This window comes from Uloborus diversus, chromosome 4 (genome assembly GCF_026930045.1).
Source record: "Uloborus diversus isolate 005 chromosome 4, Udiv.v.3.1, whole genome shotgun sequence".
Classification (NCBI taxonomy): Eukaryota; Metazoa; Arthropoda; class Arachnida; order Araneae; family Uloboridae; genus Uloborus; species Uloborus diversus.
In genome coordinates, this window is record NC_072734.1 from 109,320,678 (window position 1) to 109,392,766 (window position 72,089).

At 31.3% G+C, this 72,089-nt stretch overlaps 2 protein-coding genes across 2 annotated transcripts; one reads left to right on the forward strand and one right to left on the reverse strand.

Moving 5' to 3' along the window:
* Positions 1 to 4,624: 4,624 nt before the first annotated feature.
* Positions 4,625 to 53,589, reverse strand: LOC129220449 (MAU2 chromatid cohesion factor homolog). The gene is made up of 18 exons (XM_054854868.1): positions 53,278 to 53,589; positions 51,188 to 51,205; positions 46,359 to 46,424; positions 43,891 to 43,986; positions 43,679 to 43,801; positions 41,190 to 41,345; positions 37,406 to 37,481; positions 34,264 to 34,337; positions 25,663 to 25,753; positions 23,050 to 23,153; positions 22,208 to 22,285; positions 21,777 to 21,842; positions 20,705 to 20,832; positions 20,537 to 20,614; positions 18,490 to 18,601; positions 7,633 to 7,723; positions 6,045 to 6,172; positions 4,625 to 4,690 (listed from the first exon to the last, which is right to left on the reverse strand). The coding sequence occupies exons 1-18, from the start codon at positions 53,503 to 53,505 to the stop codon at positions 4,625 to 4,627; spliced, it is 1,779 nt and encodes a 592-aa protein (XP_054710843.1). The 5' UTR covers positions 53,506 to 53,589.
* Positions 53,590 to 53,892: 303 nt separating this feature from the next.
* Positions 53,893 to 55,107, forward strand: LOC129220367 (etoposide-induced protein 2.4 homolog). Its single transcript, XM_054854774.1, has one exon. It carries the CDS (start codon positions 53,936 to 53,938, stop codon positions 54,839 to 54,841), a length of 906 nt encoding a protein of 301 aa, XP_054710749.1. The 5' UTR covers positions 53,893 to 53,935; the 3' UTR covers positions 54,842 to 55,107.
* The last annotated feature ends 16,982 nt before the right edge of the window (positions 55,108 to 72,089 follow it).

Consider the following 72,089-nt stretch of genomic DNA (forward strand, 5'->3'; position numbering starts at 1 on the left):
AAATTTCTATACTAAATTTTACAACAGAAAAAATAATAAATTTTTGAGACGATAATAAACACATTCATCAACATGCATCAATAAGTAGTTCCATAATCAACATATGGTGGCTTAAACTGTAAAAATTGTTCAAAACATTTTGAGATTTCTTAGTAATAATGAAATAACAGAGCTCTATCTCTCTATATACATATACATTAGGGTGTTCCCACCCCCCCAAAAAAACTGAAAGTCCAATTTTCTAGTCGCACTCTCTTATATTTTTCCTTTTAGGTCAAAACAATTGCACAAAAAGTTTCATATAATTGCACAATGGCAACCCGTACCGACTTTGCCCTGAAGGTGTAAACCAGCACTGTGTGCTAGGACGAAAAAAAAATTTTTTTTCGAAGTTCGAAAATTTTATGTGCCCCCATTGCCCCACATGTACCACAAAAATATTTATCCAAATAAAAAACATTTAGGCGTCCAGCAAAAGGCCTAAAATTTGTAATTTTCTTCAAAAAATTGATTTTTTTCTATATAATGAAAAAAAAAAAATGTAAGGTAAATTTCAAAAAGTTATCAAGCAGAAAAATATAAACAGTAAAGTTGATAATTAGCGTTATGTAGAAAGTTTTGCTCTCTTGGAACATTTAAGTCTCCCACATGACACTCAAAATATGGATTTTTTCAATTTGAAATTATGTTTTTCATTTTATATATAGTATTTTTTTATCATTCAAATGAAAATGTTGATTTGAAAAGGTGCTCGATAATAATTTTTGAATTTGATATTTTATTTAAATGTATATGTAATTTTTTCTAAGATAAATTGAAAAAGTCAACTTTTTGCGGGACACCTAAATATTTTAAAATTTGGATAAATACTTTTGTGGTACATATGGGGTTGTAGGGGCAACGTTTTATCAATATGAAATTTCTAACTTCCAAAAAAAAAATTTTTTTTTGATTCGGCCTAGCAATAGGGCTGGTTTACACTTTCAGGTACGAGTTGCGGTTATTCAAATTATATGAAACTTTTTTTACAATTTTTTTGACCTAAAAGAAAAAATATAAGAGGGTATGCGACTTGAAAAATCAACTTTCGTTTTTTGGGACACTCTAGCATACATATATGTACCCAGTAGCAGAAAACATGAAGCATGTCAGTGAGGGCTGCAGACTGATTTCAAGCTTAAAGATAAAATTTATCAAAAAAAAAAAAAAAAAAAGAAAAGTGCAACAGAATTTTTTTCCTTTTTTTAAAAAGTTGACAGAGGTGTAATCAAATCAAAAAAATGCCCTTTACTTCCAAAATTTATGTTTTTATTTCTAATACTGTATCAGACAGTATGCATCATTTGGGATCAATAACAAGGAATGTCATGGTAAAAAAAAAAAAAAAAAATCTTATTCGTCTTAGGGTTCAGCTTCTGTTATTATTAAAATATGTGTGCTTAAATTGGAAGGGTTTACTACTCGGGCACAAATACGAAGTTTTAAATCTCCTCCATGTAATTTCTAAAAGTTAAACATCCCAAAACAGTTTTAGAGGTCTATACTGAAAGTTCTGCTACTTGAGAATATACACACATACACACACACACACATATATATATATATGTGTATATATATACATATATTTAGAGAGAGAGAGAGAGAGAGAGAGAGAAAGAGAGAGAGAGCCCGACAAAAATTAAAGTTTTGCACACTAGGAAGAAATTTTAGGCACCGAACAAATTATTTCTCAGAGTTTAAAGAAAATTCAGTGCTACAGGGCCAAGGTAAATTAAATGAAAGATTTCATTTCTTCATTTCTGCCATTGTAAAAAAGAAAAAAGAAATACACACCAAAAAACTTTTGAATTATTTAAAAAAAAAGTTAAAAAATACTAATTTTTTTTTTCTTGTTACCAACAAGGAAAACAGAATATGAAAATATGGGAAACAATAAATTAAAAATGAATCTAACATTATTATTTAAGAAAATGGAAGAAATGCTTATTAATGGAAGAAAGCTACAATTGATAAGCACTAATGCACAATAACAGTTCAATTCTAGGAAAAGACAGGAGACCAACCACATAATATATACCACTATGCATTTCATTTGTTATTAAACAAGACTATGTTATAAATCAAAATTGAAATGTTTTTCTATACATTTTTCTAAATTTTGAGCATTATAAAACAGAAAAAGAGACAGAACATTAAACTATAACACCGGAAAATTATCTGATAATAATCGCTTCTTAAATTCACTCAAAAATATCAATGTAAAATCTTTAAAAACAAAAATAGCATTAAAAATGTCTTTCTTGGGGGGGGGGGGGGGAGAGAAAAAAAAGAGCTTTTCGGAAAAGCACAAAAACAACAATCCTTGTCCTATTTTTGATTGAAAGAGCAGGTTTTAATGATGTATTTCCCTCCCTCAAGTTTGAAGAATGTAATTTTAAAGCAAGTACAATGTTTTCTGAGTGAAATTCCTATAAATTTACCCTATATTCAATATGGAGCATAATTAATGAAGTACATGAAGCGATCTTTCGGTGTAAGAATGAAAAACACCAAGTAGGGGAAAGTGAAATAGTGGGGCAAAGTGAAGTGGTGAAATATTTACTCTGCACTTAGCGCCACCTATCTAGTAATAGTTTAACAATGTAGCTGCACATGTAGTATATTCCAGTCAGGAAAATTATACCGCCGAAGATTAAAGCATTTGATAATACAGGTCATTTTCAAAAATGGATACTCTTATTGTAATATTCGTTGTAAGTCAAAAATTATTTTTGATATTATAAAATTATAAAGTTTTTGTTATTTACATTTCAAATACTAATTAGAACCTTCTAATATTCAGTGCAGTATTTATTTAGTTAATATTTAGCTTATATGTGCTTTTGATATTTTTCACAATTAGTCAAGCGCATGCGAGGCAAAGTGGATGGGGAAAAGTGAAATTAGTTCATTTTGTTTACTCATTCAATAATTTACTAAATCACTTACTTATTCATATAATCACTTACTTACTTATTATTAACTAATTTACATTCATTAAATATTTCTCTTATTAATTCATTCACTCAATTGTTAAATGAGTGGAATGACTCATTTATTTTTCCTTGAGTAAAATTAATTAATTAATTAATTATTTCATTATCTTTTCATTTATTAAATTATCCTTTTGTTTGCTCATTAATATGTTCAAAAATATCTTTCACAATCAAATAAAATATATTTCATTGGGAAAATATTTCATTTTTCACTTTGTTCCATGAAAAAAAAGGGGTGAAATATCCCCCCCCCCCCCTTTCTGAAGGAACTATTTTACTACCAAAAATAAAACGCATTGTTTCAATGCAAGTAGTTGTAAAATACAATGTTCTTTATTTATGTACTGCAATTTTCAAAACAAATTTCCAATTTGTTCATTTTGAAAAAGTTTAGTCATCTGAACTATTTCACTTTGCTCTACATTCCCCTACATGAAGAGATCTTTCAGTGTAAGAATGAAGAAAACTAAGTACTTCAACTATAACAATTTTTGAACAAGAAAACTTTTATCTGTAAAATTTAGGTTGCATCATTTTGATCAGAATAGGTAGTGATGTCAATTATAATTTCTCAAATCATAAACACTTGAAGGTTCATGAATATGGGGGGGGGGGGGGGGGAAAGAGAGAGAAAAGTTAAGCCTTTTTTAATGAAGCCAAATTGTATAAACATTTACAGTTGTCTAAACAATGAAAAACAATTATCAAATACTATTCAAGCTTAAAAATCATTTCTGGTAATCCAAAAGACAGTCACTGTATAAAACTTTTAGCAAAGAGCTTACAGATTCCAAGATACCTCACATGCAAGCACTTGAAACAAAAATTGGATATTCTATACACTATTTTATGCTTCTACATGGGCAATTTAAGAAAACAAAATAGTAAAAACACTTAAAAGGATTATGAAAGGAAGACTATTGAGTATGAGTATTTATAAATAATTTCCTTTTTGTATGAATGTCGCATTAAAATTACATAACATACAGGTGTTGCTTGTATAACATGGTGAACTCATACCGGGTAGAATCAAAACTGTGTTATACCAGACCTTTTTTATGAATATTTTTTTACAGTGTATATTGAATAAAAATTACATTCATTTTTAAAAATTTCTCCCAGTATTACATGAAAATCGAACAGTATTAAATTCAAGTTTTTTACCGTGTAATATCGAATCCATGTTAAAATAGTTGCAAATTTTGTATCATGTAATATTGAAACAGCGTTGTACAAGTACCGTGTTATACGAGGGACTTCTGTATTAATAAAAGTTGTGCAAAACAATAAAATGTTGAAACTTCATTTTTGCAAAAATCAGTTATTTCAAACTATAAAACAAAAATATTATGTTTTAGCAATCCATGAGCTTCTCAAATAAAATGTGTTCTCTAAATGTGAATGAATGAATTTGATGTTGCACATTTGTCATTAAAATTAAACAACACTTTTGTTCCAGTTCAGTTGTCTTACTTCATCAAGTGCAACATTCTCAGATGATAAATCACCATGATATGACACAATGATTGCAAATAGTTTATACTTGATTTGGAAGGCACATTTGATGAAATAAAACAGCTTTCTCTATTTTATAGAAGAGATGTTGCAGGTGTTTGAGACTGCACAGGCATGAGTGGAGGATCACCTTCAACCCACTGAAATAAAATAACATAATTAGCTATTGCAAATGATACAAAATGTGAATAACTGAAACAGAATAGTCCACTTAGACAGATAATGAACAGGGGCAAGGGGAACCAGAAATTTTGGGGGAAGTATGCTTTTTTTTTTTGAGGAGACTTACTTCCACTCAGGAAACATTTTAAATTAAAATATTGTTGGCACAAAATAGTTCATTTGAAAACTCAAAACATTTACATTTTAATGCTTTTTTGTTTAAAAAGTTATTTATGCTCACTATCCCACACAAAAACAACAATTTTGGTAATGCAAGCTGCGAGAATTTATTTCCGTGTTCCGTGCACATCAAAGTATGATATATGCTGTTTTTCTCTTTAAAATTTTCATGTATACAGAGGACATAATTACTATATCATCATTATTTATTATACTTGTTAGCTAATGCCAAATTAACTTCATTAAAACTGACAAAAATGTAAAATGAAATATTAGACATAAATATTGAGAAAAACTTTAATTTTAAGTCAATATATTGTAACAATAATGTAAGAAAATAAAGAGTGATTTGAAGATGCATTTACTATTTTGAAGACTTTAGTTTGCGTTGATTGAAAATATCGGATATATATTAAAATATCGGATATTTTTGAACCCTGGAGAGTAATAAGCAATTCTTTGATTGCTTAAAAAAGCAAATTTTTATCAAAAAAATTCATTGAACTAGTCATAACAATTGCATTTTATTCTATAATTAACCATTAAATGATGATTAGAATATTTTGGAAAACTCTTGGTATTTCGAAAAAAGAAAACTATTGGCTAATTTTTTTAAACAGGTTTGAAAATTTGGTACATCTTTCTGTTAAAAAGAAAAAACAATGGATTGCACGGACATTTTTAAATATTAAAAAAAAGATGTTTTCTAAGAAAATATAACAAACAAATTTCATTTTAATTCATAAATAATCAATTTTTGCACTTTTGTAGAAAAAATAAGCAGGAAAAATCTTTTTCCACCGCTTCATAATTTACGGAACTTTTGCATCTTTAGTAGATGAGAGGCACAAGATGGCAGCGAAATCGTTGGAGACACTCAGTGACAAATTTAGCATGTCACAATTGCGAGAGCCATGACCATAAGGGTCTGATAGGAGATTCAAAAATGCACATGATTAATATTTTACAAAAAATATGTAATCGACATATAGGGGCTTTTACAAGTGCATCAGGACGGGCCCTCAAAGCTTTAAATCTGCCACTGGGGACACAACTAAGTAGGTTATGGTTCTATGCTGATTGATTTTGGCAAATAGATAGGAATTTTTAAAATCCTGAAATAATAATAAAAACTCATAAAAACACACAAACCTGTATTAGACTATGCTCTGGAAGTTGAGAAGCTTGAAAATGATCTTTTAACAGAAGTTGTGAGAAATTACTGTGAGTTTGAATAGCTTCCTGCTCTCTTAATGGATCATTGCAGAGACGATAAAGATCTGTAGATTAATATTGATTAGAAAATATTGTGAAAATATTATAATAAATGAGAAACATAGAAGAGAAAGAGGATATTAATTGTAATTTAATATAAATAGCTAAATACATTTCAGTGTCAATATAAATAATAGCTAAATACACTTCATTGTAATTATTCTGCAGTTGTTAAAGTACTGTTTGACCATTGATTATATTGAAAGGCTAATATCCAGTTTACAGGCGGAAATGGACGCGTCTATTACCTTTCAGGGATAGTAGTGTTTCTGATACAGATGTGCTCGTTTACCTTTAATTATTTCGACTCAGTTTCTTAAAAATGACAATTTATTCACTGCAACAATTTTTCAATCAAAACTATATTCAATCTATAATCTTACTCAAAAACTGATTTATTTTGTTTACAACATAATTTTGAGATCACGATTTTGCTTTTAAATTTTCGAATGAAATCAACGTTTTTTTTGCTGTTTCCATAGAAACTCATTTTGTTTCCACTCATTTTCACCTCAATAAACACAATAAATAAATAAGGCCCTAGTGAAATTATAAAATGCATACATCAAAATCCGGTCACTATTTTCCCTTCTTCTCTGCAAGATTCATTCAGATGGAATCATCGTAACTTGGCCTATTGCCAAATTAGTATATATAACCCGTGGTCAAACAGTAATTAATTTAACAAAACACATTCCAAAGTCAATGACAAATAAGATTGCACAGCTTTCAAAACAAAATTTAGGGAAAAAAAATAAGAACTGAAAGAAAAAAATACTTAAAATTTTTAACATACAGGCAAGATCATCTTTCCTATGACAGGAAGTTTCAACAATCCAAAAATTCTAACAAAGCAAATTCTAAGAGGCAAGTTTACCTCTGTATGGTGCCTCCATTCATCATAATGACTTGTAACAGATAAGTATAACTACGCACCAATTTTAGTTCATTAATATTAACAGAAGCCTTCTGTGAAGAAATAAAGGCACTTAACATAACTTTTGATCTGTTGAGGTTCATTTTAAATCCAATAAGCTTGCTTTATTTATTTCTTAGAGAATTTCGCAGTTCCTTAAATAAATTCTCCATCAATTTTTAAGCCTCTCTCATCCAAATTAGTATCTTGAGCATTTCTTGCAATACTGTATTAAACTGTTGAGCAGAAACTTTGACACCTTGAGAATATAAAATAATTCAACTTCAATAGCGTTGTAGGCAAAGTTTACACAAAGCAACTACTACTTGCAATGAGATGAATACTTTAAAAAGGCTCTTGAAACTCATTAGGCTTGATTAATTGACCTGGGCCAGCTCAGCATGGCCTAGAGCCTGTTGCATTAGTATTTTGTAAAATTACAATATGCAGCAAACCCCCATCGGAAATATTAAAACATTTTTATTATATATTTATATGTTATAAAAATGTTCTCAACATTCGTTTTGACATTAATTATTCAAAATATACCTTTCAATAGAGCTGAAGCCCATAATTGCACATGTACATCTGGGATCTTGCTAGCAAGCTGCATGGCAGGGGTAACCATATTCATACTTTCCTATTACAAAAAATACATAAAGTTACACCTTTAAAGTTATTTATTAATAATACAGCTATGAAGATATAATAGAAAAAATATTAGTTAATTTTTACAAATCGAACTTAAACAAAAATTATTAAATAAGACATATAATGCTTAATAGACAATTTTTGTAACTTGTTTTCAGTACATGTACATTGTATGTCTAGAACACTTTAAGGCTTTCAAGAACTTGGATTGAACTGGATTGAACTACTAGAATGTACCATCAATGCAACCAACAATGTATTGTGTTAACTGAAGAGTAACTAATATTTCTTTTAATAAATACAGGGCTCCCAACACATTTTAGCTTCAGAAAAGGGTAAAAGAGGACCATTTTCAATCAAAAAGGGGACTAAAGAGGACCAGTTAGGATCAAAAAGAGGACCTTGGGAAGACCACTCATAGTTAAACCCATGAAGCACCAAAAGGCAAATTAGTTGCCAGCTGCTAAATTTGTGAAGATAATTCGTTAATTAACTATAATAACGACAGATACAATCCTTTTATCACCAGTGAAACTGATTTTCTTTTATCCATTGATAAAAGTGCATAACATTGGGGGGGGGGGGGGGGGGCACTTAGTTCAGCACTTAAGGCAGTCTCTTTAGAACTAAAGAACTTGTAGCACTCCGAATATAAAATAACAGTGTAAAAATAAAACATTTTATTTAAACTTTCTAAATTGCTAAACACCAGTAAAAGGTTAAAATTGAATCTTGTGAAATCTAAAACGCGAGCCACAGCTTCACAATTTCATCGCAGCTGATAACTATCACATCTTGGCAAGGTCTCTTGGAAATCATTTTCCACCTGCGTTTAAACTTGAGTTTGCCTTATTTTCCCCCGTCGCCAACTGGCAGCCGAATGGTAGCAGCTCGCTGGACTTGGCTTCTCCTCGCTGAGTCCGGCGGTGGGTCGCTGCACACTCCCCCCACAGTTCCATCGAATATACTGTATCTAGACGGTTGCCGAACTGTCCTTCCAAAGCGTGTAGTCACTAAATTAGACGCAGATTGTTCGCCCCTATTCTTAACAACAGGTAAACAGTCTGTAGACAAAAAAGCTGGTTTCAGCCTGTCGATAGATATCGTCTGTTTCCTTCCTTTAATTTCCAGATCAAAAGTTTTCTCTTTTCTCGATATCACTTTATACGGTCCATCATATGGTGCCTGCAGGGGTTTTCTTACTCCGTTGTGGCGAACAAATGCGTGAGAACAGTCTTTTAGGTGTGGATGTACAAACACGGACTTATGTCCGTGGCAACTCGTTGGGATAGGTCGCATGTTGTCAAAATGTGTCTTGAGTTCTTCCACCAGCTCCTTTGGGGTACCTTCAATACCCGTCTTTACGAAGAACTCTCCTGGCAGTCGGAGCGTCCTCCCATATACAAGCTCTACTGTTGTTGCACCCAAATCTTCCTTAAACGCAGCCAGGAATCCAAGAACTGTGGGCAGTGCATTTGCCCACTCTTGAGTGTTATATGCCTTTAAAGAGGCCTTTAACGGTCTGTGAAATTCTTCCACTAAGCCATTTGCTTGTGGGTGGTATGGAGAGGATCGAATTCTTTTAACACCCAGAAAGCACGAGAGAGCGTGAAACAGTGCACTTTCAAACTGTCTACCCTGGTCGGTAGTTATACGAGCAGGGCATCCGAAACGAGCAATCCAGTTAACAAAAAAGCACCTTGCTACCGTCTGTGCCGATATATCAGGTATCGGCACAGCCTCTGGCCAACGTGTGCACCTATCTATCATAGTTAAACAATAATAGTATCCCTGCGATGGGGGTAGAGGAGCTACGAGGTTGAGATGCACATGTTCAAATCTCTGTGACTGGTCCGAAAATTTCCCTATTGGTGCTTTTGTGTGTCGAGTTATCTTTGATTTCTGGCAAGGAATGCAACATCTAGCTCATTTAACACAATCTTTTCGAATAGATGGCCATACAAATCTTGATCTTATTAATTTTGACGTACTGCGGATACCCAAATGAGATAAATTGTGCAAGGCGGAAAAAACTATCTCGCGGAACTCCTGGGGTACAAACGGCCTAGGCGTACCAGTTGCAACATCGCAAAAAATAGGTATTTCACATTCTGGTATGGTAATTCTCTTTAATTTTAAAACTCCCGATTTTTCTATCAACAGTTTTAGCTTTGGATCGCTTTGTTGTGCCTGAGCGAGTTCTGTGTAATTAATGGCATGACTATAGCGTCTATCCGAGAAAGTGCGTCTGCAACAATATTATCAGGTCCCCTTATATGGCGTATATCTGTGGTAAACTGGGATATAAAATCTAACTGCCTCACCTGTCTTGGGCTACATTTATCCGAACTTTGCTGGAAAGCAAACGTTAGCGGCTTATGATCAGTAAACAAGGAAACCTTTCTCGCCTCGACCATATGCCGAAAATGTTTTATGTTAGCATAAGCTGCCAACAGTTCCCTATCATAAGCGCTATATTTTCTTTCTGCCGGTGACAACTTCCTAGAGAAAAAAGCAAGCGGTTGTAAGTGCTTATTTACTATTTGCGATAATGATCCCCCAATTGCGAAATCCGATGAGTCGACTTGTAATATCAACTCTGCATCCGGCTTTGGGTGTGCCAAAAGAACTGCATCTGCAATCAATTTCTTGCAATGTTGAAACTCTTCATTTGCTTTATCTGACCAATCGAGCTTAGTCTTATCGTTTTTCTTGGCCCCTCTTAAATACGCCGTTAAATACACCTGATGCCCGGCTATTTGTGGCAAGAATCTACGAAAAAAATTCAAGAATCCCAAAAATCTCTGCAGTTCCTTAACGTTTCTTGGCTGTGGGTACTTTAAAATTGGCTCGACCTTATCCGGCAGGGGCCTTGTGCCACTAGTCGTAATTAAGTGTCCTAAGAAAGAAATCTCTGCGACCTCGAATATACACTATGACACATTTATAGTTAGCCCATAATCGTTTAGTCTTTCCAAAACCGCTCTTACATGAGTCTTATGTTTTTCCTCACTATTACTAAATATCAAAATATCATCCAAATAAACATAACAAAAATCAAGGTCACCAAGAATACTGTTCATAAATCTCTGGAATGTTTGAGCAGCTCCGCACAAACCAAAATTTAAAAAAGGAAACTCGAAAAGTCCGAACGGAGTGCAAATAGCAGTTTTTTGTATGTGCTCTAGGTGCACAGGTATATGAAAATAGGCTCGCACTATATCAAGCCTTGAAAAAATAGTACTACTGTAAAGTGCGTTAGAAAAGTCTTGTATGTGCGGTATAGGGTATCGATCTGGTATAGTTTGAGCATTTAACCTCCTATAGTCTCCAACTAGTCGAATACCCCCTAAAGCCTTAGAAACATCATGAAGGGGTGATGACCAAGGAGATTTTGATGGCCGGCAGATGCCTTGATTAACCATAAGCTGAAACTCCTTTTTCACTGCCTCATGTAGTTCTGGATTAAGTCTCCTAGGTTTGCTATGTATTGGCGGACCAGTAGTTTCAATAAAATGTACCGTATCATGTTTAACCAACTTTGCCCCGGGGGCTAATTTCGTAAGTTCAGGAAATTCTGCTAGGATACGATGATACACTGAATCATTCGAAATAAGTCTTACCGAAAAATAGCTAGCTGATTTGTAAACCGTACCTGCTTGTGTATAGTGACTAGTATTATCAATGAGTTTGCATCGTTTAAGGTCTATTAAAAGATCAAAATGTCTCAAAAAATTGGCCCTTATAACAGGAACGTTAGCAATTAAAAATTTCCAAGTGAAAACTCTCTTCAGCCCCAAATCTACGTTAATTATTTTAGATCCGTAAGTGTAAATTTTTGAATTATTAGCAGCTACTAGTTGGAGGGGATCAGGTTTGCGGATTTTCCAATTACTTGGAGGGGGCAAGCAGGATACATCGCTACCCGAATCAATAAGAAACCTATAATTGTACTTTCTATTATAGACATGCAAACGAGGCGACTGAGCGGCTGTCGTCGAAATACTTCGATCGGCAGCCGCTACTGCAAGTTTCCCTGCCTGCAACCAGCATAAGAACAGGGGGTTGGCATTTTCGTGCCCTATTCCGAAATCGCGCGTGGTAAAAACAATAATTCTCATCGCTGTTATAATTCTGCCGTGACAGAACACGTCGCCTGTAAGGAACTCCTTCAGTGGAAGAGTCTCGTTTCCCCCCACTAGTCAGTCGTTCCATCTGTTTTCTCAAAGCCGTGACCTCATTTTGTAACTTACAAAAATCCTCCTCCACGGGGAAACTCTGTACCACACAAGTGGCTGCAGTCAATTGCCCGACACCAAAAATACCACTGTCCGATGAGGCAGCACGCACCTCTGCAATTCTATCTGCCCTTTCAGCCAACTTGTCCAACGTCTCTGAGCTTATTGCTAAAATAGCATGCATTTCCGACGGTAGTTTTTGAAGCCACAAGTTTTTAATAAAATTATCGGCAACATTTGCACCCCCCAATTCTCGCATCTTTCGCAGCAAATAAGATGGTTAGTTATCTCCTAATTGCAGGCCTGAGACCAATTGACGAATCTGTTCCTCCTCGGACTCAGAATATTCCGCTATTAACCGAGATTTTAATGCACCGTATTTATCTGCTGCTGGCGGTGCGAACAAAATATCTGATACGACCGATAAAGTTTCTGGATCAATAGCCGCAACAATGTAGTTACATTTAGTTGTGTCATTCGTGATTTTCGCGAGTTCAAAATTACTTTCGACCTGAATAAACCACAACTTAATTCCAGTTTTCCATATTGGTGGAATCTTTACTGCTAAATGTGATATTTGCGTCATTACGCCAGCACTATTGTTGTCTACAACACTCATGTTAACCAATTTGTGCGACCAAACTGTATCTTAACTAAATGCAATTGAAAAAGGTTTTTGGGCCTGAGAGATATTCTACAGCAACACAAAACAAACAGCACCAGAATTTAAAACAACATTTGCTAAACTCCTGCATTTCTTCTAATTGTACCAAACAGGTTGACCAATCACAGAAAATCGAACAAAAAGGAATCTCAACCGCATACGTACCTCTTTAAGAATTCCAAATTTATATCATACTTCTCAATTAGCTTCTGTCCGGGTCACCAGTTTGTAGCACTCCGAATATAAAATAACAGTGTAAAAATGAAACATTTTATTTAAACTTTCTAAATTGCTAAACACCAGTAAAAGGTTAAAGTTGAATCTTGTGAAATCTAAAACGCGAGCCACAGCTTCGCAATTTCATCGCAGCTGATAACTATCACATCTCGGCAAGGTCTCTTGGAAATCATTTTCCACCTGCGTTTAAACTTGGGGTTGCCTTATTTTCTCCGTCGCCAACTGGCGGCCGAATGATAGCAGTTTGCTGGACTTGGCTTCTCCTCGCTGAGTCCGGCGGTGGGTCGCTGCAAACTAAATAGGCATAATGATACATTTTGACGTCTCACTGAAGGATAGGTGAAGTTGCACTTCATCTTTATTTAGTTTAAAATTATTTTTATGTTTTTCTGTCTTTTAATGCTTCTTAATATAGCGTTATCATACACCAAACAAACAAAAAAAAAAAAACTTTATTCTCTTGTTGTTTTCCCCAGTCTCTAATTTTGTTCCCATCTTCATCAGTTTCATCTAACTATTTGCTGAGAAATTTGCACTTCCTCATGACTCACACTAAAACCTAAAAAATATTGTTCTGATTTTCAACAAAGCTACAACTGTGTTTATAATAAAAGTATGTTATATTTGAATTTTAAATTTAATCTCTTAACGGTTCATACCCTTTAGGGAGAAAAAAAAAATTAAGCACTTTTCAAGTGTAAAAAAATGTTTTTCAAGGTACTACCCTAAATTAGCACTATAAATATTACATGCAGATTTCATTTAATGCTAACATGTAAATAAATGAAATTAATATAAAGTATACGAAAACAAACTGCTTTTTCTACAAGAGACACTTTAATAAAAGATTTACTGTATTGAAAGTTTTCCTAAAAATGTCTGAAATGCTTAATCACAAAGAGAAGCAGATCAACTTAGATTAAAAAAAAAACTCCATGATTGCAAGACCATGAGTGCTTTGAACTTTTATGCGGGTGGGGGGGGGGGGACTGATTCCCCTCTTTAGCAGGCATCATGACAATGAAAAAAATGTACAAAAATTCACCTTTATAAAATTTTATATTTCAACTTTGTTTTAAATACAAAAACTAAGTTAAAATGTTAAGCACTCAATTGTTTACATTTAATATCCCCCTTCCTGTAAGAAACAGTAATAACCGAAAATAAGCTAATAATAATTAAACTTAAGTTTGCAAGTTAAGGTTGCAAAACTAGAAATTTGAATTAAAAAAAAAATATTAATTTTTTGGTTATTTAAATAAAAATTAAAACAAGTTAATCTAATGCAGCATGTCAAAACAAATTGCCAAAAATATAAAAATATTTATTAGATGCAAAACGATTAAAAGCTCAGATAAGCAAATTTTTACGAACCAAGTTCAATTTTGGCATACTTTCCATAAAATAAATTTATTTATTTTCTACTAAATTAAACACAAAGCATGCTAATCTTAGGTAGCATTTGGGAAAATAACATTCGATTGGCAAAATATTTTAATATTTTCATGATGCAAAAAGATTGAAATTTCAAACACTAAAACCTATTTTCCGCGAAGTCCAAGTAAGTTCAATGTTGCCACGATTTCCAAAATAATTACTTCGTGAAATTAAGTGAAGAATAAGTTAATCTAAAGTAGTATATGTCAAAATAACTTCCTATTGTCGTAAACATCAAAATATTTCCAAGATGCAAAAGGATTGAAATTTCAAACGTGAGAATCAGTTTTCCGCGAAGTGCGAGTAAGTTCAATGTTGTGATAGTTTCAAAACTAATTCCTTCGTTAATTATCAAAATTAAACGAAAAATAAGCTAATCTAAAGTAGTATATGTCAAAATAACTTCCCATTGTCATAAACATCAAAATATTTACAAGATGCAAAAGGATTGAAATTTCAAACGCGAGAAGCAGTTTTCTGCGAACTCCGATTAAGTTTAATGTTGTCATGGTTTCCAAACTAATTTCTTCGTTAATTGTTGAAATTAAACGCAAAATAAACTAATCTAAAGTAGTATATGTCAAAATAACTTCCTACTATTAAAAACATCAAAATATTTACAAGATGCAAAAGAATTGAAATTTCAAACGCGAGAAGCAGTTTTCCACAAAGTTTGAGTGAGTTCAATGTTGTCATGGTTTCCAAACTAATTCCTTCGTTAATTATTAAAATTAAACGAAAAATAAGCTAATCTAAGGTAGCACATGTCAAAATAACTTCCAATTGTAAAAAACATCAAAATATTTACAAGATTCAAAAGGATTGAAATCTCAAACACGAAAGCAATTTTTCGCGATACTGCATATCGAACCTATGTTCAGAAAATGCACTGATGAAATATTTTTAAAAGAATTACAAGCAATTTAAAGTATGCTTTAGATTGCTTGTAATGATTTTTGAAAGAATCAAGCAATAAAGAAACTTTTCATACTTTTTCAAGGCTTTCAAGCACTTGGAAAATAAACTTTATATTTTTCAGAAACTTTTCAAGGTTTTTCAAGGGCGTAAAATTTACGAACATATGCTCCTGTAAAAAAAATGGCGCATGCGCTACGAGATTACTTCCGAATTCATTTGCAAAAGAGGTGGTTCATAGCAGCGTTACTATTGCAGTCAACGCATGACACAACAGTCTCAAGAGCTTGGGATCCAATGAAAACTGAGATGAATATTCGAGTTATCGAGATCCGAGATCGGAAAGTTCATACGTTATTGCAAACGTGAGGCTGCAATTCCGAGAAATATCGGTAGCACCCTGCTCCGCGATTCGATGCCATAACTCTTCCCCCCATACCTCTTTTTTATGGATTTCCATGCTGCAGCGGTTGAAGGAGTAATGACGTCAATCTGAAGCGAAATAATACGGGAAAGTCAGGTTAAGGCGCCGCGGCTGCATGTTTGGGTGTACAGTATCTTTGAACACAATGGAAACTTTTAAAATCTGATTTTTAAGTAAAAACAATATAAAAGCGGACTAATCGGACCAAAATGTTAAAAAGCGGTCTAAAGCGGACTTAACCTTTAAAAACGGACTTTGGCGGTTAAAGAGGACCATTTGGGAGCCCTGTAAATAGGGAAGTAGAAAATTTCCTCTTAATTAGTGTTTGATCAAGCTAAAACAAGTTGTATGCACAGTTTAAACATTTCCTTGAAACTTGTTCCCATAAATGTAGTACGTTTTCTTTTTCTCCATGAACTGCAATTATTTCAGCACCTTCATCATGCTTTTTTCAGAAAATAATTAAGTTGGACCAGAAAAAAGTTAACATTTTATTTTCAATTTAGTTAGATAGAAAACCAAATTGGCAACATTGTTGAATATACTTAGAATTTGGACAATTTCTGGAAAGCTTACTTAGTGGTGGAATTATTGTTTTCTGATTACCTAGCATCTGCTTTCTAGAACAATCTTCTTCAATTCAATGAAAAATTGATTACAAAATTCTATTTGGTGTGTTTTAGCATGTACATTTCTAGAGGATAAAACAAATTCTCATTATTGAAATCATCAGTCTTGTAGGGGTCGGAGTGGTGATTTAAAATGTTTTTAATGATTTCAAAATATTTTAAAAAATTCAGGACACAAATTTGATAAAATTTTAGGACATTTTTAGGACTACAATTATAAAGTTTTTTTTTTAACTTAAAAAGTAATTTACAAGCTTGATTTTTGTAGTGGATGATAAAATATTTTAAACTCAATCCTGAAAACTACAATAGGATGCAATTAATCTTTTATTCTTTAACGTAGTGACACATTATGAAGTAGAAAAGCCCTTCTTGAATTTAAAGTTGTGAGCTTCTGAATGCTTTCACCGGATGTCTTTACACCCAGGAGCTCATAACTTTGAACTGAAAAAGGGGTTCTTGGAAACACCGAAAAACTTGTATTCAGTAATCTGTTTATTTGTGCTTAACAACGTTGGATATTTCTTGTCAACATATTGTATTTATTTTATTTCAATGAGCTATGATATCTTTCACTCCCTCACCCCCACAGAACTGCAATTTGAGAGGAGGAAAGAATGCTCTTTTTATTAGGCTTAAAATGCATTTATATTTTTTCCCGGCAATTTTGCAGTCTTGGTTTTTCTTAAAAATTCTGAGGAAGTAAATCAATTTCAAAGGTATCTTTTGAGGGCTTTCGAACGGGACCTAAAAAAATTGGATAATTACTTGGGATAGAAAGAACCATTTGTTGCCATTTTTGGGTCTTAAAATTAAAATTCAAATGGTTCCGATACTTTTTTGGCATTCATCCCCCCCCCCCCCCCCAAATTTCTTCTCGGTTGCCAAAGTACCTCCCTGCCAAGTTTGGTAGAGATCCAACGTAAACAGTAGATATGTGTAGGGAACATACATATGTACATTCACATATATTCTTTGTTTTATTTATATATTCATAGCATTCACCAAAAAAGCATTTTACTAAGAGAGTACAAACATAACATTTAGATTCCTGTTTCAATAATGTATTGAATACTCTAAGTTAAAAGAAAACAAAACTATAAAGTAAAAATTAGTAAAAACTTAGGAACATCTCTATAAGTAACGCTAACCAATTTTTGCCATTTTGCAAAAAGTTTTTTTTAATATTATGATTTTTACCACCTTCAACAGAAACGTGTCAACTCTAGTAATTGCTCAAAATATGAATTTCAAGTTTTCAAAGATTTTTTCCCATGATATATTATTAATTTTGAAACATACTTGAGTTTATTTTAAAAAATATTATTGGACAATATGGAGAGGGGGAGGGGAGACAGGGCTGATGAGAGGCCATTTCAGCCTCATTTGTAACTAGGACTCGTCCCTTCATAGGGCCCAGTTTGCACTCGGATATTGAAATGAAAAGGTTTATGAGGGAGGGACAATCTGACAAGGGGCCTGCCTGCCTTGGCTCTCGGTGGCTGACTAAGTTGTTTCGTATGTGATTCTGGTATCATGCTGAAGAATTGGAGACAATTGAGGCAGTGAGAAGCAAAGAATGTGGGTGGACATTTTAAAGTTTTGAGTAAAACAAGTTTAAAGATAACATCCTAGGTAGGCTTTAATTGAATTTTTTTTCAAAATCATGCTGTACAGCAACAACTACCAGAGCTATTAGTACCATCTCTTGCCCCAAGACAAAGGAGAGGTTCACCTACAATGTGTACTGGTTATCTCCAAATTTTTAATTTTGTCACTTACATCCCTTCGCTTCTCCCTGTTTCAATTGTTATTTTGTTGCCATGCTGGCATGAACTTTAGTATGAAACTGGTGCTGAAATTGAATAACCTATTGATTTACTAATGTCATGCTGCCGTGCTAAGCGCAAAACTCATATCTGCAACTGAGTTCAAAATGAGAGATTGCCATTTAGTGTGCCCTCATGTATCTGATTCAGATGCAACTTTTTCAGAATTTTTTAAAAATATTTTCCATTGCCAAACGACCATTTAACATTGTATTTAGATGAAATAAGTGACAAAGAAACACTTGGTGACCGTAAATCAATTTTGATAAAAAATTGTGAGAGCTTATGGTGGCTTAGCATGGCAGCATGTAAGTTTATATTACACACATGATTCAATAACATAATGAAAGTTTTAAACTGTATGGAAAAAACATAAACTTACCCTACTATTACCAAGAGAGAAAAATATATGGCCAAGCAGAACCAGTGAACAGGATGTAAGACGATTTAGGTCTTCTGCATTAGCCATTTTTAAGGTTTCTCTCAAATACCGCCTTTGTAAAAGGAAAGAGAAGTTTTAGTCACACATTTAAAAAATGAAGCAGTTGTATTGTAATAAAATATCGATATAGTGAAACAAAATTCGGAAAGGTGCTACAATGCAAAATGAGTGAATAAAATAAGTTTTTACAAGAACTGTTTTTTACTTGTCGGAACATAAAGAGTGTTTAATATGCTCAAACTATTAATACTCGTGATTCTGAAATTCAATGATTTATAGATTAGTTATGTGCTATTAATTAAGGTTAAGAAGAAACTGTTAATTTCTTTTATTTAAAAAAATTAAAAAAAAAAAAAAATGCAGCTAAACCCTTTTCTTGGCTATCAGTTAAAAATGATTGTGACTTCCAAAAGCATGTGTTTTCCCCACAAGTCACTTAAATAAATCTCTATTCTACGGACTTCTGTAATCTCAGTAAAGGAATAGCATCATTTCTGAATTAATACACAAAATGTTTCAACAGGGTTCGTTACCTTCAGGCTAAAACCTTTTTTTTTAAATGCTACATCCATCTGCGGCATTTCTGCCATTAGTTGACAAGCAGTACAATAAGATGGAAAAGTATGAAAAAAAAAAAAAGAAAAAAAAAGTGAATAAAATTTAGTCTCCATCGAGTTGTTTAAAAACTTCAGAATAATGGAGTAGTTTCTGAGATGATCACCATCCACTTTACCGTGGCGAATCCTTCACTCAAATTCTATGCAGATGTTTTTGCAAATAGTCATGTCCAGTGATTACAGCCACTCATACCAAGGCAATGACTCCGGGATTTTTTTACTTATATTGAGCAGGGAATTTCACTTCCTACTCACAGCTGCATCATTAAGAAATCATGGGTTAATTTTTAGTTAGTTACAAAACGATTCGTTTAATGTTACGTAGAGGCAGAGGTGAATCTAGTTGGATCATAAGAGATCCAACCTTAGCAAGTTGCTCTTCCTGTTCATTTCTAAAAATGTGGTTTAAAACTAACACAATGGCACAGAATACAGCACTGAAATTTTTAAAAGGGTGTTTCAGTGGGGCATATATTCTTTTTGGAAGGACGGGGGAGGAGGTTTTCTAAAGCACTTGAGGAGTAGGCACCTCTGCATATAAGCATAAAAAATTTGCAGTATCACAAAAATTTTAGTTTTTTTTTTTTTTAAATGAGTCTATGGTCATTTATTTTGAACCAGATTAAGAATTGACACTCCCCTTTATTGATTCTAATGATCAACACAGCCACAGTTACCTTCTGAAGAGTCCTTTTGATCAAAACAGTCCTTACATGTGTGTAAATTAATGAATTAGTTAATAGGCAATAACGTTAAAATTAGGTTCTCTGGGGAGCATTTTTACTCTCAAAACCCTCCTTCAATGTGACACTGACTTTTATGCTCCTTAATTCCTCGACAATTCTTATTTTATTTATGAAACTGTATTTGCACAGAAAATCTACTGTATTTGCTTTGTAACCCTTAAATTTCTATTCAAAACAAATAGAATAAAAAATATGTCAGAACGAAGGTGTTAGTTTAAAGAAGTAGAATGTACCACATGGTCTCAAATCTGCCTTTGGGGAAAGTGTTTGGATATCCATATTGTGGTAAATAACTTTTGATTTTTTTTCTACTTGCACAGTATAAAATAGACAATTGCATAAGTAACATTGGGATGAAGATACCCTAGGCAATGCAACAAAATCCCAAACATCAAATATTTTAAGCAATATTTATAAAAAAACTTTGACAAATCAAAGCTGCAATTAAATCAAAATGAAAAACCAAAAAAGTGAGGAACTAAAAAAATTATGGTTTCTCACAGTAATAAAATTAAACTTGATTAACTTGACATTTTATAAAAAACAAGTGAATGTTCTTAACTTTAATCGATTATTCAAACATCATCTATTACAAAAGTATAGTACGAGAAACTGTTCACTTACTTTGCATCATTATATCTAGCTTGAAAAAATGCATTCAACCCATGTACATAATAAGCAGCAGCTCTTAAGCTATGGGATCTAGAAAAAGTAATAATTCATAATATTATATGAAGCTAAATGTAAACAATTTTTATCAAATGTAAATTTTTAATTAATGACATAACTTACACCAGATTAAGAGTTTCAGGATTTAAGCGAGCTAACAATTCACCCAGCTCATGGTCCCTTTTGCTTCTTAAATAAACAATAGCCAAGTTCAAACTTGCTAATATACGTAGCTCACTGGTAGCATTGCTCTGTGAAAAACAAATTCTCTAATAAGTAATACACAAATTTAATTAAAAAAAAAAAAACTAACGAATCACGCAAAAATGAAGATAATTTAAGATTTATGATTTTTAAACAACATATTTTGTACATTCCATACATTGCATAGAGGTACTACAGTAAATCAGATTCTAGAGTGCTTATTTGCATTTTTAAAACAAGTATGAAGAAAGCTTTACAAATATTTACTTGAAAGAAAAGAAACAGCAAGTACTACAACATTATGTTGTACATTAAATACTTTTTTGAAATGTAAAGAAAATGAGTACACAAACAGAGCTGACAACTTTTGAAAACTTAAATTAGTAGCAAAGTTTGCGAGGGGGAGGGATGTGTGTGTTAAATGGCACATTCAATAACAAATGTAACAGACATAATGAATCATTTACACTTAAATTTACAACAGGGCAAGTAGCAGTTTATTATGGAAAAATATTTACTTTCTTATTTGTTTATCATTTATTATGATAAAATCATTCGGTTTATTTTTAAACAAAAATTTGGGACATTATTAAGCATGAAAGCAATATTATCTTAAGTCTCTTAACATAAATATTATCTGTAATGATTGAAATGTTTCTTGGGATAATTTAAAAAAAAAAAAAAAGAAAAGGAAATCCTAAGTTGTGGACACGTATTCGTGACCTCATAGTTCAAGGCTGTAGTCTGTAGAAACAGGATCTTTTCATAGCAGTATGAAGCTTGAATAAAGCAAAATCCGAAGGAAATGATACAGAATGAGAAGTAAACTAAAAATATGGCAGGAAATATAACCCAATACATTTTCAATGTTAACACTAACTCACATTATTTTTTCAAATAAATAAAAATAAAAGGTAATATTAAAAAATAATAACAAAGGCTAATGCAAGCATGAATTTTGCAAATAGAGTTATCAAATATAGATTCTCACCCTAACAACAGTTGAAAACTGTGCTTCAGCAGCTTCCATACAGTTCATGGACATGGCATACAAACCCTAGAAAAAGGAATCTTTTTTAAATAAAGGGACATAGTATAAACAGATATAACATACATAGATTGATGCAACATTCAATAGAAAAATACTCTTAAGGACAAAAATTAGAAACAATTAGACTACTTTGGAATTTCTCATTGAATTCATATACTTGATTTTGTACAAAATGTTGCATAAATTATTATAATGAGTTGTCTAAATTTGAGAAGAAAAAAGGTTTAAGCTGCACACATCAAACAGAGAATTGAAGTTAAAAGTTATTTAAGCATTTTATTACATCATAAGTATTTGAAATAGAGTTCTTGCAATATACATACTATCATAACAATAAAACTACTACAAAAGATAAAGAAAAAATATTTTACCAGAAGAGCATTGATTTGGGGCCTATGCCGAACAAAAAGCCTAGGCTCTTGCCGACAAATATTAAGAGCATGAGAAGCCTATGTAGAAAAAATAAAAATAATTCACTACAGTTCAACGTAAAAAAAATACATTGTAATAGTTAAATAATTTACAAAGAAAAATGACACAAATTGAGCAAAAACAAATGACACACAGTTAAAAACAAGTTTTAAACTCGCAAAATTTTAAAATAAAATATTTTCATATTGCTGCTCCTGAATATTCAATTTTACAAATAAAAGAATAATGTTTATTCCACTCAGCAGAGAAACGCTTAAAATTTACACACAAAACTGTTGTTTTGCAATTTAATTAGGGTAATCATTTAAAAAATCAAATGCAAGAAGAATTATTTGTTATTTTCTTTAAGGACAAAACATCAAGGCAATTAGATAAGTGAAAAAGGAAATAAATAAGTAGAATAGATAAATAATAACTGAATGAATAAATACAATTGTCTTTTTTGTAATACAGTGCAAAGTTTTATTTTAGTTGGCTTTACTAAATGAAACACTAATATATACATGTATGTAAAATTTATAGACATATTTCGGGAAAACTTCATGCTCCAAATAATAAAGTTTTCTTAAGTATATCCAACACAGTGATGTATCCAGAAGTAAATATAATTAGACAGAGTAATGGAACAATATCCTTTCTTTTTCTAACCAAAGTTTTTACATTTAAAAATAATTATGGGAAAATTTTTTGCAAGCAGAGGAAAATAAATTTCCTCTTTTGAAGATTTTATATTTAAAAAAACTTAAATAAATTCATTTTGCTTTATGTTAAAATGGTTTACCTCTTGTATTGCTAAAGTTTTATTTCCCATGACAAGACGACACATAGCTATATGTTCAAGAAGTAGCAATTGAAATGAATGTAGAATTGGATGACTGTCAATCACTATAATAAAATAAAAATAAATAAATATAGGTTTTTTCATTACATATCTTAGACGCATATGATAACCTATTTACTGGCATCATTATTACAACAAGTTGTCTTACTTCCAGTGCTGATGCTGGGAAAAAATATTTGGGGGAACTCACCTTCTTCTAGGGTAGATGTTGTGGTAGGCAGATTTTTCTGATTTAATTTAAGAAACATTTTTTTAAAGGCTGAAACCAATATACATTAAATTTGGATTAGTTTCATGATTTATTACTGTCTACGTTCACCACATAATGATAAAGTATACGATATAGTACATATGTCGGTGGAAAAAAAAATCCTATTCTTATGCATTCAGACCAGGGCGAATTGGTGCTGGAATGCAAGATAACAAACAAAATATTTCGGGAAACAGCACTCCAGCAGCAACAGCACTGCTTATTTCTCAAAAAAAAGAAAAAAAAAAAAAAAAAAAAAAAACAGTACAATACAATTCAAATTAATATTCCAATTGCATTTATACATAAATAAGCATTGAAGTTTTACTACATGATATTTTAAAGTGTGAGTATATGCCAGCGTTTGAAACACAAGCAGTCGCTAGGCATACTTTTGCAATCAGAAAGAAGTGGTGGAACTTTTTTTTTTGTGCACCATTGTAAAAAAAAAAAAAAAAAAAAAAAAAAAAAAAAAAAACCCTCTGTCTAAAATGACTGCTCTTGCAAATTTTCTAAAGCCAAATTTCATCAAAAGTGGAAATAAATAAATAAAAATAAAACCAGTTATTATGTTCATAAAATGGTTATGAGTTATTATAAAAGCCACATCATTTACTACCATCACGAATTCATCAGATTGGAAAACATTTAGGAAAACAATGATGAATCCATGAGATTTACATCATTAATTATCAATAGCAAGATCCAACACACTGCAAAGAGTTCTCTATGGTTATTAAAATAGAAGTAAGAAAAAAATGGGAGGAAAGTTAACAATAATTTTTTTCAGCACATTATCAACTAGAATATTAAGCATTACAAATGCTTTCCCACAATGTACATATGTGAACTTATATTATTAAAATGTTATTATATGTGAACTGAGACATACAATAGATAATGCACGGGAAAGATAATTGTTAACCAGAGCACAATTTAAAAATGATATTATCACAATTCAAAATCAAATATTGCATTGGACTCTGCAGTTGCCGCTTGGAAAAGATGGTTACAGAAAATCTAAGCAGTTTCTCAATTTAACATGCAAAAATGGGAAACTTTAGAACATTCTTGCAAAAGAAGAGCTAGCAGGCAATGCATCAAGGAACAAGCAATATTTGTGACTTTTTTATCTTTTGTATATATTTCTTTAAAAAAATTGGTTCACCATGTAGTAACTGGGGTAGTTTCAAAAATTTGACTGGAAAAATAAGTTTCGAGAAATTGGGTCAATTTGTTTTGAAAAGCTTTGACACTAGGTGAAAATCTAGGTTAATATGGGCAGGTAAAATTCTGGCATTTTCTTCCTGAAGCACATGAGAATTTTAATCACAAGAAATTTAGACAAAGCATATAAGCAAGCAAATTACAATTGGTAATGCCTATTTGAATCTGTATGTAAATAACGTTACTTATAATATGTTGAATCTGTATGTAAGTAATGTCCTTTTCTAAGCACCTATAAGATTTGTCGCTTGTTAGATTAATCCAAATGTTACACGCATCTGCAATAAAAATTCTCTTCTTGAACTAAATCAAGGTTACTAGCAATGGATTTTATTTTTTACAATGATGAAATGAAGTTTCATATTTTAGTTTACTTAAATGCATATCCTTTAGTAATTACTTGAATTATTAAAGACGCTTTTTAGTTTTTACCGGTTTTAACCAGGTTCAGCCATTGGAAGGACAAAAACTAGTTTCTGCCGGCAGAAAGACAACCATGGATTGCAAAGTTTTTTCTGCCTACAGGTTTGAACACCTTGGTCGCCACTTTCTCAAACCTTAGGAGATTTATAATGTTCCCATTAAGTGCTTGCTGATTTTTGCTTCAGCAACTGGTCTGTTGTAAGAATTTTGTTTGGGGTTTAGTACAATAGAATTCTGGTCGCAGTACTTGGCTCTGCTGAGTCCCTTCGCCTTCATTTCACTGATTGAGTCCTACTTCGAAACAAGCAGTCTCAAACATCTCAAGGAACAATACAGTCTCAGTAAAAACTTTGAGACCAGTTAAATTTTTTGAGAAAGAAAAATGAAATTAAGGGAATTTTAGTGCTATTGTAATATAAATGACAAATGTTCATTGGTAAGAAATGACACAACAGACAGGATTTGTAAAGCATCCGATTACCAGAAAAACAGTGGTATATGTAAAGGAAGTATTTCAGACTGAGGAAAAACTTCAAGGCCACCAGTATTTCTTAAAAACTTAATGTACATATACTGAAATAAATATCAGCGCGGTTAACAAGAAAGTGGATACACATGCAATACCTCAACTCATGAACATCACTTCAACTTACTTTTCAACTTTTCAATTTGCATCAAAGCCTTATCTGTATACTTTTGGGCTTTATCCATATAACCAGCTTGCATAGAATGTAGAACAGTAACCTAAAAACAACCACAAAGAATGCACAGTTCATTAGACGCACCATTGTTTTTAAAGAAAAAACAATGTTTTCGACGAGTGGATATGCAGTATTGTTATATTTAAACCTTCTAACGGCAGGACCACTCCCACTTAATGTTAAACTCTCATAGACTCTTAGGAGTATACTTGGTCCTGCCGCTAGGAACTCAGAATTGCCTTAAACTTAGAATTGAAAACATGTGGGAGCATGAAAAGAGAAGTGGCTAAAGATGGGATTACAAACAAAACCTAACTTATAGAAAATATCAATCATGTGTGGAATCATCATCCTCAAATGCATGAGACAGTATAGGCTTGCATTGATAGCATGCCACGCAGAATTAAAGCTCTCATAGCGGTTAAGGGTGGCTCAACAAAATATTAACTTTTCATTACATTTTCTTCAAGCCTTAATAAATACATATTTTTCCTATAATTACAATATTTCATTGGTGTTACCTATAGATACTTACCTGGTGAATAATATAAAAATACATTGTCTATCCTAAAAACCATATAGCTGTACAGTATCACCTGATAATTAACGTTTTCCATAAAATCTTATGGTGCGTCTAATAATATTTGGCAAGGGACTGTATATATATATATCTTAATATATAAAAATCTTCTGTGCGGACGTTTGCCACCATAAGGCTTTTAAATGGCTGGACGGATTTTGATCCAATTTTTTGTGTGTAATTAAGTTGTGGCAAGCATGGTTTCGAAGTGCGATGGATCGAATCGAAAACTTTTTGTTCATTAATTAATTAATTTAAACATTGGATGGTTATATCTCCCAAATGATTAATATTTATTTTAACCTATTGTTGAGCGAGAACTGAAATAAATATTTAACCCGTTGCCAAAGGACAGTAAGAAAGCCAGCTATGCTTTTTGTAATGAAATTTCCTACTGTGATACTTTAATTGATAATAGATAAAATGGAGATAGAGAGTGAAGCCTACATTTCTTGAAAGCAACGATTTTAGGTACCGAGATATATTTTAAAGTAAAGTACAGGAAAATTCAAGCAAAACGTGTCTTCTGTTGCCATAGTTGAACCATGTGACCGGATCGGAGCTTCAGGTTTTTCTAACCAAATGATCAGAAAGTACCGTACCTAGCAGCCTTTGTTTCTCGACTCAGATCCATCTGAGTTTTGACACCGATGTCAAGAATACTTTAAGGATTATCAGACTAATCAGTGCATTATTGAAGGAAAAGAAGATGGAATTTAAAGGCGAAACAAATTTTATTTTTGTTCAGATAAATTACAACGGGGTAGTTCTGTACACAAAATATCAGGGCAGTGAAAAATCGGGGATGTTTCGATAATTGAGAATCTGGCGCGGTCATCTCATTTTTGGCGTTAATAACTTTATTTTGGTAACCCTGCTGATTTATAGTAGCCCTATGTAAATCAGGGCTGTGGAGTCGGAGTCGAAGAGGGACTGACTTTGGCGTAAAGGAGTTGGAGTCGGAGTCGGTAGAAAATATGCCGACTCCGACCTACTTTTTTGTCTTTAATTTTCGCTGACTCTCCTGGCATTTTTTGAAAAACTGACTACCAGTTGATTCGATTACATGTATAAAAGCCTACTAATAAGAAAACAACTGTCATTAATAACCAGCTGGCTTGATTGTTCATCGAATTTTCTGTAATAGCCACCTACGCTGTTCCCTAGTTTGCTTGTTTTTCAACATTCTTGAAATAATAGCAACTGTGAGCACGGTTTTCTTACCTAACATTTTATATTTTTTTAATCACTTTAAAACAACAATAATAAAATTTTTTAAAATCACTTTAAAACAACAATAATAACATTTTTTTTACTTCGACCTCAGTTATAAAATTGTAAAAGGAATGTACCCCTTGAGCAAGTTGGAGCCCGTAGTTCGAGAGGTATCTTACGGTGTTCTGTAATTCAACTTTGTGTTGGCGTGCAAACGCGCAAATCTAAAAGACATGATAAAATATATCTGTCTTTTCAATTTAAGGACAACATCTACAAGCTTGATTCTCAACAAAAGTATGAAATAGAACAAATATCTTGGTTACAACACTCAAATAATTGCAGTTAATCTTAAAATCTTCATTTCAAGATTAATTCTAAAGCAGCCAGTAAAATTAAAATTAAAAATTGAGGGAATAATTATAGGAAAAAGAAAAGCTATTTGTACAAAGCTGTATATTGCCGCATTTTCTGTAAAATTTTCTCCAAGCGTACATGTACCCCATATTTTCCCTCAATACAAGTATAGTGCCTTATTTTCGTTGAAATTTTATAGATGAAATATAATTTCAAATTTATTGGGGATTTTTTTTTCTTCAGAATTAAAGTATGTGTATTGTTTTTATAAACTCTGAAATATACTTGAGGTGTCACCCACCAGATGGATCTCGGCAGGAGCGGACCGCCCTCGCTCTAGAAAGGTTTTTTGACTTAGCAAAAAAAGCGTTTTTGAAAATCACACGATTTGATCAACATCTATTCGTTAAACATTAATGGGGAGCAAGTTAAACCTTTTCAATTTTTTTAACAATAGGATGATTATGTGATTTCAATTTTAAAATCGTAATTATTGGAACAATTTGATTTTCAAATTCAATTTCTGACGTTGTATGCTTCTTAATTTTACAAAAAAAAAAATACAGCGCTTAAATTTCATAAGAAACAAATTAATATTTCAATCTTTGTATAGAGGTTTTCCTCCCTTCTCATGAGGGGGATAGCGGTTGAATTGAAAAATAAATAAATAAAAAAGCCGGAGTCGGAGTTGGAGTCGGAGTCGGGTGTTTCGAAACCCCGGAGTCGGAGTCGGGGTCGGAGTCGGCTATTTTCCTTCCGACTCCGCAGCCCTGATGTAAATAGATGTTTCCGTTCTCTTTGTTTAGCTTTGCAACGGAAAATACCTCTCGTGCAGGTGCTGGAGCCAAAAATTGACGGCATTGAAAAAAGATCACCAGATTCCCAATTATCGAAATATCCCCGGAAGATCTTTATCTTTGGTGGAACGAACAAATTAGACAATATATGAAGTTTTAAAAGTTTTCTTTCAAAAGATCGGATTAATAATCGGTCGGAGTTGGCTTCGCTCACTGATCGGCTGGATTACAGTAACATGGTGTCTTGGCGACTTTGGCTATAAACAATAGAGTTGCATGATCATTTGTTAACATTTTAAAGCTACTGTTAATGTAATTTATTGTATTTTTTGTTTATTTGGCAAAATGTTTCAAATTGCAAAGAATTGCTTTTCGTTTTTAAAGGGTTTTAAGTCATTTTAGTTGAAGAATGTGTTTATTTTACAATGGAAGGGGGGGGGGGGGAGTTGAGTGATTTTCATCCCCTTATTCAGAGAACTGTTTTTACCTTTATAATTTTTTTGAACGATATCCTTCGATTGTTTTATCTTTTTTTCATATGGGGGATGTTGCAGATGGGTTTTCCAGTTTATTCTGTATGGGTAGTTAGTTTTTTACACTTAATATTTAGGACGTTTTTTATCGTTTGAGTATGGCTGAAGGATCAAACCATCAAGTACGGGGGGGGGGGGAAATAGTTAATAAAACAACTGCTCAGTGGGCATTAGGTAAATCAAGTTGTAATAAATATACGCATTCTGACACCAAGCAGCTTAAATCATTTTCTTTTTACTTATTAAAAAAAAAAAAAGGTTCAAACACTTGACAGTTCATTGAAATTTTTTAACTTTTCAATTTACAAAATTTGAACAGAACAACGTCTGTCAGGTCCTCTAGTATATATATATATATATATATATATATATATATATATATATATATACATATACATATACCAAGGATTAAGATAAAATATTCTAAATTTAAACACAGCAAAACGCAGCTAAAGTATTAACCACCTTGCAGACGAGATATCTCGTCCATTTAACATGTAATTCTGGGACTGTCCAACTGCAAGGGGGTTAAATGTATTCTACATATGGTTTCAACCATGGACAGCAATTGTGGCTTATGTGAAGGGGGGGGGGAGGAAGACAACTAAAAACCATAGGTTTTTTGGCAGCAGCAAAAGGAAAAAAGTGCAAAATTTTGTTAAGGCTGGTTTTGAGATCAGATCAGAGTTAATTGATATAAATTTAAGAATCTAACTCATGTTGTTCTTAAGATTTTGATGAATTATGCACACCAGGGCTCTCCAACCTACAGCCCGTGGGCCACATCCGGCTCGCAAGCATATTTTTCCCGGCCCGCGGGAAACTTACACATGGAAAACATTTTTAAAAAAGTAACATGTTTCTTTTCAAGCATTTTAAAAGAAATCTGATCCTAGAAAATCTCAAAAATCACTACCAAGCATGATGGTAGCCAGAGAAGGGCAGGAAGGGGCAACTGCCCCTCCCTAGAATATAGTCCTCAATCTTCACTTTCCTCCCTAAAGTGTTAAAAGATAATTTAAAATTGCATTTTTGAGACTTCCATTTCCAAAAAGTATTAGAGGATAATCGCTTTTTCCTTCATTTGATCAAAAATATCCTTAAATGGTGTTTTGGTGATTTTAATTTCAAACAACTTTTGGGGAGAGATTCTAAGCAGTCCTTTCCAGACGTCTCAAAATATCGTCACCTCAGAGCAACAAAAAGACACTTAATCCCAGGAATAACACCAAGATATCCTACTGTTGCTATGAGGTGACAATATATAGCTTAGAATTGCGTCTTTAAACTTCAATATCACAAATTTCTGGAACAGGTTCCAAATTTTGACCGAAGGACTTCATTTTCAAAAGTTCTTGAAGAGAAGATCCGAGCCATCCTCTTTTCCTTAGTATCACAAATCACCAAATATAATCTAAAATTGCGTTTTCAAAACTAATTTGTGAAGAGTTAAAATCTTTGACTTTATCAAAGATCACCAAAAATTGACTTTATTTTATAAAAATAATTTGGGGGAGATGATTGCAACCTCTTTTTCCCTTAATTTGACTACAATTGCCTGAAAAAGCAAATTTTGATGTGAATTTCGAAAATTCCTCATGAGGTAGATGCTGAAACTTGTCCTCCAACTATGCCACATTAACAAAATTGACTAAAACTGTTTTTAAAATTTCAATATGGAAAAATTTTCATGGAATATGACTCAACAATGGCATTTCCATCCTTCATCTTATTCAAAGACAGCATAAAACATTTTAAGACAGGGTGGTGACAGGAACTGTGAAAAAAAGTTCCCTGACTTTTCCCTGATTAAGTTCACCAAATTTCCCTGACTTACCTTACCAATGATAATGGTTTTCTTTCTTTACTCTACTTGAAATCCATTGTATGTTTGTATTAAATGCAGTATTTTAAACGTTTTAAGTTGTGTAAAGTTGTTGAACTAAAGTATTTTAAAAAGATGTTACTTTTTTAATAAAATGGTTAAAAAAAAAAAAACGAAACAAGACAATTTTTTTGGAAGGAAAGAAAAATTAACAAAACAGTATATTAAATTTTTATACATGGAAAGATTATAGAAAATTCAAAAAAAAAAAAAAAAAAAAACTTTACTTCCAGAAACTACTTAACATAAGAATTTTAAGAAACTATTAGAATTACTCTTAAAAACATATGTGTATTTATGATAGAACTAAAAAGTAATTGAAAATATTTTGAACTAAATTTTCAAACAGTATAATAATTGTTGCAAGAATAACAAGTAATAGTGAAAGAATAGAAGTAATGTAGTTATTCTTATCTAACTAATTGACATATTTATGCAAAACAGATGAAACCATTTGACATCCATTCATAGGAATCTTTTCTCTAATCAAGAATATAGGTTTTATTGAATGAATACAGCATTTTAACAATAAAAAAAATAAAAATATTTACTTAAGTTCACAAGTTAACTCTATTTCAAATGATTTCAGTATGTAACGAAAAAAAATCTTAGATTGCTTTTGTAACAAACAACTTTGAATGCAAGAAAAAAAAAAGCAATTAATTAATATCAAAATATATAAAAGAATACAACTTGGTTATAAAATTAAAAAATTACTGAAGTCTGAAGAAAAGAAAACCTTTATAATCTGCGGTGACAACAAATAGTATAATGGCAAAAAACAAAGTTTTTTTAATTGAAAGTTCTATTTTAGCAATTAAATTAAAAAACCAAAGAAGTAAAAACTTTTAAGCTTTTATAGTATTAATTCAAAAACCAAAGATTTCTGAATGAAATCGTGATTACAGTACTTAATTACTTCGAGACAATGGAATAAAGGCAGCGGAGCTAAGGCATTAATGAAGACTTCCTCTTTGCCTGTATGGTTGTTTATTTTACTAACGGCATTGAAAGCGTAAAAGGAAATTTCAAGCAAGGTAAAATAAACAACCAAACAGATACAGAAGCAATGTTAATAAGTTCATTCTGTGGTTAATAAGTAAGATTCAATACTTTGACGTTGAGGAAAAAAGATGCACAAATATGCGGCAGTGTATAATCGCACCTCATTAATTTTACTTTTTTCGAAAAGATAATTGGCCGAAAATGCGTAGGGAATTAGAGTATTTAATTTTGTAAAGCAAAAAAAAAAAAAAAAAAAAAAATTTTTTTTCTTCATAAAATTAATTTTCCCTGATTTTTTGTTATTTGTTCAAAATTCCCTAATATTTCCCTGATTAATAAAGTTCCCTGACTTTTCCCTGATCTGTCGCCACCCTGTAAGACTTATAACCTTTGGTATCTATCTTTTCCTCAGAGCAAATCCATTTTATACATTCACTCATTTATTTTTCTTGAAATAAACTTTAGTATAGGAAATAGAAGCAAGATGGGCAAGAGCGGCAGCGTTAAGTTATTGCCTGGCTTCGAAAATTGGTACTGGGCGCAGGTGCAGCTAAAAACCACCATCTTGTTGTACCTTGGCTTGCCCGTCCCTAACGTGATTCCTGGCTACACTCATGCCACTGTGCGCCTAAAAGAAAGAAAGAAAGAGAGAGAAAAAAAAAAACGTGTGTGATGGTGGATGGAAGCCAGTGTTAATAAAAATCATCTGAATTGAAATTGGGCTGGATTCGAAAAATTTAATGTAGTCCTTGAGCAAAAAAGGTTGGAGACCCATGATGTACACAATAACTTTCCCCAAAGAAACACTTAGACATGGATTGAGGCAGTGAGAAGGTAAGTGGGAAAATTAAAAATTTGGAGATAACCAGTACAAATGGTAGGTGAACCTCCCCTCTGTCTTGGGGCAATGGTACTTGTATCCCTGGTAAGTTCTGTTATACAGCTTGACTTAGAAAAACTTTTCAAATGGAAGCCTACCTAGGATCTTATCTTTAAACATATTTTACTCAAAATTTGAAAATTCACTTACATCCCTTTGCTTCTCACTGCATCAGTTACACTTATCAGGGGTGATTGTGAGTTCATCAAAAAATACCTGAAAGTTTCAAAGCGAGAACGGGAGGGGGGGGGGGAATCACTTAAGTAAATCCCTATTACTTAAGTGCACCTTTGCCATAATATTAAATAGTTCTGAGTCAAAATATTGTTTGTACATTTGATTAAATTTTTAATGGGTTACAAAGTTACTTTTGAGCTGGTGTTATACAAATTATCTTGACATTTGTCCATCTTAAGGGATATGCGTCCATCTTAATGCTCTTGCAGGTATATTTCATGAGTGTTATATAATTAAAAAAAATTGCGGAGGTAGGAAGATAAAAACATAACAAAAAAAAAAAAAACATAATTTCGGTATTTTCGGGCATAAAAATACCGGAAATACGCCCGAAAATACCGGAAATTTGGTGAAATACCGAAACACAATCACCCCTGACTTATTATTTACCCCAAAGTATTTTGAGAAGTCCAGGGTTCGAGTAACTAAAAGCGATGACCAAGGCCCACAATGCTTTGGAGACTCCCCTCTCTATTTTATCACTTTTAGTCAATGCAAAATGATGTTAAAATAATGTATGAGAATTTTTTGAAAGAAGAATTTCAATAATTTTTACAAAAATTCACAATTTTTTAATTCTATGCATTAGTTTTTAAAATTTTCAGAACCCTTTAGGAAGATGGGGCCCCAGATCCAATCACTAACACTTGGTAACACTGTCATGAAACAAGAATGGCTTGTATTAGTAAAACAATTGATTTGCTCAGGGTTCATACTCTATTTGGATGAAAAAAATTCTATGACTTTTTCATGCCTTCATACAAATTTTCATGACCCTTTGACACGAAGAGAAGAGTAATATGTAATATTAAACTTGCCAATTTTTGGAAATCGACATTGGCAAAAATCTTACCTGAATCCCTCACTCCCATTGTGAATGTCACACTCATAGGTTGCACAAAGGTAAGAGTACAAAAACGGCAATTACAAGAATTTTAACAAAACAGTAACAATATGAAAAAGACAACCCTTGAACAGTAAAACACAGTATATATATATATATATATATATATATATATATATAATAAACTTGAAACACCAAGAAGCTTGATGAACAAACATACCAAATAGACTAAAACACACATATGTTCTTTGGGCATCCACTGAAACATGTCACCGGGATTTGTAGGTATTACTTCTGCAGAAAAAGTTTTAAAGAAAGTTAAATTTTGAAGAATAAACACTTACAAGTAAGAAACTACAGGAGAAAAAATACAATAATCATTAATAAATGTAGAAAATTAGATTTTAAAGTACCGTAAAGCATTGTTAATGCGTCATGCAAGGAACTAGATTGAAACGATATACAAACAAAATGTTGCTTTTATTTTTACAAGTTTAATTCCAGTAATGCTACTTTACTGAAATATAAGTTTAAAGGTTCTTATAACAGTTTTATGAAACTAGAAAAAATTATTTTGTAATAGCTATATAATAAAAACAATAACTGAATTTTTAAACAAAATAATTACAAGAGTGATATAAATCATAGCTTTATTGTGTATTCTGAATACTTATTTGTCAAAGTACATTTCATTTCCAACACATATGAAATTATATTATGTGGTTATATGTATATGATTATATACAGACATGTAGCTTAAAAAATATCTTTTATAATCATCTGATATGCTGATTGCCTTAGAGTATTGATTATTGCATAATAAATTGAATGAAGTTCACAAAATGTTTTTTCGCTCAAATTGATTATTTCAGAAAGGGCATAAGTCTCATTACTATTTATTTCATTCATAAATGAACTAAATTTTACAAGAATTTTTATGACTAATCTAGCCACAAGTAGCATCATTACCTCACCTTAAATTACGCTTCATTTCAACACTGAAATTAATAAAAAATTTAAAAAAAAGGACTTATGTCCTTTCTGCAATCAATAACCTGAAAGGCTAGTTTAGAATGATGAAAATATAAATCAAGTGAAACAGATTTGTTTCAAACCAGGGCCATGACCAGACTTTTGTTTCGAAGGGGGTTTTACCAAACATTCTTTGATATATTTGTATGGTCTATAAAATTTGGTTTCATGTGTATTCTATTGATTTTTGTTACAATAGATTATCTAAATGGAAGGAGGGGATGTTCTTATAAAACACCATATGGTTATATAATAAATGAATTTCTCGATAACTACCATAAACTACCATAAACACATGTACAATTTTTCAGTCATACTAATTTCATTTCACAAATAAAATTGAATAATAACAATATTATTCTGGTCACTAAAAAATAAATAATAGAAAGCATTTCTTTGGATGAAAAATTTCAGGGGGGGGGGGGGGCGGGTTGAACCCTATAAACCATCCCCTTGTATATGCCCCTGTTTCAAACTGAATTATGATAATTTAAAATAATATAACAAAGTGAAAAAAAAATTAGTGAAATCCATATGCATAAATTCATTATCTTAAGAAAATGCATCTTGTACTTTCCTCTTTCTCTTGTCTTATTTTTATAAAATAATAAAGTCTGGTGGAAAAAAAAAAAAAAAAAAAAAAAACAATAATAATAATAATAATAACTAACAAAATGAGAGAGTTTCCCATGCGTATAAAACCACTCATATTCATCAAATACATCTTCCACTAAAATCTTTTTCATTGTTTTCAATAGATTTGACCGTAAATCTTGATGAACTTCAGAATTTCACTAATAAGAGATTGGAATTCACATGGTAATAATCTGTCATATCTGTTTAACATTTGTTTTACTGTCCCAAAATCCCGGTCGAAAAGGACAAACAAAAGTACTCTGAGATTAAAGTCATGAGCTATCTTGTTAGCTTTCTTCAGTGTTATTTCTAGGAAAAGTCTCCTGCAGTGTTGTTTTTGCTTTGACCAGGGTATACCTCACTGAAAGCATAGTTTTTTTACAGTTCCTAGAGTGATGTCAATAAAATCCGTAAGAAATTAGCAAATTTCATTCGGATACTTTTCTCATTTATTTCTTTCCAGGTCGTGATTTCAAGTCCTCCCCTCCTTTGACCCCCCTAACTGATGGACCTACCATTACTGTAATACTAGATTAAAGAAGTTATTTTACTTCATTATTCCGAAAAATCTAGTGTTCTTCTATGATCTTGCCATATATTCACATTGTCTTACGATTCCTTCATATGCGTTTTGTGCAGAAAGGGCAAAAGTTCGGGACTAAACGAAAAATGTGGTCCCTAAATAAAGTGCTTTGTTATACAAGAATTGACTTCCCTTCTACACTAGTCAGTTTCTCTACATACAAATATGGTAAAACCACAGCTAACTCAATTTTGCAAAGAAATGGGACCTATGCCCTTTCTGAAATAATAGATTCACTTGTGTTTGGAGATACAAATAAAGTTTTATCAATAAAGTTTATTTCATTGTCAATGGAAGGTGCTGCAACTTTGTCACCTGAGAGATTTTGCTCTTGTACAGAAACCACGAAAGAGAGTAAAGCAGAACATTTTCAAACTTTAGGAAGAGAGAAAAGATCAATAAACAACATATTGATATTTTGCAAAATATAAAACTGTGCAAATTTTGAATTAAAAGGAATAGGAATGAATCGGGATTTCATGAAAAACGACGCAAAAATGCAAAAGATGTATGAGCGAGAGTCGTTTTAACCACTGGTTTTCAACCTTTTTTTATCAGCGGGTCATATCTTATATTAAAATGAATTTCACGGGCCAGAACAAATATAAAATTTATTAATAGTATTTAATTTTTTTTACATAGCATGGGAAAAGAAGGAAAATAAAAGATAATTACAAAACAAAAATTGCTGTCATTACTTCATGCTTATTTTATTGATACGAACTTTGTATCATTTTTTCAAAAACCAATTTATGACTACTTGATTTCAAATTCGCAACAATCATTCATGAGGGAGGAGATAATCAGTAGTTTTGGAGGGGTTCAGGATTTATTTTTAGTTTCCTAACATCGAACACAACCACAGTATCAGCTTTGCGGGACACCTATGGCCCACTGTCTGTAGGTTGAGAACAAATGATGCTTACTTTACATTTATTCTTTTATTAAGACATTCATACACAAAAAAGTATACATGAAATTAGATGAATATAAATACCATTTTAAGAAAATTCTCTCTGATTATAACAATCATTTCATTATCATTTCAGAATAACATAGAAAAAGTTTATTTTACTTATGCATTTCATAATTTTTACTCTTCATACTTTACCTTCATCTGCATGCAAAGATGTAATAGTTTGTATTCCTTGTTGGAGCTGTTTTAAACAGGGCTTTACACTTTTAACCTATTGAGAACAAAGAAACTTAAATAAATAAATAAATAAAATGAAAAAATAATACACACAAACACAATCTTTACTTATAATAAAACTGAAAGTTTGTGTCTCTGGATGTCTGTTACGTGCATAGCGCCTAGATCGTTCGGCCGATTTTCATGAAATTTGGCACAATATTAGTTTGTAGCATAGGGGTGAGCATTTCAAACAGATTTTTTTTAAAATTCGATTTTGTTCTTTTTTCTATTCCAGTTTCAAGCCCATTTTTCACATAAATTTGATAAAATGGGGGAGAAATATTTTTTACATTTTTAAGTTTTAGATCATTTGAAAGCTTGGAATTTTCTGCTTAATCTGAAGCATTTTTGAAGTTTTTACGAGCATTCAGAGAGCTGCAGGAATTGTTTAAGAAAACCAAACTCCAAGGCTTACCTTAAGCATGCCAAACGATTCTAAATGATTTACTTCGATAAGATAAATGGAATGTATTTTCAAAACAGAAATTATTTATGTTATATATTAGGTATATATTAGGTATGTTACCATGGTGACATCTTTTACGCTTTATTTTGTTACATTTTTTAAAATTTAATTTTTTAAAAATGCACTTATTCTTTCAATCCAAACATTTTAATTTTATTGAAAAGGATTTAAAATAAAATATTTTAACTCTAAAAAAAAGTTAGTTTATAGAATTACATTTTTAAAATTATTAAATTCAAATTATTATATATTTAAATGATTAAAATTTTGCTATTACAACTTTCTATTGTGTTTAATTTTGGAAAAATGTCTTATTTTGGGTGTTAAGCAAGGAAGGGAAACTTCCTTAGCCTTTAAAAATATTTCAAAGGCAGGTTTATGTTAAACTACGTGCTAAGTTTTTAAATCTGCCAAAAAATATGAAAAGATGTTGGGGCGGGGGGGGGGGGGGGGAATAAATGCGTAGTAGACGTTAACTGCAAACATACAGGCAAATCAAATGACCTTTTAATTTTCTGCTATGGGCAAAGCCGTGAGGGTACCGCTAGTTATTAAATAAAACATAAAGTTAAAGAACATTAGGCAGGGGACATTAGATGGGACATTAGAACATTAAATAGGATTGCAAAATACTTCTTATGGGGTTGCGACATTATTCCTACATTTTAAAACAGATATTACTAAGTATAGTAGAGTCTTGAAAATCCAAAGTAATTGGAACTCACACTACCTTGGATTTTGGAAAACAATGATCATCTAAAACATTCTTAGCAGTTGAAATTTTCAACGTCTGCACGATATAAAGATGTGCACCTCTCATTTCCATGTACAATGAGGAGGATGAATTATCTTCATGAAAAATTTATCATGAATATTTCAGGATAAACTTCCATTTTAACTATCCCAAAATGCATTTTGATTTTTGATTAGTGTTTGTTCTTCACATCTGAAAGTATTTTGATGTGAAAACTTGTAAACAAAAAAAAAAAAAAAAAAAAAAAACTTTCATTTCCAAATCTATTTGTATCAGTAGCGTGATGAAATTTGTATGTACGTGCTGTGCATTAAAGATGAGTTCGAGCTCATTTTTGAAAGCCCGAACCCAGTTGATATTGTCTGGTGGCAAAATCCGAGTCTGCCCGAGTCTGAACGAAATTATCTAGACCGAAATGATTTATTGAAATATTAATCTCAGCTGTTGTTTTACATCAACTTAATATGGGTACTAATATTGCAACTGCAATGATCCACACAAATGAATATATAGGTTGGGGGAGGGGGAGGGCACATGGGATCGCGGGTTGCTTAGTTGGTAAAAAGGGGGTCGTGAACTGAAAAAGATTGGGAATCGATAATACAGGGCAGTACTGATGCTGATTTTATGATTGGCATCCAATTCATTTGTATTAAATTATTTTTTCTTCCTTTCATTTTTACATTTGACGAACTGACAGATATAATGATACATATGACTCTTGTTTATAGTGATAATATCATGAGCTTGATCTGTTATACTTAAAAGATGTCGCATAAGTCAATAGTTGTGTATAGTACAACCATTGTCTTGAAAACTAGGTAACACTATGGAAACATATTTAAGGGGTCTAAGGACCCCTAACCTTCAAAATATTCAACTTTCTGGAAAAAATATATGTTATGAACAATTTAATTCTGAACAATTTGATACCTTATTTATTACCATAAGCAAATAAGTTTTCAGATTACTGTAAAAATACGTAAATTTTCCCCATAGAGATTTATGTTAACAGCAGCTGTTTAAGTCGCTTTTCCTCAGGTGCCGGTTTCTCATTTTGTATGCATAATATCTTAGAAAGTTTCTTGTGCATTTCCGTGAAACTTTTCACGCATGTTTGTCTGATTTACTTTTATGATCGGAACCTAAATTTTAACCAAAAATAAAAGTTAATATTTAAAGAAAATTATTTTCATCCAAAATTTTAATATTAACTTATAAAATTTCAATAAATAAATAAATAAATAAATAAAATAAAATAAAATAAAAATAAATAAATAAATTTAGGTTCATATCATAAAAGTAAAACAGACAAACATGCATTAAAAGTTTTACGGAAATATATAAGACATTTTCTGAGATATCACGCATGCAAAACAAGAAACCTGAGAAAAAGAGGCTTAAACAGCTGCTGTTAACATAAATCTCTATGAGGAAAATATACGCATTTTTTTTTTGATAACTTGAAAAGTTTTTTTGGGTGTGGTAAAAAAAAAAAAAAGGCATCAAATTGTTCAGAATAATTAAATTAGGCATAACATATATTTTTGCTAAAAAGTCGAACATTTTGAAGGTTAAGGGTCCTTAGACACCATAAGAGCATTTAAGCAAAAAGAGAAATTATTAAGAATGCAACAAGAGTCCATAATTTCCAGAAATTAAAGTGGGATAGTTACCAATAAACAAAAGCTTGCATGTATTTTACAAATTAATTTGTTGTGTTACACGATGTGTACCTTTTCATAGCAATCTGCTTAACATATCAGCATTAATCCGATCCTAAAAGCTTCTACTTATGAAGTTAAGTTGATTTACTCACAGTATAAAATTTATCTACAAATTTCTCATTCATTTTTTGTCTTTCAATTTAAAATGCTATGCATTTCTAGATAGATTAATTAAAAAGCACGATAAAATTTTTATTGCAAGATACTCATAGTATAACTCTTGTAATGAGCTTTGTTTACAACAGGGTTGCAACTGCAGCTCTGCAAAGAAGTAATTTTGCTCCACATTTCTGTCTGGTCTTTACTCTGACCAGGCTTACCGAAGATTTTTATAAAATTAAATTTATTTTTATTATATTTTGCTAGTTTATTAAACATGTAAATGTGAAAATGAAACCCTTTTACTCAAAGTATGACATAGTGTTTAAAGTTATAGGGTTAAAGTGTTATTAATTTCAAACTAATTATTCTTATGCTAGTGCTTAAAATTATTATAAAAGCACAAAAACATTGAATTTTATACAAAATTCCAAGCTACTCCGCAAAATTTCAAAATGCTTCTCAACAAAATGCTTCTCTTCAAATCAAAACAGAAGCTCTTCAAATTGTTTCTCCAAGGTTGGCAATACTGGTTTACACAGTTTTTTTTTAAATGCATTAATTTTTTCAACTCAAAAATACTGAATACAAAACAGCAATATTCCATACACTTCATCAAACTTCAAAACGAAGCCATACAAAATAACATCTTACCTGCCCAGCAGTTAAATAATGACAAACTTGCAAAACAAGAAAGAAAACTTTCAATGCCTCCTTTTGAGCTGTGCTCCCCTGCCAAGCTTCTACTAACTGCCCAGCTAGTGTGAGCACCTGATGTACTTCTTGGAGTTTTCGATCAATCATCAATAACTAGAAAATGAAATAATTTTAATTGCAAAGCAATTGCAATTAAACTAATAAACAAAGTATGGTCTTCATTCTTAAAAAAGAACCCTCTTGCTATTTATTTATTTAACTAGAAAATCGCCTGTCAAGACATGGCGGCTGAAAATTGCTTCTACATTTAAACGAAGCAAATTACCTATTTGATGACATTTTGATAGTTGAAATTTTAAGCTTAACCCCAGTGGATTAACCCTGAATTCCAGTAGACGACTTTCATTGTTGACCATTTATAAGTTTCTTTATCCTCCTAAAATGACAGTCTTACCAGTAAAACAGTTAAGTTACCAGACCCAGTTCAGCCTACTCACAATAAAGTCTTTCCCTGTATTTTGAACATTATCAAAACATATTATTGAATTATCATACTGTGGGGGGAGTTTCATTGTTGATGACATCAGGAGCGTTATTGGTCATTGGCTATTATATATATGAGAATAACAGGGTTCATACTCAATTTGGAAAAAAAATTTCCATGACTTTTCCAAGACTTTTTCATGACTTCATAAAAATATTCATGACCTTGTTACATGAAGAGAATAATACTATTAATTGCCAAACTTGCCAATTTTCGGAAATGGGATTTCGAAAAACTTTTATGTGAGTGCCACTACCTTATTGGAGGTTACTCATTGGAGGGCACTTACTTGTGACTGAAAAAATATCAGTGCACTGCAGAAACTAATAAATTATTCTTATTTGTCTTCATCATATCAATTCAAGTAAAGTAAAAATGCAATACACTGATGTTTAAGTGTCTAACAAATATTTAATAAATAGGGCAGAATAGTAATGAATGGGACAAAAATTGAATAGGTCATTACTAAGTTACCAATAATAAATTTGCTCATATTCATACTACTCATCCCCAATGTAACTGAACAATATACTATAGTCGTTCATTAAAGTAAAGCCACGTTTTTCAGTTTTTTCATTTTTCTAAATCAGATATTTCAGCTGGCCACAAGGGGATCAGTTTTATGATCTGTATGTTGGGCACCACTGTTTTAGAGTATTAGAATTCCCCTATTTCTATGTTCTATTGCCTGACTAAAATCTTAACTTTCTAAAGCCTCCAACATATTAAGATAAACTCTGGTAAATTTAATAATGAATTTTTTACAAGTAATTGAAACAAACTCAGGTGCAATTGAATTACACTTTTTGAGGGGGCGTGGCAAAATCAAGAAAGTGCAAGTCCACTACTACAGAATGTAAAATATAAAAAGTGCAGAAAATAATGGTGAATTCAAAATTAGTGATGTCCTAATAGTAAAATCACATTCCAAAAAAAAAAAGGCGAGCGACCTGTTACAAAAGCGGATGAAATTGGATTCCAAAATTCGGACTTGTTTCTGAGACTGTTCAAATTACATGCAATAGTACTAAACCACTCAATATTTCTAGTGTTCTTTTAGATATTGTTACTTTCTTACTACTCAAGACATTTTTTCATGACTTTAAATAAATTTCTATGACTTTTAATGAAAATATTAATTTTCCATGACTTTTCCAGGTCTGAAATTTGTTTATTTTTTTCCATGACTTTCCAGGATTTCGATGACCCATGCGAATTCTGGAATAAGCTAATTTTACAGAAAATTCTGGAGAGCATATATAAACTTGTTAATTTCAAATTAGTAGAATTATGCATGACAAATAAGCTTGGTAAGAGGCAACTTTCCCACATATAGGCTTTACATATTTCTTATTTTCATTTTTTCACTCCACCCTACTAAACATGTTTGTCTAGAGCAAGTTACAAGGAAAGCGTTCACAGTTTTTATTTGTCTTTTGTGCATTACACCAAAAAATTTGTTTTACACAAATGTTGTTTCTGAAAATTGTATGAATTTTACAATTTCATACTTATATGGATTATTAAAGCTTTTTTTTTGCGTTTGAATGGGGGGGGGGGGGGGTACACCACAAATTACTGCTCCGGGTGTCACTCATGCTGGGTATGCCACTGGTGTATCCATTATTATTTCTTTGTTCTTTTTTTAAACACATTTGGATGTGATAATATTGACAAGTAACAGCTTGAATTACTTTTTTACTATGGTAATATACCAAAAATTTTAATCATTGTGACAAAAATACTGATTTGTTCACCAGTTGTTGAATGTTTAAATGTTAACTATTAGGTTGCCGAATGGTAAAGTATTCAGAAGAACCAAATATATTCGGTTTGTCTGCCGAATATGTGACATACCGAATACCAACCAATATTCGGGGCATCTCTAGCACCAATCAATGACTTACTCCTTTTGAAATCAATATATATGAAAAGTACATACCATTCCTTTACTCAGAAGAAAAAGTATTCGTGTGTACTGTGCTCCAGATATATGAGCATATTCCGCTCCCACTCCAAGCACATTACAAGCTGCAGCATACTCTTTTTCACTTGCATGAAGGTGCTGTTCAAAGTATGAGACAACAAAGATTTACAATCAACCTGATGAAAAATGATAGGTAGTTCTTTTGAACAAAATTTTTAAGTACATACCGCAAGTTGAAACAATAGACGACAGTGCCAAAATGCTGATTGCTGAGAGATTTCAACAGCCTTTCCTAGCACTTGTTTTGCCATTTGCATCTGGTTCTAAAATTGTGAATAAAGAAACAAAAAACTAATTAATACCACAAGAAACAACTTTGAATAAAACAAAGGAAATTCAGGGCTAATTTCCCTCAGAATTTCAGAATAGATTAAAAAATATCCACTTGCGTAAAAAAAAAATGTTAGTGCATAAAGACCCACTTTTTCTTTTAAACAAATTTTATTTTGCTACAATTGCTTTTTTTTTTGTTCTCATTTTTTGGTTTATAGTTCCACATCATGAGTGTTTGTCCCAGAACTTAATTGACAGATAATCAAGTTTGCCACAATATTACACATTGTACAAGCCCATCAATGCACTCTAATAAAAACGTATTTATTCAAAAAAATACATTTCTATTTTTGTGCAATGTACTCTGTATTGCATATTATTAAAAAAATAACCAGAAATATTGTAAACCAGTAGCATTTGCTAGAGATTGTGCAGTTGCAGTAAGATGCTAAACCAAGCATCAATGACATGAGTCCTCATTAAAGAAACAAAAAAAGTCAAAACATTTTTATTAAATGTTGCCATTTATTTCTCATGAGGTGGTAACTTTTAGAACTATTACTTTAGGATAAAAAAGTATTATTTTTCTTAAATTACTATTTGGACTTAGTGAGAGACTCTTAAAGGGCCATTTCATGGTATTTTTGACATTTATGTAGAGTCTGTAACGTGACCTTTTTTGGCCATTACTTTTTAATATACTGTTTGACTAGCACATTATTTTATTTTGAGCTTTTCCTACCAACATACCAACTCATATTAAAATAATTTTCAAATCAAACAGTAAATTAAAAAGTTACAGCAAAAAAAGGTAATGTTACACTCTAGATAAATGTCTCAAAAACACCGTGAAATGACCCTAAAACTTTAGAAGATCATTGTCAGAAAATAAGAATCAGCTATACATTATTGCAAAGGCATTCAAGATTGAGGGACCACACTAAGAACAATGATATATTATCAATGACACCATAGTTTTGAGAAAATTTGCTCAAAAGCAAGCCCACTAATGTCATTAACATTGTGTTAATATTTCATTTATGTGATAAAAACTTCTAAAAAAATGTTTATTACATGTTTTTGCTTCATGTCAAAAAGTATACTTTAGATTACTTTTGATTTCCTTAGTTGTACAGTTAGTTTTCAGATATTATTTAAATTCTTGGAAAGTAATACTCCCTCCCTTTTAACAATCAGAAAATGCATGGAAAAAAAATTCAATTTTGTGACATTTTGAATTTAAATTATGTTTTTTTGCAATCAGGAGTATGTACATGTAGGCATGTGTGTTTGTGTGGGTACGATATGGTCGCAACCTGGAGACTGTTTTCGCTAGAGGAGCCAGGAACAGCATCGGGAGGAGCCGGTCGACAGTGGCGCTGCAGAGGGAGGCGGGGGAAAATAAAATCAGCGTAACGCCAAAGACAGTCAAGTGAGAACAATAAGCAATGTGATTGCTCAAAAATTGAGAACAATCCCAACCGTAATTAATTTAAGTTCTTAGGTTGTGGTTTGAACTAATCTGAATCAGATTCAGATGTTTTTAAGTTGATCTCCAGGTCAGAACTGTCAGAAGAATTGGACAATCTTTCTTGACTTGTAGTAGGTTGTTTGATTTTCAGGTGTACTATGCATTTGGAGTCTTTGATTCTTTTGGTATGATTCATCACAATTTAGAAGTTTCCAATTATAAGCTAAATAGGTAAGCTTAGCTGCTCTTTCCGATGTTAAATGATTCCTTTTTTTGTTATGCATCCAACTGAAAGTTCTTTCAGTAGCGGCAGATGAAACAGCAATAAAATAAATAACATCATAGTCTTAATAACTTCTCAGTTTATTCTACCAAACATCCCTCATGCTTCCTTTTTTTTTCATTTTGGATATGACTAACCTAGATTGTGATTTTGAAATCGTGAAGTTCATCATTGAATTGCTTATACTTCTACAATTATGACATCGAAAAGAAAGATTCTTTGGTTCACAATATGTTTCTTTCATAATTTCATCAAGTCTTTCAATAAAAAATATTATAAACTGTGTAATACATATGTATCAGTTTTACCAATTATTTCATATTTAGATTTTAAAAAAAAATTCCCATTCACTTTTGCATATTTTTGTAAAATACCCAGTTTTCGGATATTTACCCAGGCCTCAGGTAAATACCCAAAAAATATTTACCTATCCGCTGGGTATTTACCCAATCCACATTACTAGTTACAGTTGAAAAAAAAATTAAACATTTCATTCATTTATCTATTTACAACATGTAAAAAACCCCTCTTCTCATGAAACATGTCTTGTCTGGCACACTGAAACACACATAAAAATCTCAGAATAACATCTATTTTTAACAACAAACCTTTTTTTCATACAAATCAGCTACAACACTTGCTGCTTCAAATTTGACATCATCAAATCCAGTTATCTTATATTCATTAAGGAACAAATGCATTGAATTTCAACCTTCACTTGAATATTTAATTCTTCCCATTAATAAAATTCCACAAGGTAAATAAAATCTAGCTGCCAGAAGATGGCACTGGGCTATGCCTTATTTCAGGAGCTCAATTTAATGAAAGGGCAAAACGCAGAGGAAAATTGACTGGTGAAAGTAGGGTTGCAATAGAGAAAGCAGAGCTTGTACTTCTCACTTTTCATTTGTTAAATGCAGTTATTGCTGCATCTTGATCATTTCAATTTAAAAGAATCAAATAACACAACTATATTAGAAGTTAACATTATTCAAAATATTCTTCTGATGCTAAAAGTATTAAATATTAATCTTCAAAACTATGTGAGTCATTCTTCAAAATAAAAAATTATCATCAACAAACTTCAATCAGTAAACAATAAATTATTAAGAATTGAATTAGTTCACTCTAGATAATTACTGCAACCTCAATCAAGGCAGAGAGAAGCAAAGGAATGTGAGTGGACATTTTCAAGTTTTGAGTATAATGCCTCTAAAGATACGGTCCTAGGTAGGCTTTCATAGAATTTTTTTTTCTAAACCATGAATGCAGTATAACAGTACCTACCAGGGCTACTAGTACTATCTCTTGCCTCAATTGAATAAAATTATGAAGTTATAAATCAATCAATGTTGCAGACAGTAACTGTTGAATGGTTCGCTATGGTTTATTGAGAAATAACTGCCCAAAATGCAGGTTCAGATTATCTTTGATTACATGCATGCAACTGATATATATAAAAGAACACTGCTTCAAGTATTTACTCTTTTGAGTGATAATGAATCCTAGGTAAGCTTTCATAGAATTTTTTTTCTAAACCATGAATGCAGTATAACAGTATCTACCAGGGCTACTAGTACTATCTCTTGCCTCAATTGAATAAAATTATGAAGTTATAAATCAATCAATGTTGCAGACAGTAAATGTTGAATGGTTCGCTATGGTTTATTGAGAAATAACTGCCCAAAATGCAGGTTCAGATTATCTTCGATTACATGCATGCAACTGATATATATATATAAAAGAACACTGCTTCAAGTATTTACTCTTCTGAGTGATAATGAAACAATTTCAAACATTTATTAACTACAAATTTTAAAGAACAAAGTCAAAGCCCTACAATAAAAAACCACTTCAAAGTCAAATCAATAAAATTTGCAAATTTAGTCAATAATTATTTTAAAAATAAGATGACCAGAAAGCAAAGATGTCATTTGAAATCTATACTAATATTATAAAGAGAGAGGGCGGATTTTTGTGTGTTTATATGTTTGAGGTTATCTTTGGAACCACTGCACCGATTTGAAAAATTCCTTCACTATATGAAAGATGCTTTTTTACTGAGTAACATAGGCTATACTTCAAAAAAAAAAAAAAAAATCAATAAATACTTCTTTTTCATTCCAATTTAGGCCCAAATTTCACATAAATTGCCTATTGAAGGGATGAAAAATTACTTGCACATATTAATATTATGTATCGTTGAAAAGGATAGAATTTTCTGTGTTCTAAACAACTTGTTTCAATGCTCTAACTTAATTACGGCAGGAGTAGTTTGCGTTTTTAGCGCTAACTTTTTTAGGCTAAGCTGAAATTTAGGCACTACTTTCTTCATTAAATCTATTAATAAAAAGTGAAGGAATTGTCCCACAGGTCTCTTTTTGACACCATTGGAAAAAGCGAAATTTTTTAGTCCAGATCTCTTTCGACCTATGGTCGAAAAAATTAGCTTCTATCTTCAAAGGAAAAAAAGTTACAAGCATTTTTAAATCAATTTCAAAATATTTCATTTTGATTCAAGTTGGCAACTATTTTTTTGTGTTTCCACGGTTATGCTTTTTGAATCCATTGTTTATTTTCTTATTTTGCATTTAATTTCTCAAACTTATTTTATTTCATGTTTCCATGGTTACGCTTTCAAAATCCATCTTTCAGATTTTAATTTCTTAAAAGTATTTTAATATCTGTTGTCATTGTTTGGAAGGATAATTTTGCATGGTGTTTTTTTTTCTTTTATTTAAGCTTGATTGTTGAATATATGTCACTTGACACAATTTTTATTCTCAAGGTAGACGGGACAAAGCCGGGCAACGCAGCTCTTAATATATAAAGATTTGAAAGCTACTGTTAGTGTGATTGTATACTTTTTTGTTCGTTTGATGAAACATTTTTTTTGCCAAAGAAAAACATCCGCTTCACTTGCAAAAGGGCTGGGTTCCGGTAGCGCGGTCGCTTGGTGCGTTAGGCGCTGTGCAATCTAGGATTATTGTTTTAGGGGAACCGTTAATATAATTCATTGTTTTGGCAATTTGTTTTGAAAGAAAACAAACTTTTGTTTTGTTTTTATCCGAGCGAAATGTAAGACATTTTCTTTTTTTTTTTCTGACGCCGATTTTTGAATGCTCCATTGGGATGTTTTTTTTTTTCAATAGGCAGATCGATTATGATAGCATGGTTGCTGGGCAAGTTTTGCGATAAACAATAGAGTTGCGAAATTATTTTTACGTATGAAAGATATTGTTTGATGTTTTTTTGTTTATTTGGTGAAATATTTTAAATTGCAGTTAAAACCGCTTCATTCGCTAAATAGAGTTTTTAAACTAATTTAATGATTTGACAAAAAGTTTTAAATTCCAAAGAAACTTAGTTTTTTAATTTTTTTGAAAAGGTGTGTACGCATTTCATACAAAGAAAAATGATCATTTCACATTAGAGGGGGAGGTGGCGTCAATTTTTTTTACGCAACGGACTTCCATTAAATTTTTAGCACGGGCATCGCTGTGTGGGTACTGCTAGTTGTTAATAAATTTGATTAAAATTTGTTATCAGTACATCAGTTGAAATATTAGGATCACATTTTAAGCACTCATAAAAACAAAATTAAGGTAATAAACTATAAATACATATATAAAAAAAATTAAATTTTAACTCATCAAAAATAGGGAAATAAAAAATGGTACAGATGTGATATACCCCCCCCCCCCCCCCCCATTTGGCGACATCCGATTTTTTGCACAAAATTGAAATATTTTTCTCGCCAATGAGGCGATAAATTTTTAAGCATGGCATCCCTGGTGAAACTAACCTGTGGTTGGCAACGCAAAGGCAAACTTGTTCGAACTTGTTTACTTGGGTTCTTGGTTTTACGCAGGAGAGATACGTGTTGTTTTGTGCAATATACCTTACAGGAATGCTTATTTTGTGTTACTTTAGATTCAGTAGTTGTGTTTTGAAGTAAAAACATTAGAAAATGCCAGTTTCTTCAAACTTGAAGGTTAATTAAAAGTTAACTCCAACGTGGTGTGTATCTGTAACGCGCCATTGTCAGATGATGTTTTGTTTTGGACTGAGTGTGAGGATTTATACCATAAAAAGGTAAGTTCTTTATTTTAGAATTCACATAAAAATTCTCACTTCGGAAATTCTTTGTTTTTTACAAATCCTTGAGGGGTTCTTGTAGCTTTTAACTTTATTTTTACTGTATGTTAATTAATTTTACAAAAATAGTTCGGTTATTTTGTTCTAAAAGTTAATTCTTATCGATGCCACGAATTATTTAGACATTAACGTGCCTCCTTTAGGTGCTGAATTTTATGTTAACAATTGAAAGTTCTTTCGGTTGTACTCTTAAAAATGCTGAATTTTATTAATAAATCTGCACAATAATGGTGCATATTTCACACTTAAAACTGTGGCATTATTCTACACTGAACGGAAGGAGCCACCCTTGGGTGTACATACACATGAATATGCATAATATACATAAATATACATAATTGTGACCATACTCCGACTGTAATGTATATTAACAGTCGGAGGGATAACGGACCGAGCGAAGCGAAGTCCTGGCGAGCCAGAGGTCTCATAGTACTTTCGTAATGAGACCGAGGCAGGGCCGGCGAGCCGAGGTCTCATTACGAAAGTACTATGAGACCGAGGGCTCGTATCCCGGAGAAATGATGAAAAAAAAAATTAATGCAGTAATTTCGACTTGTAATTAATACAATAATTTATTTCATTGTATTTTAATATGTTTACAAAAAACCCCGGCCCTGTACATTTTTGAAGCATATATTCGTGATGTTTTTTGTTGTGCTTTTATGTTGTTTTTATATATATTGTGTTCTGAAGTGCTTTGATCATGTTTTTTATCTGATTTTTTCCTGTTGGCGCAAAAAAAGCATCGCTAAGAACGATGTATGACATATGTCGTCATACATCGATTTCTTGGCGACGCTTTCTTGGCGCCAACAGGAAAAAGTCGCCAAGGGTGGGGTATATCACATCAGTTCCTAAAAAATTAAACATGTATTTGGTAAAAGGCATATGATAAATGCATCCAAAAAGCAGCAAATTTAATAAATATATATCATTGAGTTATTCTTAAAAAAATAAGTTAAAATAGAGGTGAAAAATATTTGGTAGTTATTAGTGAAGATATTTGGATCAGGGACTTCTAATGTCAGGGAAAAAAAAAAAAAACATAAATCTTAAAATTTTCCAGAAAACAACCAAACTTCAACTGTTTTCAGTTTTCTTTTGACATGTTGCAGTTTTTCTTCTTTTACGCTCCAGTTTTGCATTTTTCACAATAAATGTGCACTATGCAGCTTCTTTGCTAGAAATGCAGTTATGTTTTATTTAACAATCCAGAATTCACTTCATATCAGATTTTTAATTGAGTATATTTGTTTGAACTTCACCATTGAAAGGATACACTTTGAGATAGAAACCACTGGAAAGGGAGTAAAAAGAAAACATTTAGAATAATTACAAAATGGATTAAAGCATTACATACATAACTTGATCAATATGAAGCAAGTATTTAATTGAACAAAATATTAACTTATTAAAAGGCTTCAAAAATACAAAAAAAAATAAAAAAATAAAAATAAAAAATAAAAAAAAATAAATAAATAAATAATAAAAAAAAATTAATAAAAATAAAATAAAATAAAAGTCATTAAACACTATTAAGTTAAATATTTACTTTTGCTATTAAGTTAAACATTTAGATTGGCTTTTTTGAGCCAAATTCGAGAAATTTGGCCTTTTTTGAAACCAGCTGCCTTGAAAAAAATCATCATCTGTCCTCTTGGCTTTTTTTGGATTTTGAATAATTTTAAACAATCTTTTGACAAAATATTAAGTTTTTTGGACTGAGATTAAAAAAAAAAATCTTCATAACTTCTTGAAAATTTATTTTATCTTCTTTAATTGTACTTCAGCTTGCTGTTATTATTTTGATGATGAATATTTTTGTCTTCCCGGAGAGAGTAATAGGCGATGGTTTTCGGTCCATGGAAAATTATTTCAAAATAATCAATCTGTTTCCAATCGCAGAATGCTGATCTTTGATCTTAATATGCAAATATTTTGTAAAGGTTTCATTCTCCCATAAACCGTGGCGCAGGCGCACTTTCTGAACGAGAATAAAAGCTTTTAAAGCAACAAGCCACAAAAAATTTCAAAGTCGGAGTCAGCGCCACATAGGCTCTCCCCCCCTCCCCTCCTGCTGTTTACTTAAATATTATTAGAAATATATTAGTTCTTTCAAAAACAACTCACCCAACACGTTTTTGGATTCTGCAATGGAATATTTTGCTGCTAATGAACAAAGAATTGAATTCATTAACAAATGAACTATCAAACTTAATGCAATTACTTGCTTTTAAAAACTCTAAACTTGGTTGTATTTTAGTAGTATTTTATAATGTTGCATATTTTTGAGCTCCACCCCAGTTTCAGCCTTTATTTTTTTCTTAACGTGTTGCTAATATATATTTCTAATGTATTTTTGAAAGAAAGTTTTTGTATTACAAGTTTGTTTCTGCTACATAACAAAATGTTCGATTCAACATGACATTTACTAGAAATTACACGCTTCACTCAGAAAACAGATAAACTACAAACAAATATTATAAAGCATAAACAATAATATGAAGACAATTGGACATAACAGCTGCTTGGGCCATCGCCACCACAGGTGCATGCTATTCCCAGGCCGTGATTTCTGTAAGGGACAAGTGGGACACCTCCAGGACCCCCAAATCTTGCCATAAAAAGCAGTTTTTGTACCAAGTTTGTAAACTATATTCTACAATTTAGTATGAATTTGTTTCCAAATATGCTACCTGCAGCATCTCGTGAGGCTGCTATTTATCGATTACATTCAAAAATTGTCGTTCTGTTTATACTAACACTGTTACACTCCTCACGTATGTATTTCATTCATATATATTTGAGTGAATACATTTACAATATTACGATATAAAATGTCAAGGGTGGCTCTGATATTTCTTTTCTCTAGGGACCCAAAAAGTCGAAATAAGGTCGATTTTTTCACAAGAATGAAATTCATACTTGCAGAATAATTAAAAAAAAATATTAAACACTTGTCTAAAACGCCACTTGGTATGCACAGCATTAGTATCATGATTGTACAGTGATTATTATTGGCATTTTAAACGTTCAGTTATAACTTTTGTTTTGCTAAAAATATGTTTCTAAGTTTTGATAGCAAGTATCTTTTGAAATATTTTCACATGGCAAAATATAACTTTTATTTTGAATCAATATTAATCTATAGCACAGACATAGTTCCAAGGTATAAACGAAAATAAGTGGGAGGAAAAAAAGTTAATGTATAGTTTCCACTCAGATAAAATGTCGATACTCTTTTCACTTATGCAAAGAGTAAACATCAGAGATCGTTTTACAAACAAAACATAAATTCAAAGAGAGAAATTTACACGAAATTGTAAAAAAAAAATCAAATTTTGAAGAATTTAAATGCTTTATTCGTACCGCTTTTTCCAAATGAGATTGGGCAAGATCTGTATTCTTTGTATGTTGAAGAAGTATATTTCCAAGTTGTAAATTTGTCCGAGCTTCAGCTTTAGGTGGTGGTTTCAAATTAAAAATTGCAATTAAACACTGTATACAGTTTGGAATGTTCGGAGGATTCATAGTACGAAATTCTTCAGCCAATGCAAGTAACGCCAAATAACAAGCATCTTGCGTTGAAGATGCCATTATTAGATTGATGTCAACAATCTAATACAATTTTTACAACTAAAAATGTTTAATAGGACACAGCATCCACATTTTTGACGTTTTGGATTTTTCAGGGCTTCAACATCAACAATTCAACTGGCAACTTATGCGTATGCAGTTGTAGTTGAAGTTCTTGAAACAAGGAGGACGATGAATTTGCATGCTATTAGAAGTATTTTAAAAATGAATTTAATATCTCTTACACTTAAAAGAAATATTTTGGATAAGTTAGAATCCCTTCCATCCAATAGAAGTGCTGTTACCTTCAACATTTAAAAAGTGATAAACATGTATTTTTGCATAAAATGGGGAGGAAAAGCTTGGCTTCAATATTTCTCTTCACTTTCGTGAGCGTATAGAGGCTAATGTAGTGTAATATTTTTTATTAGGTAAGCTAACGTTTAACATCATGAATAGCTTTAAAAAAGCTGGCGTACTAATATTGCTTGGTGTTAAGGACTGTATATCCGGAATAGCAACATTGAAACATTTTTGGTCCGATGAAAAACACTCCAAAAAGGAAAGAAATACTCCGAAATCAAAAAAGAAGCCAGATGAACATGATGGCGTGTTTGATGTGCTGATGAAATGTTTTGTTTTTGGTGCGTTGTTTTACTCTTCCATCAAGTTTTACGAAAAAATGATGCTTGAATATGGATTGCAGTATTTGGAGTCAGTAGTTGAATTTGATTATGTAGCTGGCATTAGATTTCTTTATTACATCTTAAATTGTATACTGTTTTTCTCGTGGATCCTACCCTTATTTATTGTGAGCAGATTGTTAAACTATGCATGGTATCAAGAGATAGCTGATCTAACATTTGAAAGTACAAAAGGGAAGAAAAACACCAGCTTCGGGTTCAGTTTTTCATTGGCTGATCAATTTACCAGCATTTTCATACAAGTATTTTTCCTTGCCCAAGGATATGCCATTATAAGCATGCCTATACCATTTGCAGTTAAGCAATTACTGTCTGTATTGCATCTCTCCATCTTGTATTCCTTGTATGCTTTTGAATATAAATGGGTACAAGAAGGTTTGCCACTTAATAAGCGACTTTCATACATTGAGAAGAGATGGCCGTACTTTATTGGATTTGGATTGCCGTTGGCTATTTTGACATCTTGCGTCAGTACATACTTGGAAAGCATAATTGTCTTTTCTACATTTTTTCCTATGTACGTGTTCAGCAGCACTGTTGTTTTGGACAGTAAAATAGAGAAATATTGTAAGACAATGCCTATTTTCAAACTATCTGAGTTAACTACTGAATTTATTATTAAGTATGTGCTACCTATTTTTTTTAGCTTCTGAACAGCAAATTCTTTGGCAATTTAGTACTGAAATTGTATATATGTTTTCTCATTTAAGTATCTCAATTCATTCTGTGATATAAGTCATTGTATGCTCATTTATTAAGAATGTGTCAACTAATAATTAGACAATAAAGCCTTGAAATAATAATCTTCTTGCAAACATACAATTCATTGGAGAGCCTATTGAATGAAAGCCTGTTTATAATGAAGTTAACACATTTTTGTGACCCCTAACTTTAAAAACAGTTCTTGAACTTGAATATGTCAGGGATCTCCACCTGGAGGGGGGGGGGTCATGGCACAGACTGCGCCATTGAAATTGTTAGGGGAGCTGTTTTAAGGCATGTTTTCCTCTTTTATGGGGGGGGGGGGGGGGCACCCTGAATATATATATAATGATTTTGTAAAAAAAAATCTTCAGAATGTTTAACTTGTTTGTTATGTATTTATTTAATTAAACCTGATAAAGATTTTTACAAAATCTAACAGTGGTGTCATTGCGTTACCGTCCAAACACAAGGCCATAGTGCTGAAATATGATGCCACTCAATCGAGGCAATCCGATTTTGTTGCCACTTAATATTGGCTCATTTTAATTAAACTTTTTATTGTTGAGAAATAAGTTGCTTTTATTGAATTGAAAAAAAAAAAAGAGATTCATTACTGAAAATTAGAGACGTACCGAGTAGCACTTTGGCCGAGTACTGAGTTACCGAGTTCCAATTATGTTTTAAGAAATACCATTATTTAAAAGGTTTTGTTTAAGTCAATAATTTTACAAATAAGTTATTTTTTAAACTAATACAAAAAAGGTACAAAAATAAATACATAAAAGGTACGATTAATCAAGTTGGAGTTAAAACAAATCATATCAATCTATACTTCTAGTCCGGCAAACTTAAATAATTTTTAGAAGCAAATAAAACAACATTAAAAGCACAAATGTGCAAGAGCACTGCAGACACGTATTTCTGTATTACAAGGAACATCTTTTTCAGTGCATAAAATGCTAATGAATGTAAAAAAATCAGATATTTGTCCGATGTCTTTAAATCCATAAGCTCACATTTTGGGCCATTGAAAAAAAGCATTCCTTGTAATGACAAAACACGTGTTTGTTCCTACACATTTGTGCTTTTAACATTGTTTTATTTTTTAAGAAAAGGTATTTTTATGCTTCAGAAATCCATTTAATAATATAAACATTTCATCTTTTCTGTACTTACCTTTTTTGCCCCATTTTTAACAAATAAGTTTCATCAACTTTGGGGCATTAAAATATAAGATTTACTCCATTGAAGCATAACAAACTTCATTATTCTCAAAATTTGAGTTTTACTTGTAAATTTGAATTGTAAATGGTTGCAATATACTATATGCTTGCACTTTTTTATTAATTGTAAAATCTGCTTTGAACAATATTCAATTTTGTACAACTACTCGGTATTGGCCGAGTACTTGATCAAAATTTGGCCGAGTATCGAGTACTCGGCAAATTGGCAGAGTAGGCTGAGTACCGAGTAGTTACTGAGTACTCGGTACGTCTCTACTGAAAATGCAGTATTATTCATAAGAAAGTACTTTAAAGTTTTCTATACATATTAATGTATGGATGTTGATAATTATTTTTAGAGGGGAATGTTTGTTTATATAGCTTATAAGTAAAAGTTAAGGGCAGATTTCCAGAGTTATTTCAACTTAATTTTTGCTCATTAGTAAGATTTTACTCATGCTTGAAAGTTTTACAAGTGCAATTTACTAGATTGTTGTGTCTCTTAGTTTGTTTGGCTCGCCATAAATTGTTTGGTATAATATCGAATTTAGGTTGTCAACCCTATGTATAACGCTTAATCTAATGGTTACAATGCGCAGCCTATTTTGACTAGCTAACAATCGTTTGGGCAGTATAGCCTATTAAGGCTCTGACAATATGTCAGATAAATACCATATTCTACTTTTATCAAACTTTTGAAAATTCTGCCTTAATCAAGTGTCAGTAAAATTCTTACCATTAAATGTATGGTTTATTATGTGATCGTCATGGTACATTTGTTATACGGCACATATGGTGGTACATTTAAGTTGCTAGAACTTAAGTGTCCCCCCTTGTTTGAATTATTTCAATTGGAATTGCAGTTCATAGACATTAGGTCTATAGATTATTTTTAGTTAGATAAAAATTTCAGTTTGTTAATGCATTACTCTAAATGTTTCAAACGTTTCATATTCTTGAAACGGGTAATTCATGAACTTCATCTCATAGCAAAATTTTTGGATGCAGTTTTTGGAAAATGGATAAGTTTGGCTAACTTCTTGTCTTAATTTTCGAACCAGCAGGTTAAATTTTAAAATAAAGTACATCTTTCACCAATAACAAAAGGAATTTTCAGTTAAACAAGCATTGTCCATGTATAAATATTTTATTTCCACAAAGAAAATCTGAAATGTATCAAGTAAATTTCCACTTAGTCCTGTCAAAGCTTTATACCGCTATGTTTCATAGTCAACTAATCTGGTAACTACCAGCAATGGCTGTGATTTGAGGGGGGGGGGGAGCAACCTCCTCCCCTCCCCACTTTTTATGGTTCATTAATTTATTTTATTTTCCAATTTAGAAACCAAAACTGGAAAGTGAAAGAAAGAAAGAAATGTCAAATTTTTTAGAACATAATAATTGGTTTTACTTTGTATACCTATTTAGGAAACATTATTTAGCACAAACAGTAACTTTTAGTTATGTATTCATTGTTTAGATATTAGTAAATCAGTTGTTTTACTTAAAAACAAGCCATACTTGTTCAATGAAATTATTACCAAGTGTTTGCAACATCTCAAAATACTTAGGGGTAAATAATGCAAGTCTAATTCATGTCAAAGTGTTTCTTTGGGGAAAGTTAATATGTACAAAATTCATCAAAATTTTAATAAAAACATGAGTTAAAAAAACAGCCCTAGCACAATTTTGTAGTTTTCTCTTTCTCTCTCTCTCTTTTTTTTGTTGTCTAGATGTGTGGCTTTTACTTGTCGTTTTTTTTTTGCCCCCTAACCCCCCTCCCCCACGTTTTAGACCCAGTTGTCATCTCTGTTTTTGTATGCACTTCATCAAGCATTTCAATGTTTCAGTTTTGCTGAAACATACAAAATCTTTACTACAAAACCTCCACTTTGTTTTCGTTGCTTGTATTGTATTGTACTTGCTGCGTTTCCCGGCTTTGCACGGTCTACCTCAAAAATAAAAGTTATGTCAAGTGACGCATGTTCAACAATCAGGCTTCAATTAGGGGAAAATAAAACCTAAAATTTCCCATCCCAACAATCATTCTTAAGGCTGTTCCGGTAGAAAAACATGCTAAACTTGACTCTTTGGGAACAGCGACAAAAAAAATCTAATCGCCGGATTGTAATGAAACTTTTTACTATATCAGATGAATGTGTAAAAAACAACGTGCATGAAGTAAATTGCTGCTGAGTTCCCTACATTTATCACAAAATGATATTAAAAAGTACTTTTTGTCAAATATGAAATATTTCTCTTACACACATTCATGAAAAATCATCTAAACACAGAGATTCGAGATTTTTTTCTCTGAACCATAGAAACAATGTAGACGCATTGCAATTGAAATATTTTGTAAATATCATTAAAAAAAATTTCAATGCTCACGTGTTCTGAAACTTACTCGATTCTGTCCACTAATCTTATAGTTGCCTAAAGTGCTAATAGATGGCGTCAAAAACTCGAATAAGTAAGGATACGTGAAATTAAGGTCTATTTTATTAATAACTCGGCTTTTTTCTCATTTTTATGCTAATAAATGATTCCATATGGACCATAAACTTTCTGTAACAAGTTTCATTCCTTCATATTCTTCATAAATCAGTCTAGATTTTTTTTTCTCTAAAACCAATTGTTCGTGATCGCGTGGGGATCCCGCCGGTCAAATATCGCCATCAGTGAGTTTTGCAGATGAACTAGATTTTTGCGAAAAAGTGAGGCTTTCCATGTGTGTGCCTGAAGTGATGGCCAGTGGTATCGGATGTCAGTGCTTGTAGCTTGTGCTCGAGGCGGCAGTGATTGTAGTCGAGGAAAGAGAAAGGGGGGAGGGAGGACGTCCCCGTGTGTATTTTCCGTGTTGTTAGAAACAGGTGGGTGAACAAGAAGTGGAGGGTTGGCTTACGAGTGCTCGCCACAGAATCTTTCCTAATCCGCAATGAATATCTTTCTAAATTGACGCAACAGAGATAATTAAAATTTCGTGATATTTTATTTCAACAACGATTTTAACTATTTTTCAAGAAGTAATTAATATTTTCTAATGTTAACGAAGGACAAAGATAATCTGAAAATAGTTCTTATTTAATAAAAAAACCTTGCTCAATCCATTTGCGCAGGTGTGACATCTTTGTGCATATATTTGCCCTTTATAACAAAGAGCAAAGTATTATGTATGATAATATATGAACTTTCAAAAAAAAAAAAAAAAAAATTGAACTTGAAAAGTAAAGATTTTTACATATTGTGTGCGTACGCGTAATAGGCTCAAATCATTACCTTGTAGACACGAAACTTTTTTAGAAAGTAGGTACTTCGTATATTATGTAACGTTTAATGGTTTTTATATTTGAATGTATCAAAATTTTAAGACAAAGCTTAAAATTCTGGGAATAAAGTGCAAATACAAGCATAAAAATGTCAAATTTGTGCAAATGGATTAAGTAAATCTTCATCTCAATTTTATACTTTAACGTTTTAGACTTGGAAAAGTAACAGATTAAGTAAACATTATATTGATAAGCGTTTATTTAAATTGCACAGGAAGTATTATAGTGTGATCCGAGAGTTACTGACCATCAGCCAGTAAGTTGAACTAACTTGTAACGAAGGTTTTGATTAGATCATTATGAAGGTTACGTACGATATACTTACAGAGACATCTAGAAGTTTTCAAGGAAGTCACTTTTCTTACTGGTGCAAATTGTTATCAGATAAAATGTTAAATCGCCTTTTTCTAGGTTAAATTTAATTTTACAGGTTCATTTACTGAGATATGCTGATCAATGCTTATTCTCAGTGAAGGAAAAAAAATGCATTTAATAACTATCCATTTATGCTGTTTGTTATTGAAGGTTGGTCGATTACATGCATTGATCTAAAATGCCTTCAACGCCAGTAATTGACAAACACGATCTACCTGTAGTAATGATAATGACATAGTTAAATGGTAGTTTTAAAGCTTTTTTCTTTATACCAAAGTAATTATAAACATTTTTATGCTAAAGATATGAATGTGAGTAGAGGGAAAAGGACAGTTCTGGGCCAGGAGGGGCAATCGGGCAATGCATTGCCCCTCCACCCCCTGCCGACCCCCCCTCCACTTCCTCCCACCCCCCGACGATTGCGCGTGAAACTTGAAGAAGATGACGGGGTTTTCCCGAGATTTCGCTCTTCCTCGCTTCCGCTCAGCTACGTTTTCGCCCACCCGCGTTTTCGCCCACCCGCGTTTTCGCCCTTCCTCGTTTTCGCTCGCGTTTTTTACCGTGAAAGGTTACGAATAGTTTTCGCGCGTTTTTGAATAGTTTTCGCGCGTTTTTGAATACTTTCCCGCGTTTTTGTACTTAGAATATTTTTCCGTAACCTTATACGATGGTTTTCGAGTGGCAACCTGTTTAGGGTATGGCAAAACGTCACAATTGTTGTCATAAGAATGTGTGATACTTTTTGTCATGCCATCCTCATGAAGTTGTACAGAGCTATTTCCAGTGTTTTTTTTTTTTTTTACAAACATACTGGACTTTGTCGTTTTTTTTTTTTTTACCGTGAAAGATTTTCCCTACGTTTCTGAACTTTGTTACAAAATAAATTTATGTTTTAAGTTGACGGTCCCACCAACCAGCCCGGTGTATTAAATACACCCCATCAACTTCTTTTCATCTGCCAATGCAATTTGCATACAAATGCAGATCAATTTTGAAGATTTTTCACAAGTTAGATCAATCAGCTTTAATATTCAATATGATTTATACATTTTCATGAGTTATGTTTTAATCGCGTTATTAATCGTTTACACTGTCATTTTATTATTTTCATGCATTTATTATACTTGTAAAAATAAATCCCAACTCTGTTATATTTATCATTCTTTCGGTGATTCTTTTTTTTTTTCGGACTTTGAATAATTTCGACGAATGGTTGTCAAGACAACCAAAGTTTCGCGAATTTAATTATTTTTTGAACATTTTTCGCGAATTTGATTATTTCAATGCTTTATGAACTTGGATTATTTTTCATGAATTTGATTATTCATTTTAGAGTTCGAATATTTTTTACATTCAGGTCTTAGACTAATTCGACGTCTTTCGTTCTTTTGATTATTTTCGAGCGTTTTCAAACTTTAAATATTTTTCACAAAACTTTTTTTTTTTCATAGTACCAATCAGCTTTAATATTCAATATGATTTATACATTTTCATGAGTTATGTTTTAATCGCGTTATTAATCGTTTACACTGTCATTTTATTATTTTCATGCATTTATTATACTTGTAAAAATAAATCCCAACTCTGTTATATTTATCATTCTTTCGGTGATTCCTTTTTTTTTTTTCGGACTTTGAATAATTTCGACGAATGGTTGTCAAGACAACCAAAGTTTCGCGAATTTAATTATTTTTATTTTACAGAGTGTCGGGAATCGAACACCCAAACTTTGAGTTAGCAAAAACGTATGCTAGCCACTATGCTATATTTCCCATTACACTTTCAGTCTTAATGTGAATCTGTACCATGACAACGAATATTACAATTAAATTAATTTTAAAACCATCAGTTAATTCACTCTTTAGTACTAATCATGGCATATCATTAACTGTATTTCAGCTCATAATTGAAACTATCATCATTATTATTATTTTTCATAATAACAAAGTTTTCACTTAAGTAAAGATTTATTTAAATACAACCCATTCGAGATTTTAGATTTGGTTCAATGCTTTGTGGACTTGAAATATATTTTAAACTTTGATTTTCTTTTTCATGCATTTCAAACTTTATCATTTTTATTTTTTCTAACTTGTTAAATTTTCTTAACTAATTTCTTTTTTCTTTGTCAAATTGACAAATATTTTTTCTAACTTGTAAAAATTTCGAAGAAATAATTTTCTTAACTAATTTTTTTTTTGACTTTCATACAACAAAATATTTTTTCTTACTTGTTAAATTTTCGAAGAAATAATTAACTTAAATATTCTTTCACACATTTTGAACTTTAACGTTTTTTCCTGTCATTTAGCACTTTGATTTTTTTTTTCACTATTTTAGCGTTTTTCAATTATTTTCAGTCTTTAACTATTTTCTTAACTTTTTAGTCTTTAACTAATTTCAAGCATTTCAGACTTAGATTATTTTTTCGTGATTTCGATTTTTTTTTTAGTATATTTTAGAGTTTGATCATTTTCTCGCTTGTTTTTACTTTATCGTTTTTTTCCGATATTTTTAAACTTAGAAATTTTTCACAAGTAGTGACAGGAATCGAACCTTCAAATTTTTCAAAACGTTATCATGTCTTCAATTTTTGCAATCATGTCAAACTTGCAATCAATTTACTCGTAGTAGTAATTAACACTTATCATTAACAAATTTTCTAAGATTTTAAAAAATCAACTTAATTAATTTTTTCCAGTAAGCAAATTGCGCACTCAAGTTACATTCCAACACTGCATATACGTTTCAAGAGTTTCATTGAATTTATCACATTCCATTTAATTAACTCTAATAATTACTTTTTCATTAATACTTAACTTAATCATTTTATCATACATTTATTCCAGTTACAAAATTATGCTTAAAAGTTATTTATTTTTCTTAGCACAAGAGATTTTAACATGTTCCTACTAAAATGCTTTTCACTCTAGTTTGAGTTTACTAAAATAGCAACTCATTTACGATTTAGATTCATTTAATCGTCTTTGATTCTTTTTCATTGTTAATATTTTAAATTATCACATACGTTATTATTTTTATACATTTATCCATTTAATTTTCCAAAATCTACAATCAATTTACTTTTCGTATTAATTAACACTTATCACTATCAAATCTTTTCATGAATTTTAAAAATTATCTTCTTAAATAATTTTTTACTGTAACCAAATTTCCCACTCAAGTTATATTTTATCACTACATATGCTTTTCATGAGTTTCACTTAATTTATCGCATTTCATTTAATTAACTCTAATAATTATTTTTTTATCATCGATATTTAAGTTAATCATATTTTCCTTTCTTTATTTTTTTTTTTTTTTCATGCAAACACTCTTGATGGAATAAAACAAAATTTTCAACTTTCATGAATTAAATCCCCTCTGAATATTTTATTTTACTTTACCATACTTTACTATTTTACTTACTGCGTTTTACTATTTATCATTCATTACAGCTTTTCCAAAATATTACTTTACAACCAACCAATTTCATTAACAGAATTTTCATTACAATTTATAAATTTCACTTTTATTTAATTATTTTTACCTACGGTAAAATAAAACACATAACACAAAAATGTTAAACATCAATGAAGTACCCAAGAAATGTTAAAATTATAAGTCGAGTATCAAAACTTCATGTCAGCAAATTTTAAAAATAGACTTACCGAAAAATAACTTCTACTGAAATTCATTTCAAAACTTGGAATCAATTTACTCTTAGCATTAATAAACACTTATCATTAAGAAATTTTCATGGATTTTAAAAATCAACTTATTTAATTTTTTTCCAGTAAGCAAATTTCACACTCAAGTTACATTTTATCACATTTTATTTAATTATTTTTTGATTAGTATTAAACTTAGTCATTTTATCGCTTAGTATTTAACTTAATCATTTTTTTGCTTGTTTTTACTTTATCGTTTTTTTCCCCCGTTATTTTTAAACTTAGAAATTTTTCACAATTAGTAACAGGAATCGAACACACAAATTTTTCGAAACATTATCAAGTCTACAATTTTCATCCAACTAAGTTAATTTAAAAACTTGCAATCAATTTACTCTTAGTAGTAATTAACACTTATCATTATCAAATTTTCACGATTTTAAAAAAATCAACTTATTTAATTTTTTTCCAGTAAGCAAATTTCGCACTCAAGTTACATTTCATCACTTTATATGCTTTTCAAGAGTTTCATTTAATTTATCACATTTTATTTAATCAACTCTATTAATTATTTTTTGATTAGTATTTAACTTAGTCATTTTATCGCATAGTGGTTTACTTTATTATTATTTTTTTTTTTTTTTCATACAAGCACTCTTGTTAGAATAAAACAAAATTTTCAACCTTCATGAATTAGAATCACTTTGACTATTTCATTTTCCCAATAATATTTTACTTTAACAACTAATTTCTTTAACAAAATCGATATCATTTATTTTAGTCTTTATCCTTTTCGAACGATACATTCAAATGGACAGCTATACGTTAGATTAAGAAACTTAATCTAAAATTTGACAAATTAAGTTAAAGCTAAATACTGACTAAAATTAAGTACAAAAGACTAACCTTTTTGGGGTGAAATCTCTCAAGTACCAGCTATCGCGAAGTTATTTAAAAACAGTGAATGAAATTGTAATAAGTGGATTGTTAATTATAACTCAATCTCACAAATTACAACTACACGCATGTTTTATTTGAAATCGCTGCATACGGCTGTTTGCCCATCGTCGATTTGCAGAAGGCATGCCGTAAAATCGCAAATCAACTCGGCTGTTGAAAAAAACTACCGTAATCCTACAGCACTTCGGATGGTCCACACACAACGGTGCGAATTGAGGAAATGACTTTATCAATATTTCTATCTACCCTTTACCGATAACAGATAACAAACCCCACGTGCGAGTATGATTCACCCCTTAGCAAGTACGTCTTGTAAGTGACTGTTTCTGACCAATTAAAATTAGTTCACGTTTCTCAAATATCAAGCACATAGATCGACAATAGTCTGATGTCAGGTTTTCCAAACAAAATTTTAGATTTTAATTCGTAGTTTCGAATTAATTTCTTTTTCATTTCAAACTTATAAAAAAAAAATTTCCAGCTTGTAAGAATATTTCTTTCAAAAACAGATTTTTGATTCAAAACAGTATTTTTTCAAACTTGTAATATTTTTCTCCTTAGAAAATGAAATCAAAAATTTTTGTTTTCTTTAATCATATAAAATGTTTTTAAGAAATAATTTCTCAAACTTGTAATATTTTTCCACTAATTAAAAAAAATCATTTTTTTTTCAATCATATAAAAATAAATTTTTAATCTTACAACAATAAATTTTTCCGCAAAAATATTTTTTTCAAATCAAAATAATAATAATATTTTTGTAACATATTATTTTTTTTTCTTTTCAATCTTTTTTTTTTTCGCAAAACTATTTTCTTTTTTTTTTTTTTTCAAAAATTTTCAAACTTACAAAATAAAATTTTTTCAACTGAATCTTTAAACGAAATGCTTTAATTAAATTTAAAACTCAATATCACTTTACTCTTAGTATTAATAACCAATAGCACTTAACCATTTACTCTTTGCACTCTAAGTATTAATTAACACACATGCATTAGAAATAATAATAATAATGTTTAAGATACTTACAAATCATTCACTCAAGCTTTCAAATATCCATCTAGCATGTTATTGTTCATTTGTGTGAGGGAACTTGTAATAAAACTTTACACATCAACCGAAATTATAAGCGAAAATATCACATTTTTAGCACTTAATATAATCCTACAATTAACAAATTGGTTTTAACTTTGAATTTAAGAAAAATAAAAACTATTACACACTTAGTAACATATCTATCGATGTATATTATTTCATGACAAATCACAAATAGGTGAGGATCTTTTATCGATCATGTGACCAACTAAGTTAAGAAAGAGCGTTCTTATCTCATATGAGAATTTATAAGTCTTTAATATTTCTCTTTAATGTAAGTGTATTGATACGTACGAGTTTGTGTATGTGAATATAACTGTGTATTGTTTTCAAACCATTGACATGTTTAAGCTTTACGGTTCTAATTTTGACTTTCCACTTAGCATTAGTCGAAGTCCTTCGCATGTATTAAACTATAGAAATATTACAAAAATTATATTTTCACTCAGTCTTAATTACAAAACCATACAATAAGATGAAGACAACACCGATAGTATAAAGATTACTTACAATAAAGTGCATATAAAAAATATATGTAAGAGTGATTTCAAAGTATAATCCATCAACCATATTCAACAACTCAATCAAAACACAAGTCTCTTTTAAAATGATAAACACAATTTATTCACACACACAGTAAAAGACAATTAAAAAAACTTTCATCTTTAAGTAAAACTCTTCAAAACTTTCAAGCGTATTTTTAACATCGATTGCATCAAATAAATCAGACACATGACATTTTAATCATGGACTATCAACATTCAAAGTAACGAAGTCACGAGTCAAGTTTTCCCAATTAACATTAAAAAGAGCCTGTTCGAAAAAAGTGTCGAACTTTCGACCCCTTGTTAATGATTCACATTCATGCACTCTCTCTCATGTAAAAAATGAATCCATTTTTACAATCCACACATTCTTTTTTAGAAAGGTAGTTTATGTTGCATATGAGCTCATCAAATAGTCACTTACGTAGAGAATCAGCCAGTTTACGAACTTCTTGTGATGTATATGTGCTGATTTTATCACATCGACAATCACAGGGATATTTTTTCTCAATTTCCGAAAGGATGTACTCTTTTAGAGTATAAGTCATAAGTTTGTCTTTGACACTACGTGAGATACAAGGGGACGCGTAGCACAATTTGTCAATCTGGCTTTCCAAAAGTAGAATTCTATCAGGCATCAACTGGAACACTTCTCGTTTCAGTTTGAACAATCTTTGCACACTAACACAGATGTTACCATTCGCACTCGACTCTCCTTTTTTTTTTATAACAAAAGCGAAATCACGGTCTTCGATTAATTTTTGATTTATATTTTTACGTAGGCTTGAAATAAGTGATCTCCACACATCTGGTTCTAAGGAAATACCATCCTTAGTTGGTCGAAGAATACCATCTTTCCCACACGTATATCTTCTAATATGCACGCATGTACGTTTCCGAAAAGTATTCACCTAAAGTGAAAATACAATCACCCAAGTGTATCATATCATCAGGCTGTGGAGAAGCCTCAGTGTTCATTTTCATGTTCGTTGCATCCCATCTGTTCATCTTCAGGCTTCAAAGTTTCAGAATGATTTTCACCAGCCTTAGTCATTCTTAACTCTCATAGGATTAAGAGTCACAATACTAAAACAACTTCCTGCGAACTTAAAAAATAAATCAAACTAGGTTTTAACACTAGCGGGTGAAGAAAAATCCTAAGTACATAGAATAAAATTTCACGACGTCTTTCAAAACTCAGAATCACTCTGAAAATGATTCTCCAAACATCCACTATAAACCAATGAATATTCACTTTAACCAATGAGAAGTGTACATAAATCTCTTGCTACTGACGTCATAGAATATCACACGAACTTTTGAGCAGAATTGAGTTGTTTTACACAGTATTCAGATTTTTAGAAAATGCCAACACTTTGACTTCCAAATTCATCCTGACCTACTACGAGTAATTTTAAGATGGTAGCAGGTTTTCAACATCACATCGAATGCCGATGACGGTTTCGCATCTCATGCAAATTGACATGATCAATTACACGTGATTACTTTTCCAAGTCTAAAACTTTAAAGTATAAAATTGAGATGAAGATTTACTTAATCCAAATTTGACATTTTTATGCTTGTATTTGCAATTTATTCCCAGAATTTTAAGCTTTTTCTTAAAATTTTGATACATTCAAATATAAAAACCATTAAACGTTACATAATATATGAAATACTTTCTAAAAAAGTTTCGTGCCTACAAGGTAATGATTTGAGCCTATTACGCGTACGCACACAATATGTAAAAATCTTTACTTTTCAAGTTCAATTTTTTTTTTTTCGAAAGTTCATATATTATCATACATAATACTTTGCTCTTTGTTATAAAGGGCAAATATATGCACAAAGATGTCACACCTGCGCAAATGGATTGAGCAAGGTTTTTTTTTATTAAATAAGAACTATTTTCAGATCATCTTTCTCCTTCGTTAACATTAGAAAATATTAATTACTTCTTGAAAAATAGTTAAAATCGTTGTTGAAATAAAATATCACGAAATTTTAATGATCTCTGTTACGTCAATTTAGAAAGGATTGCGGATTAGGAAAGATTCTGTGGCGAGCACTCGTAGGCCAATCCTCCACTTCTTGTTCACCCACCTGTTTTTAACAACACGGAAAATACACACGGGGATGTCCTCCCTTCCCCCCTTTCTCTTTCCTCGACTACAATCACTGCCGCCTCAAGCATAAGCTACAAGCACTGACATCCGATACCACTGGCCATCACTTCAGGCACACGCATGAAAAGCCTCACTTTTTCGCAAAAATCTAGTTCATCTGCAAAACTCACTGATGGCGATATTTGTCCGGCGGGATCCCCACGCGATCACGAACAATTGGTTTTAGAGAAAAAAAAATCTAGACTGATTTATGAAGAATATGAAGGAATGAAACTTGTTACAGAAAGTTTATGGTCCATATGGAATCATTTATTAGCATAAAAATGAGAAAAAAGCCGAGCTATTAATAAAATAGACCTTAATTTCACGTATCCTTACTTATTCGAGTTTTTGACGCCATCTATTGGCACTTTAGGCAACTATAAGATTAGTGGACAGAATCGAGTAAGTTTCAGAACACGTGAGCATTGAAAATTTTTTTAATGATATTTACAAAATATTTCAATTGCAATGCGTCTGCATTGTTTCTATGGTTCAGAGAAAAAAATCTCGAATCTCTGTGTTTAGATGATTTTTCATGAATGTGTTCAAGAGAAATATTTCATATTTGACAAAAAGTACTTTTTAATATCATTTTGGGATAAATGTAGGTAACTCAGCAGCAATTTACTTCATGCACGTTGTTTTTTACACATTCATCTGATATAGTAAAAAGTTTCATTGCAATCCGGCGATCAGATTTTTTTGTCGCTGTTCCCAAAGAGTCAAGTTTAGAATGTTTTTCTACCGGAACAGCCTTCACGCTGATAAAACACATAACTGGAATTACACAATTTGATTAAACAAACTCAAAGATTCGGGGGAAACTAACTTTTATTATAATATTCTACCAGTTTTTAAATTGTTGCGTTAAGTGTACCAATCTGTTACCAGTGTAATTGTTATCGTTTTAGTCGAATGATTCATAAAACATGTCTTTCTTTTCACTCAGAGAATTTGGTGGAAACTAACTTTTTTTTTTTTATAAAATACTACCAGTTTCTAAATTGTTGATTTAAGTATAAGTATCTGCTACGAGTTTCCTTATTTCAAGTCATACGTGCGGAGTATAATTCGTGTAATACGCCCTTCTTTTGACGCAGAAAGGCGGCGATAATGTAACTCACAAGTAAACATTCAACCGTTGCTCACTCTAGATGCTCAAGGAAATCCATTGAATTTCGGCCCTTTTTGAAATATTCGATTCAGAAATGCACGCTGAATTTATTAGAATCCCAAATGGCTGAAGCTAAACTCACCGCTCCGGAATTATTTCATCTGGGCAGAAGCAGTGGCGGATTGGTTAAAGAAATCGGTCCTGGCATAAGGGATGTCGCGGCCCCATAGTTTCTGTAGACACTAATTTTTACAAAAATGATTGGGAAACGATATCACTAAAATAAGAGGAAATTATTGAAATAAATAAATAAATAAATACTTTCTTTTAAACAAAATTTAACAAATGGGATTCTTTTCTGTGTTTTAATAGTGAACAATTGATACAAGATAAGCTAAATTTTTGTTTGTAAAAAAAAAAAGTAATTGTAATAATCTATTTAAGTATTTTTAATGCCTGGTGCTGTATTGATTATTTCCGTGATGATATCTTCTAACATTATTTCAGTTAGAATAGGGAGGCAAGGGGTATGTCCTACCCCTTAATTTTTTCAAACACATGTATCAATACAAAGAGAGATAGGGAGTACATTGATTTTCTGTATATGGGAGTCATTAAATATTAGTATTAGAAACTTAATTGTAAGTTTAACATTGAGTCAGAAATATGGGATCCTGGGGTTTCTCCCTCGAAAATATTTTCAAATTGTAGTCCTAAAAACGAAATTTTAGATGATCTCTGGTGATGTTAGGGAGAGCGGAGATTCGAGGGTCCTCTTCTGGCAATTTCTTGGAAGTGAAACTCCGAACTTGCATTTATATATTATCTCCAATTATGTTAGGAAGATGAGGTCCGGGAAAAATTTAAAATATTAGCTCTGAAAACGCAGTTTTAAAAGATTTTGGTTGATGCTAGGGAAAGGAGAGATTTGAGTAACATCCAACAAGAACGTTTTTGAAATTGAAATCCTAAAAAGGCAGTCGTAAGTTTTTTTTTTTGATAAAAGCTAGGACATCGACTGTTATTCCAAGTTAAGTTCCAAAAACGAAACTTTTACCGACCTTCAATGCTTTTAGGAGAAGAAGTTATGGCGAGGCTCTACTTGGAATTTTTTCGAAATTGAAGCATTAAAAACGAGATTTTTGACGTGCTTTACTGAAGATGACGAAGGGGAGAGGGGAGGGACTTTCTTTGAAATTTTTCGTATCACGTGTAAAGTATCGTAGTAAAGTATGGTAAAGTAAAATAAAATATTCAGAGGGGATTTAATTCATGAAAGTTGAAAATTTTGTTTTATTCCATCAAGAGTGTTTGCATGAAAAAAAAAATAAAGAAAGGAAAATATGATTAACTTAAATATCGATGATAAAAAATAATTATTAGAGTTAATTAAATGAAATGCGATAAATTAAGTGAAACTCATGAAAAGCATATGTAGTGATAAAATATAACTTGAGTGGGAAATTTGGTTACAGTAAAAAATTATTTAAGAAGATAATTTTTAAAATTCATGAAAATATTTGATAGTGATAAGTGTTAATTAATACGAAAAGTAAATTGATTGTAGATTTTCGAAAATTAAATGGATAAATGTATAAAAATAATAACGTATGTGATAATTTAAAATATTAACAATGAAAAAAGAATCAAAGACGATTAAATGAATCTAAATCGTAAATGAGTTGCTATTTTAGTAAACTCAAACTAGAGTGAAAAGCATTTTAGTAGGAACATGTTAAAATCTCTTGTGCTAAGAAAAATAAATAACTTTTAAGCATAATTTTGTAACTGGAATAAATGTATGATAAAATGATTAAGTTAAGTATTAATGAAAAAGTAATTATTAGAGTTAATTAAATGGAATGTGATAAATTCAATGAAACTCTTGAAACATATATGCAGTGTTGGAATGTAACTTGAGTGCGCAATTTGCTTACTGGAAAAAATTAATTAAGTTGATTTTTTAAAATCTGAGAAAATTTGTTAATGATAAGTGTTAATTACTACTACGAGTAAATTGATTGCAAGTTTGACATGATTGCAAAATTGAAGACATGATAACGTTTTGAAAAATTTGAAGGTTCGATTCCTGTCACTACTTGTGAAAAATTTCTAAGTTTAAAAATATCGGGGAAAAAAAAAACGATAAAGTAAAAACAAGCGAGAAAATGATCAAACTCTAAAATATACTAAAAAAAATCGAAATCACGAAAAAATAATCTAAGTCTGAAATGCTTGAAATTAGTTAAAGACTAAAAAGTTAAGAAAATAGTTAAAGACTTAAAATAATTGAAAAACGCTAAAATAGTGAAAAAAAAAAAAATCAAAGTGCTAAATGACAGGAAAAAACGTTAAAGTTCAAAATGTGTGAAAGAATATTTAAGTTAATTATTTCTTTGAAAATTTAACAAGTAAGAAAAAATATTTTGTTGTATGAAAGTCAAAAAAATTAGTTAAGAAAATTATTTCTTCGAAATTTTTACAAGTTAGAAAAAATATTTGTAAATTTGACAAAGAAAAATGAAATTAGTTAAGAAAATTTAACAAGTTAGAAAAAATAAAAATGATAAAGTTTGAAATGCATGAAAAAGAAAATCAAAGTTTAAAATATATTTCAAGTCCACAAAGCATTGAACCAAATCTAAAATCTCGAATGGGTTGTATTTAAATAAATCTTTACTTAAGTGAAAACTTTGTTATTATGAAAAATAATAAT

Excerpts from the sequence above, each read along its gene's own strand:
- LOC129220449 (XM_054854868.1), bottom strand. The coding sequence starts at position 53,505 with ATGGCATCTTCAACGCAAGATGCTTGTTATTTGGCGTTACTTGCATTG. Across the intron at positions 43,987-46,358 it reads CTGATTTGTATGAAAAAAAG|AACCAGATGCAAATGGCAAA; the intron begins GTTTGTTGTTAA and ends TCACAATTTTAG. Across the intron at positions 41,346-43,678 it reads TTCTTCTGAGTAAAGGAATG|TTATTGATGATTGATCGAAA; the intron begins GTATGTACTTTT and ends TTCATTTTCTAG.
- LOC129220367 (XM_054854774.1), top strand. The coding sequence starts at position 53,936 with ATGAATAGCTTTAAAAAAGCTGGCGTACTAATATTGCTTGGTGTTAAG.